Source organism: Impatiens glandulifera, chromosome 5, assembly GCF_907164915.1.
Source record: "Impatiens glandulifera chromosome 5, dImpGla2.1, whole genome shotgun sequence".
NCBI classification, from domain to species: domain Eukaryota; kingdom Viridiplantae; phylum Streptophyta; class Magnoliopsida; order Ericales; family Balsaminaceae; genus Impatiens; species Impatiens glandulifera.
In genome coordinates, this window is record NC_061866.1 from 42,932 (window position 1) to 114,380 (window position 71,449).

Genomic DNA, 71,449 nt, shown 5'->3' on the forward strand with positions numbered 1-71,449 from the left:
TTTAATAATTAGCATCATGACCTCACACTTTGGTCAATTAAATATTTGATTCATATTTTTTTAATCACTTTCAAATGATACCGGTCTATTATCCCTCGACAAACCACATCACAATCACATTTGGTTAAAGGTACTTATTTTGTTAGGTTGCAAGTTCGAAACCTACAAATAAAATTTTTAAATTTATTTTTAACCGTTTTAAGTTTATGAGCGGGTCAACCCACAATCCGACTCAAGTATCCATTTACTCTCACATAAATATCCAAATTAACCACAGCTCTCGACCCGGCAATCCAGACACTTAAGCATCATTATAATATATATATATATATATATATATTAGTTAGTTAAAAATTTGAACTTTTATTGTTAAAATGTTTCGCGTTCATCAAATTTGGTGTTGAATCTTAAATATAAAGTGTTTTAAGCGTAGTTGGTTAAAGGGTTGTACTTGTTTTGTTAGGTTGTAAGTTCGAAACCTACAAATAACATTTTTAAATTTATTTTTAACCGTTTTAAGTTTATGGGCGGGTCAACCCACAATCCGACCCAAGTATCTATTTACTCTCACATAAATATCCAAATTAACCACAGCTCTCGACCCGCCAATCCAGACACTTTAAAAATTAAGCATCATTATATATATATATATATATATATATATTATAACACAAAACTATCGTATCGCAACTCCTCAACTTCGTCACATTACTCCATTCATTATCCAAAATACTAAAATACTCCTTTATTTTAAATTTTTATTTTTTATTTTATCATTATATATTAATATTCTTTAAGTCAATTTTAAAAAAAAAAAAAAAATCTCTCAAACCTCAAAATCATTCTCATCATTATTTTTCAGATTATTTAGATGAACTCAATTCGAACCACCCATATATTGCAGAATGCTAGGTTTAGAAATTAACAATTAAACAAGGAGTCTTTTGGAACCACCCATATATTGCGGAATGCTAAGTTTAGAAATTAACAATTAAACAAGGAGTCTTTTCGAACCACCCATATATTGATTGCGGAAGGCTAAGTTTAGAAATTAACAATTAAACAAGGAGTCTTATTTTTGTGTAAATATATTTGTGTGACGTTGAAGAGCGGGCCTTGGTTTCTAGCCAAAGAAAATGAAATTGAGAGGGATAAGACAGGGAGGGGGTTGGGTTGTGACATAAGTGATACATGCGCTGTCAAAACCATAAATCTGTATGAATATGAATGTTAGTGTAAATGGACCATCAATCACATGACTATATAAATGAATTCAATGATTTTTTGTTAATTTATTATTACTATTATATTTATATAAATAAACACATCAAACTTTCTTCTAATTTTAAACTTCAAATAAATAAATTAAACTAAAGCCAGCCTCACTAGTCACTAGCTAGTACTGATGACATCCATGGACCATGCATGCATAAAACTTACAGGCATATTAATTAATATTTCATATTATCATTCATTCAGCAGGACAGTCTAGATCTATGAACAGATCTTTCATCATTATTTTTAAATTTTAACAATTTTAGGATATATATTGATGGTATTTTCTTTTTTTAATTAAAAAAATTATATATACATAAAGAGGGGCCACAACAACAGGCAGCTCCTGCAGATACTACTGTTAGCACATGCCAATGCTGCCCACTCATACATATACTGCCCATACTCATTTTAAAATATCTCCCTCTCTCTCTCTCTAATAATTTTGAGTTTCCAGGGACAAAAAATAATGAAGTCGAGACAGAGGACCGGAACGTTATATGTAATTTGTAAAATAAATATATTAATTTGGTTTCTGTTATATATATATATATATATATATATATATATATATATATATAAACCCTTATCTTATTGAGAAAATTAATTATCTTAGGATTAAGAGTACTTTATATTCATGAGAAATGATATGGATGGAAAGTATATGAAAACAATTTTAAAAAAATGATAATTGAAAATTGAATAGAAGATAATTATTAAATTTTGAATTCATATCATTTTCTACACTTTCTTGTAATATATATTATGTTTTCTATCCTATATAATTTTATATAGGTAGGCAGTTGATAATTTAGAATTAATAATGCCAACTATAGAGGTTACTATTTAAAGCAAATCGTAATTTAGTCAAAGTGAGTATTAATTGACAGTAGGGTAAATGCCTACCGACGAGCTGCAAGTTTTGCTGTATGGATTGGCTGGCTATTTATGTTGTTAAGATTGGGCATTGTTTGTTTGATAGTAAGTTATATAAAAAATTATAATTTATAGTAATTTTGAAAAAATGAGATTTATTTTGATAAGATTTAAAACAGAATTAGTATATTATAAAAAAAATAATTTTTTGTTTTATTTAATATTTTTATTAATAAATTGAGTGACTTATAAATTAAAACGAGAGAAAAATGACATTTGATTATGACAATTCCAACCAAACAAAGCTTAATAAAAAGTCAGTCTAGCTGGTCTGTATGTACACCACCACTAGAATGACTAATCTCCATCAAACCACCCCTTCGGAGTCAACAAATCTCTTCTCCGTTCCCACTTTGAATTGAGATATTCAATAACTTCATTTCTAGAATAAAAAAATGATTGGTAATAATTTTGAGAATTTCGTGTTAATTTTTATTGATTACGTAAATTAATAACAAGAAAAATAAAATAAATAACACAAAATATAACGAGATTCGGTCAACCTGCCCTATGTCCTAGAGAATTACATTATATTTATATAGTAATTATGTCACAAAGACTAAACTATTTTTGAACTTACATGTATATATATAATATAATAGACAATATTTTTTCAAAAAAGACTTAAATAGTATTGATATATAACAATAAAATAAAAAATAATAATTAATTTAAAATATAAGCTATTTTAGTGATTTAGTAATGAATTGAGTGTTGTTGTAATAGACTGAGAAACAAAATTTTATGATATTTTCAAGTATAGTCAATCCATACACTAAATCTTTTCAAAATCATTAATCATCATTATTTTTTATCACTCCTCTATGTTTATTCAAATAACCCAACCTATAATTATTTAAATAAGCCATACATTAGAAGGCCCTTCCATTTGTCAATTAATATTTAAGATTATAGTTGGAGGTTAGCTCGACAGGGGTCCGGTCCGTACTCCAGAGATTCAGCAAATTATTATTCATGTTTTTAAATGGTGAATTTAATTAATTAAAATGTTCTTAGTAAAGTCCCATTGAGAGCCTATAATATTAATGCATGCTAGTACAAGATTAAATATGGTCCACTAGAATAATCGAGAAGCCACCTTAGTTAGCTACACTACTCCATCCAAGCAAAGCAAAAGAAAGACCCAGATTCAAACTATATATAATATAAATCTAAAAATAAATTGTTTACTTTTATTTATTATATTAATCTTAACATAAAGGTAATTAATAATATACATATAATGTGAAGGGGGATAGTAGTATAAAATGGGGTGCACATACTAATCTCAGTACAGTCTTCTCTCCCTCTCTAGCAAAGCCAAAAAGCAAAAGCAAAAGATCAACTTCAGTCTACCACCACCACCACCGGGCACCAGCAGGATCAAACAATTATGCAAATACCCACCACCGGCCTCATCCTCATTTTCACTATCCTGGTCTCCACCACCCTTGCAATTGCTGCTGCTGATAAGACACCAAATGCAGATCTGGTGCTTACATCTTGTGTTCATGCTAGCTTCCCCCAAATCTGCATCCATACACTCTCTTCCTACACAGGCTCCACCACCACTCCCCGGGACCTAGCTCAGGCGGCTGTCCGAGTGAGCCTTGGCCGGGCCCGGAAGGTCCAGACGTACCTGGGCACGCTCAAGAGCCAGAGCAAGAGGGAGCAGAGTGCACTTGTAGATTGCCTGGAGCAGGTGGGTGACTCAGTGGACGACCTGAGCAAGACACTTTCAGAACTCCAACATCTCCGGCCGGGAACATTCAGGTGGCAGATGAGCAACGCCCAGACATGGGTTAGCGCCGCACTCACCAATGAGGACACTTGCTTGGACGGATTCAAAGAGATGGAGACCACAGTCAGGGTAGACGTCAAACGGAAGATGATAAATGTGGCTAGGGTTACCAGTAATGCTCTTTATCTCATTAATCGTCTAGATCAGACTCGTCACTACTAAACTAATTAACCTACTATAGATCTGTCTACTGTAATTATTATTATTATTATTATTATTATTATATGTCATTGTAATGTGTGCCAGTGTTAATTGCCATACCCAGTAAGAATGAATGAATGTTTTGCTTAAGCTTGTTTTTTACAATATTATTATTTTTTGGTTTCTATTATTGTAGATGATGATGACCAGTGTTCAAAATTATTTGAAATTCAAGAAGCATGGTGTTTCAAATATAATATTCTATTATCCAAGCAGTTTGTTCTATTTTTTTTATATATATAAAGATTTTTGGGTCATTTAATAACAGTAATAAACTAATAATCAAGACCATAAAGTACTTGTTGTATTCACTCAATAAATAAATATATAAAACAAAGTTACAGATGGAAGGACAAAAGAAGAAAAAGCATAAAAAAAAACTCCAATACCCAGAGAGAAACCCTAAACCAAACTTTTTTTTTTGAGAAAATGGAATCATCATCAAATCTGCTTTATCTGAAAGCCCTAGCTACCTTCTCTTGTAATCATTCTCTGCACATTTAAGAAACAAAACACTTTAATTATTTTCTTTACTTTTTTTACATTATTAACAAGTGACTAGTGAGTAGTGACCAACAATATCTTGCCATAAATCTCATCTATACACTCTTCATTATATATGTCATTGTCAGTAAACAGTAGTAACAGATAATTTTTTTTCGAACCACAATTTAAAACGAACGGCTTAAACTCAAGACCTCAGGCAGACTAGAGATATCCTAGGTGGCTAGGTTTGATTTGCATGTTTATAAAAAAATTACTTACTTCAGTCTATTGGTTCTGAGGTTTTGGGATGTCTCTCTTCAACTAAGGACCGGACCCTCTGAAAAAACACACCAGACATCATTCATCATAGAGAGTTAGTTCATCAAAACAGAAACAAGATCAGTAAAATCAACTAAGACAACCTTCACTGAGCTGCTAACTTCTTCAAGTTTTTGTAATATGATATGATCTCCTAAATGTTGGAAAGATCTAGGCGAAGGCGAGATCTACAGAAGATCACCATGGAAACAAACGGAGCATTCAGTAAACAGAGATAGATACAATTTTCATTAGTTCCTACTTCCTACAAAAATCAAATACAAGGATATGATGTTGCATACATAAGCTGCTGATGGATAGCTCATCAATGAGTTTGGGGCATCCTCAATCATTGAAACTTGTCTGGAGAAAGCTTCATTTCTCATATTTGAAAGCCTGGTTAGAACAGCCTGAAAAAATGCAACATTTATATATACCAATTTTCTATTCTTCTTCCCCATTTGCAAATTGAAGAGAGCTAGGAGATATATACCCTTTTGAAAGCATTAGGATTTGCCACACCTTGAATTTGAACATCATCACTAGGAGGCCTTCTTATACCAATATTTTCAATTCTCACCGAGTATACACCAAAAAGAGATTGCATGTATCCTGAATATTAATTAAAACCCTACTTTTATCCTCCTGATCATATCAATATTAATAAACAAAAAATGTCTCAGAAGTTTCCATGGAGGCTCTAAGCTAGTTTACCTTGCTCAATCACAATGTCAGCAACAGAATGCAATAGAACATGTTTCTCCTTCTTCAAAACCCCAAAACATGGAAATGTAACTGGTCTTACTACCTGAGAGATCCAACAAGAAAGGAAGAGAAACACATCAAAACATAATCAAGGTTATTTGTGGAGAATTTTACCCCAAAGAATCCAAAACCCCCCAAATAGCAAAGAACAAACAAACAAGGAAATGAAATTGGGTTATTGACAAACCTTGTATACAATTGCATCATGGGTAAGATGGAGCTTCCTAGACAGGATATCTTTTCGCAAAATGTATCTTCGGACCGGTATATATAGCAACATGAACAAGCCAATACCCCAAGCTAACACTAAAAGCAACGAGCAAAGAATCCACCTTGCAGTTTGATACTTGACGAAGTTCTCCTGCGATTCTTCAAAGGAGGCCCTGTACAGGACACTTTCATCTTCGTCCTCAGGTGCCCGGGACAACAAACCTTTCTCCAGATAATCAATTTCTTCAGCACCGTTTCTCACTTCCATCTGAATCGCGGGCAGTTTATTCAAATATAAAAAACCCAAATCAACTAAAATAGCGCAAATCGCTTAAGCATTTAGGTAGGTAGATAGATCTCTTCCGCTCACCTTTTTTTGTGACAAATCAATGAACCCACATGCGAGTGAATTCCCGATTGCCTGAGATCAAAGATGTGGATGTGGATGCGAACAAAATTTTCTACTGGGTTGAGAGAAAGAAGAATTATAGCCCTCGAATCTGCATTATTCAACTTTGATTACTTTGGCCAGGAGACTGGTAGGTGCTTTTATTTTGGTTTCTTTACTCTGTCTCTCTTTCTATGGGCGTGAACCTTTTATTTATAAAATTAAACATTTTTAGTCACTTTTTATGGATTCAGGACTAAGTTTCCATCCAAAATGAGCCATTTTTAGTCACTTTTTAATCCTTAATGCTACAATAATTGCGGTCAAGAACAAGAACAATGGTTAGACTTTCGCTCACATCTTTCCATTGCCTTTAGGTTAGGCAATGGCACATCGGGACACGGGAAATGTATTTACCGTCCAGTTTTTATTTTGGGAAGTGTTTTAATATCGTCTCCGTACCGTTCAGTTTTGAAGAATCTCTGCGGGACATCGTTTATAAAATATTAAAAAAAAAATAAAAAAAAATTATATAAACAAATTTTTAAATAGAATATATATTATACTAAATTAAAATTTATATTATTATAAAAAATAAACTTATAACTCTTATAAAATATAATAAATAAATAAATATATTAAATAATTTTATATATTTAATTATGTTTATAGTATTCGGGACAGAATGAGGTGGGATCAGAAGACGAATCGGAAGACACAAATACCATTCCACCTATCACCGTTCGATTTCTGAAACAAACCGTGTCAAACAGAACAATTTAATTCGGTTATCGCGGGACGATTTTAAATTGTCATCCTTTATTGCCTTACCCGTAATATTCTATAAATGGGAAATGAAAATTTTTATTTTCATCCCAAATTTCATTAGAGTAGTTGTATGCCAAAGTTCAGTTTAAAAAAAAAAAAAAACAGTACTGTGTGGATCCAAAAAGACAGCAAGAAAATAGCAATTTGGCAAACAACATTATTGAATCTCAGTCCCCCAAATTCACATCTCATGTTTTGTACACCACTTCTCTAATAAGGGGACACAGACAGATGATTTTATACATAATAAAAAAACAAGCAACAAGACCACCAGTTGCGGTTGCTGTTTTACGTGTGGGGGTGTATATATCATATATTATCATAAACAATGTGAATGAATGAGATGTTTCAAACATCAGTTTGGTTTGATCATATATAATATATATAGATAAATATGAATCAATCGATCAATCGTCGCCACAGCATAATTCACAACAGGAGAAGCAACCGAGGCAGGCGATGGCCCCACAAAATTGAGTGAGGACAATCGCACACTGGTTATTAACTTGTGAGCAAGCTTGAATGCAGCACATGCAACATATACGGTTGCAAATCTTTCCGCAACAGTTGCATGCTGCTTTCATCAACATCTCTGCTGCTTCCGGAAGTCTATCTTCCTCTATCCCCGGCCTTCTGTTTTCCACTGTTGCCGTCAAGCTACCAAAACCCACACCAAGGCTTCTCAGAAGTAACGTCATCTTCTCTACTTCAGACTTTGCTGCTTTTTCCTTCTGCACATAAATAAATCCAATCCTTATTTAGTTTACATTAACCACCACAGCAGAATTAAGTCATTTTTTGACAATCAAAATACCTTCTTTTTCCCCGTAGTTTCTGGAACTTTAACCATCTCAAACAATACTAGACTCGTAAACTCCGATTGACAACCACTCTGTACACTAATTTTAGCAACCTGCATTTTACTTTAGTCTGTTAAAATCCATCAAAAGTACGCCACTAGTATTGCCTGCCCTATCAAACACATTAAGTATTAATCAATCTACCGTTTCTTCAAGTTCCTTATTTTCTGAAAACCAGGCCTGAGCGGTTAGGAGATCAATCTGCCGCTTCCCAAGGATCTATATATAATACGAACAAGATAGTTCTTGTGTGAGTCTACACAATACATTGCAGCTAAAATCTTTTAAATATCTTTCACCTTCTCAAAAGGAATATCGGTGGACTGATGAATTGTCAGATCCAATGTAAAATCGCTCATATCTGGAAAAACTCCTCTAGCTTTCAAGGCTAGAGGAAAAGTTCCTTTATATCTGCCAGAAACAATCAACGGTCTCTGAGACAAAAGATCCGGAATTCGTGAAGGATGTACCTATAACAAGGATGCAATAATTCCTGTTAAACATGAAAAAAACAAAAAAATGTTGCTCCAAAAGTGTAAATAATTGGCAGGGCATGACAAACAACAAATATGGTAACCAGACAGACATTTCTTTTGTTCGTGAAGAAAACAGGTAGTACGCAACCATACCTCGAGATCATCCAGGCCATCCAGGTCGTCAATGGTAACATTTGCGAGAATTGTGGATGAGGCTCTAACGAAAAAGGCTTTCATTTGAACATCAACTGAGTCTGAAAATATCAGCAGAAAGTAAACCAAATAAGAGATGATATAGATTCTCTCTTAACAACTAAATTTTAACTTTGACTAAGTTATCAGGAATAGAAAAGAGTGCAAAATTGAATGGATAATCATTATTGGTATAATGTGATTCTAAACATCTAGACAGCATGGAAATATTTAACAACTTGAAAAGAGAAATCAACTCTATCAGACCTGCATCATATGCTGCATCGTGCTCACCCCTTCCAATCGTTGCAAGCATTCGCAAGAAATAATGGTTGCAGTACATCCCTATAGTTGTAAGTATAGATGTCAAATATAAGGTCCCAGAGACAAATAAAAATCACAATTCAATTTATGAGCACCAACCACAGGGAATAATAGTTACAAAATAGTTGAAATTATAGAGGTCAAATACAAAGTCCCAAAGATACAAATCACTGATTTCAAATATTTTGAGAATAAAAGTTTTTCACAAGAAAAGAGGCCCTCTTTCTCTAAATAGAATATACTGGATTTCAAAATATAGTGATTTTTATGCATTAAGTCATGACTGAAGCAACTGATGTCATTTTAAAGAATTTATTCATTTACTCATTAATGAGAAACTATATGTGAAGCTTAGTCTAAGCAGTCACAGGCAGAAACTGGTATTACAAAGGTGATACAAATTGCAAATGACCAAAAGATTTACAGAAATTAATTACTTTCCTGAGTCTAAACTGACCAGTAAAGAATACTTATCAAGCTAGTTACTGCAGTGCAATCAAGATATTACTCTTTGAAACTTGAACATAAAAATAAGGGTGAATACCTATGCCAAAAGTATAAATCCGTGGACATATTGAGCCTCGATTTGTCAGCTGGCTTTTTACATAGTCACAAATTTTTCTCTCGTCCTCAACAGCCCCATCGGTTACCAGAAATATCATAGGAATCGAATTATGGGTGTTTGATAAAATCTCTAATGCCTACCCCAGACAAATTTAGAGAAAAGAAATTGTTAGTGACAGTCAATCAATAAGGACAATTGGAGCAAGCACTTCATGTAAAACGGGGAAAGAAAGAAACTATGTACTGTAACTGAGTTGAAAATTAGGGATACAGACAAGTAAGATCCCGTTGGAGGATATATTTAGATATCAGCTAAAACGATCTAATTGCATTTTTATCCAAAACTATTACTTAAATATAAGCAATGTAGATAAGCATCAAGTTTAATTTAGAACCTGATTTATGGAATGTGATATATTTGTACCATCCCCTACAATAAAATTCATGTTGATCCACTGTGTGGCATTTTCAATGACTTCCATATTTGCCTTTTCCATTTTTGGTGAAAACAGATAAGTTTCAGCGTTGAATGCTATAATGTTGAAAGAGTCTTCTGGATCAAGATCTAAGAGTGATGCACAAAGAGCACTCTTAACGTCATCAAGCAGTTTTCCCCTCATACTCCCACTTATATCAACAGCAAAAATCACTTCCTTTCGAAAAACCTATCGAGTTTCTCAAAAGAGGTCAGAATAATGTAGAATATCATTACAAGAAATAAAAGCAATAGCAAGCTAGTAAAATACAAGGGAAATATCTGACGAGACCTTTTGCCTTGAGTCGCTTCCTGGTAAAAGATAGAATGAAAACATGTTTCTTTGATCAGGATCAAGTCTGGGTGGGGAATACAAGAATACACTACCATAAACACGAGATGAAGAAACCTGGAACAGTGCGGTAAGAGCATGAGCTTGAGTTTTTAAGAGAACAAACTGGAAATGCGTCTAGAAGGAATCATGAAAACAAACTAAACCGCTATATTTCCTATATATTTGGGGTCTTACAGCATATGAAAAGAGAAAATCATTGCTCGACCATGAAAGAACATCTGCTTCATGCACAAAGTACAATTTCCCAGCTTGCCGTCTCCGCTCCTGAAAAAAAAAGGATCACAATATCAATAAGAATTCAGTATTCATCAAAAACAACGCTGGATCCCATCAAACTAATGCAAAGATGAACCTTAAGGGGATGACTCGTCATCTTGCACAAGACTTCAGCTTCAGGACCAGCATCAACATACAGTTCTATCTTTTCTTTCTTGGAGACTTTCTTCCCAGCAGGAGTGACATACTCGGGAAAGCTAAATGGAAAACACAAGGAGAATTGACCGTCACAGAACGGCAACTTCTGTAACCAACAAACTTTAAGGGAAATATTGGATCCCCCATCGACCTGAAATAGATATAGAAAGTGATAATTTAAGTTATAAATGGAACTTCAAACTGACTTGCACAGCATTAAGATGTTCACCAGTGGGACTGTGAAAGTAAAAATGTGGGATTTCAGAAAGCTTCCATTTTCTGCGTTGGCGACCTTCTCTGCATCCTTCCCATCTTCCATGGCTGTCAACTTGGTACAATATGAGTTTCTGGGTACATCAACCTCAATACCTAGAATTGAACCCTGTTAGCCAAACAGTTTATTACTTGAGAATAGGGCAATATAAACAAATTCTACTCAATTAGACAAAATAATGGCACTAAGAGTTAGTATGAGTAGAATTAGATGCAAGAAAAAATGTGATTTTTATTGTATTTCCTTCCATCTTTGAATGATGTAGTAAAAAATAAAAATAATAATTTTGAACAAGCCTTAGCTGAATTTACCTCTTCACCCATAGGAATGGCGACACGACAATCACAACAACGGCTACCCATGACGCAATGGACTCTCCAGGAACCTGTAACGGTTACAATTGCTGTATCGAGGTAGCAATTAGCCTCGAGCTCGATTCCATTCATCTGGAGAGGAATAAGAGCGGGCGGATCACAGCGGCCATGTACGTGAGGCTGGTAACTCGGAATATCTGGATTATCAACGATGGCGGGATCCGAAATAATGGCATAGACCATAGGCGCGGGGGGAAGAAGAGAAAAGGACGACTTATCCATAGCCGACATGGGTTTGGGCGGTGCGACGGATCGATCCTTGCCGAAGTAAATTCGCTTGGACAGCCTGAGGCCATCATCGACGGCCTTGACGAAATCATCTGCCATTCCCTTGAGATAGATCTATAAGAGAGAAAGTAAGGGAGGGAGATTGCAGATTTGAGGAAGAACAATCAATAACGATGTCGCGATTTTCCTCTCTTGTTGCCGACTGATTTGTATATAATAATAATAATAATGATAATACATAGTTTATTATTATTTATTGATTCTAGCTTATTCGAATCAAATACAGTATGTATTGGAGAAACGGTAAGGGAAAGCAAACGGCCGATTAATCCTCTTTCTCTATCCGATGATCAGGGGTAATGAGTGTGTGTGAGTGTAGTTAGTAGGAAGCCGGTTCACGCGGGCCCGGTTCACAAACCGACTAGTTTCTGACCCAAACTATTCTTTTTTATTAAAAGCAAGTTTATTTATTCCTTGTATGGGTCAAGTGACCAACTTTTTTTCTTATATGATTAGCTAATGATCCCATGTTAACTTAGTGCATTATTAGCACTAGTTTGTGTCTTTTTCATCATGATTTATTTAGTTTAACTTTACAACTACTTTCTTGTGTAATACATTAAAGGTTTTTTTCTTACAAAGAAAATCACATTGTTTATTCTTTAATGGTTCCAATCAAGGTTTTAAAATACGCGGTCGGACCGTCGGTTCAACCGGTCCGACCGTGAAACGGGTGATTAACCGTACCGGTTGCTAGGTTCAATACGTGAACCTTACGAACCGGTCAGAATCCGGTTGAACCAGACGGTTTGGACGGAAAAGTGATACCGAAATTTCCGGTTGGAAAGGTTTTCTCTCTCCAAACACCAAATTTTTCTCTTATTAGATCTGTTCAAGATTGATCTTTTTCCTCCGTGTCCTCCTTCGTCGTTGATTAGATCTGTTCAACTAAGAAGTAAAATAAAAAACATGAAGATTGAGCCTTCCTTTTATCTTCGCTGGAAGAAGATCAGAAGAAGATAAGATGATACTTGGAGAAGATGAGATAAGACAATACTTAGAAATGATAGTTGGTGAGAGAAAATAAATTTAAGGTTAAAAATTAATCATAGTTAGATTAAAAATTAATCCTAGTTAAATTAAAAATAAAGGTATATGATTTTATTTATTTATTACTTTTAAATAATTTTTTTAATTTATTTATTTATTTATTTATTGGTTTCACCCTACAAAAATTAAACCGGTCCGACCAGTGGTTCAACCGGTTGAACCGGTCGGACCGAAGTTTGCCCAAAAAACCGGGTTGATGAACGGAACGGTTTTCAAAACCTTGGTTCCAATGGTTAGATTCAGGCTTTTTATTAGGGTTAATTGAAATTTTGGATATATTTTTTTCAAATTTTATAATTTGGGACTTCTTATTATTAAAATTATACAAAACGAGGTTTTGTCTTAACGGTTTTTAAATGTCGTTAACACTTTATTTATGTGACATTTATAAATAAATAATAAACAAATAAAAAAAAATTAATATCACTAATTTAATTACTGAATTTTAGCGAATGGAGAGTTTTGACTAATGATTATTTAAAATTTTGTAGTGAAAATTAGGGGTTCAATATTTGGTTTGAACCGAATATCCGACAGAATTTGAATTCACCGAATTCGAATTTTATTTTCGCTTTTTCACATCGAATTTTAAACCAATTCGAATTTAAATTAGGTTTTCGATTTGGTTTAAGAGTTAGGATTTCAACTCGAAAATCAAACCGAAAACCGAATTCATTTTTATTATATATTTACTATATATTATATAATTTATTATATATAATTAAATAATTATATATTTAGGTAAGCCACTAGTCCTCCATAATCTCTAAGACTCTAATCCCTCACTCCAACCATCTACTCTTCAGTCTTGACCTATCTCTCAATTTTTTCCCGTCAAAAACACTCATCACCATCACAAACACATCTCTACCATCATATATGGTCGTCGTCAATACTGTTTTACTTTTACTTCTGTAAACACTAAAAATCTACACTCCAATTTATAATATTAAAATAATTATTTTGAATTATTTCTAAATAAATAAGATCAAAATAATTAACTCCATAGCCAAAAACCTGTTTAAAACAAATAATTAATGTGTTAATTAATCAAATTAATTTAGGGTTAAGGTCAAAATAAAAAAAATAAAAATTATTTAGGATAAATATTGTACCCATATGTATCAAAATAATTTTAGAAAAATTAAAGGACAAAAATAAATAATTTTGATGAATTGTTGTATTCATTTCATCTCGAGAGAATTATTTATTTAAATCCTAAAAATATACAAAAAAAATTAAAATAAAATAAATTGGTAAAATAAATAAAGCTACCATATTTATTTTAATATTTTGTGTATTTAAAAAGATCCAAATTAAAACCAAAAGGGTGAAAGAAAAATCAATTTCAAATAAACTCTTAAGGTTTAATAAAAATAAATTAGTAATCTAGTGCAGCCGAAACCTGGAGGATTCGCTGTAGCAGGATTCATGGTCATTGGATCAATGCTGGATTTTCATCTAGCACCCAAGAGAGCTTTGCGTAGCCGAGGAGATGCGCGCCCGGGGCCAAAGCGGATCAGGTGACGGCCGTTAGCTGGAACGCTAACGGACCGCCCAAATGCCAACGGCATCAAGATGGAATGCCAAAAACAAACAAAATGACGTCATTTTTTGCTCCGGTCTTCTTCTTCATCGCGACGCTGTGAGGATAAACATGAAGAAGCTGAATTAATTTTGGCTTTAACTTAACCATTTGTTGATGGTTTTGATTGATTTAAAATCCAGAATGATCACCCTACGATGGTGATAATTCTCCTTACAACTATAGGCCTCGTCAGTACCTACTCCGACGAGTTGACTAAAACACAACCAAAATATCATAAATGTATTTTGTCTGATTCAAGCCACTAGGCTTCCCCAACCAACTTAGGAGAAGTATAAATACCATCCTCAAGTTATTCTGAAACCAACCAACCAACCAACACATAAGCCTCAAATCAAGAAAAATCAAAATCCGCAATTAAAGTTTCAAAGCTTCGAATTTTTCATTTAAGGCCTTCAAGCTTGGATCCGCACATCCAAAAAGCTTCCCTAAGGATCAAGGAGTGTTCACCAATCCTTGATAAGGTTCAAATCAACCTCTAAATCATACTTACAGTTTGAATTTGAAATGTTTATATTTCAAATTACATAAGCTTGTATGCTTGTTATTTATGATATTTTTGGTTGGAAATTCATCCCTAGATGATTTATAAATTATCTAGATATGATAGAACTGAATAATCGATCTAAAGAACAAAAACCCAAATTTGAATTTCAAAAATCAAAAAAACGGGTTTGTTGTTCTTGGGTTAATTAAATTGAATCACAGCCCAAAAAGCTTCCAACATGATTGTAATGATGTTGGACAACTATTTGGATCATGTTAGATCCATCCCGATCATGTTTGATCAAAATAGAAATTTTCAAAATAAAATGAAATTTTTGATTTCTTGAATTGGTTAAAACGAACAGTTAGTGTTCTTATTTTGGTACCAATCAAGTATATGTGTTATAAGGAAGCTAATGGATATCTCCTTTCACTTCAAAACAACCTTAAAATTAAAAACCCAATTTTTGATCAAAAATTATTTTGAACAAATTTATCATCATCTAGGTCGATCAATACATTAAGATAATGATCAACATGTTCCTAGGAGCTTTGTGAAGCTACCCAAGCTCTTAGATCAAAGAATTAGAGCCAACAAACTAATTAAAAAACATGCAATTGTGTTTTTGAGGATCGAGGCTTATTAGCTGAGGGCCGAGAAATCGGACCAAGGATCATTGGTCTGAGACCAATGACCGATAAAAATAAGCTAGGACCGAGAAATCTAACCAAGAATTCTCACCTAGGACCGATAAAGTTCGAACCTAGGACCGATAAAGTTCAGACCTAGGACCGAGTCTCCACACATGACCAAGAAATCCAAACTTGGGACCGATAATCCAGACTCGGGACCGAGACTCTCAAGACCAAGGACTGAGGAACTTAGCTAGATTTAGCCCCGAACCAAGAGTTTTATACACCTCGACCGAAAAACCTAGCCCATGGCTAGTCTAGGACCGATAGATTTTTAGACATAGACTTGTAAGATTAGTTAAGGACTGAGTCCTTAGCACCTTGACTGAGAAACTCTAGTACTCAAACTGAGAGTTCTCAAGCCCAAACCGAGGGTCTCTAGACCCCAATTGATAAAACCAGACATAAGCCTTAGGACTCCGGTCCTAAGGCCTGTTTAGTTCCACTTTTCAAAATTCAAAATTATTTTTGTAATTTTGGGACTTCAAATCATTTTCTAAGAATCTCGAAAAATTAGAAAATTCATTTTAAATATTTTGGGATATTTCCACAAATATTTCAATAAGGGCTTGTTTGGTATTTATTTCTAAACCCTAATGCCTTTCAAAAATGACTAATATTCTTCAGGTATTTCCACCCTAGTTATCATCCATAACAGGTATCATCATTTAAATATTAATGTTTCAATATTTTAAGTAACGCTAAACCTAGAAGCATCACCTGTCCCAGAAGAATAGTTGATTAAAAACTCAAAACATTATACAACCGATTTTCCAAAGCCAACTTTATAAGTAGAGACCGTCTTCGGACGGGTACGAAGGATGAAGCACGAAAGTCCTTTCCCGAGTATCACCAAACTTTGAACCAAAAAATAAAACTCTAGTATAAAGTATGTTTATACACGTACACTTTTTTTTATTGATTTTTCTAAAATCAATTGGCGACTATGTCTTCAAATAAATCATCTTTTTTTAAATTAATTGTGTTTATTTAATTTAAATCAGATTTCAAATCAAAGAGTCGTTTGATTATAACAAATCCCCAAATTATTCAAATTTGAATAAAAATTAATTATTTTACATAATTAAATTTAAAAAGCTTCCATGTACTATCAAAATATTTTAAAAATAATGTTTTATTTTAAAAAGATGACTGACACACAAACCAAGGTTGAAACCATTGAACCTCAAGCCACCTTGGGTTCCCCTCCGTATTGCTATGTGTCCACAAAACATGTTCTAAAATACGGAAGCATGAAGGGATTTTCCGAGGGTTACAACTTTTGTCGTTCAACTACTAAACATTGAATGTCAATTACTGAGCATAGTTTGAGTGATTTATATTTTTTTTATAACTAGGAAAATTCCCGTGCGATGCACACAGATAAAAACAAAATAAATTAAAAAAAAACTATAATAATATGTATTCAATGTTTAAAATTCTTAATAAATTAAGAATAATATATTTAAATAAAAAATAGAACACTCTCATTCCACATTTTATTCACTTCAATAAAACAACTTATTTTCTCACATATTTCATCGTATATTTTTTCCGAATGAACATATCATCTCGTGACCTTACACTTTGTCAATCAAATATTTGATTCATATTTTTTAATACTTTGCATTGTCACGTCACACTTTGGTCAATCAAATATGTGATTCATATTTGTTTAACCACTTTCAATTGATACGGGCATATTATCTCTCGGCAAATCGCATATCAATCACACTTGATTATATGGTTATACTTGTTTTGTTAGGTTGCAAGTTTGAAACATACATATAACATTTTTAATTTTTATTTTTAATCATTTTAAGTTTATGGGCGAGTCAACCCACAATCCGACCCAAATATCCATTTACTCTCACATATACATCCAAAGTAACCACGGCTCTCGACCCGGCAATCCGGATAATTTAAAAATTAAGCATCATTATATATATATATAGATTAGTTAGTTAAAAAGTTGAATTTATATTGTTAAAATGTCCCGCGTTCATCAAATTTGGTGTTGAATTTAAAATATAAAGTGTTGTTAGCCTATTTGATTAAAGGGTTGTACTTCTTTTTTGTTAGGTTTCAAGTTCGAAACATACATATAACATTTTTAATTTTATTTTTAACTGTTTTAAATTTATGGGCAGGTCAACCCACAATCCGACCCAAGTATCCATTTACTCTCACATATATATCCAAATTAATCACAGCTCTCGATCCGGCAATTCAGACACTTTAAAAATGAAGCATCATTATATATATATATAGAGAGAGAGAGATTTAGTAGATAAGATCTCTAATAACTTATTTATTCTGATAATTATCTTTAAGAATTTTTTTTTGTGAATTAAAGAAGAACTAATATGACACCCCACAGTCATGGTCCCCCCGCTTAAACTCAAAGTGCTTCCAGATGGAATCGAACCCGTGACTTTTTGGTCTCTTAAGCCGACTCTTACCACTAGGCTACCTTGGTGGGGTAAAAATTTATTTCATCTTATGGGTATGGGGTGTTTAATATTTGGTATAAACCAAATATCCGACCGAATTCAAATTTATTCAAATCGGTTCGATTTTTGAATTTATTTAAAAAAATAAAAATTCGAAGAACCCAAACAAAAAACTCAAATAACCCGAAAACTGAACCGATGAACACTCGTCAAAATCCTCCATCTGAAATTTGGTAGTTAAATTAGTGACATTGATATTTTATTTATTTATTTATAAATGTCACGTAGATAATATGTTAATGATATTTAAAATTGTTAAGACAAAACCTTATTTTGTAAATATTTTATAATAAAGAGCTCCAAATTGACAGATTTGAAAGATGTTTGAAATCTTAATTTGTCACCAATAAAGAGTTCCAATTTGACAATTTACCCCATGTTTTAAGAGTAATGATATATGAAGTGACTCCCCACGTGTCTTCCACGCTAAAAAATGAGAAGAAATAAAAAAATCTTAAAATCGAAGTGCGCCATCAAGCCTCTTCGTATTCCTATTACCCACAAAACGATTGTGCGCCTATCGTCAAGAGATTCAAACTCTAGCCCCCTTCCCGTCGCTTGCGATTTCCATTTTCAATCTCTGTTTGACATTCTACATTCCGTTTTACATCAAGTTTTGTTATTCAATCTCAAAATGGTAAGAAATGTTCATTCTTCTAAACTACTTGAGACCTTCGTGTATTGAGTACATTGTGTGTTTAACTTGTGAACTTCTGTGATGTTTATAATTTAGATAAATAAATGGTGCTCTTTGATGCATTAAATAATAATGAAGCGAAAATGAGTAAGAACGAAGCAAAGAATAAACAAAATGAAGCAATGAAGAGTTAGAACGAGACAAGGAAGAGTGAGAATGAAGTGAACAAAGCGAAGAAGAGGAAGTTTTCTGACAATGTTAAAAGGTAAGAAACGTTTAAAACGTTTTAGACTATGAAATGAAATGTTAGAAATGTTAGAAATGTTAAAAATATTAGACTGTAAATGTTAGAACAATACAGTTCAGTTTATAAGATATTATATTTTAGTTTAAAACACATTACAATTCAGTTTAAAACACATTATAGTTCAATTTTAAAAATATTACATTTAAGTTTAAAACATATAGCAGTTCAGTTTAAATCACATTATATTTTGGTTTAAAATACATTATAATTCAGTTTTAAAAATATTATAGTTCAGTTTAAAACACATTACAGTTTAGTTTTAAAAAATGTTATAGTTCAGTTTATACAACATTACAGTTTAGTTTAAAACATATTAAAGTTCAGTTTTAAAAATATTACAATTTAGTTTAAAATACACTGGAGTTCAGTTTTAAATTATCACAGTTCAGTTTAAAACACATTACAATTAAGTTTTAAAAAATATTACAGTTCCGTTTAAAACACATTACAATTTAGTTTAAAACACATTACATTTCAGTTTTAAAAATATTATAGTTTAATTTAAAATACATTACAGTTCAGTTTTAAAAACAGTTTAGTTTAAAACACATTATATTTTAGTTTTAAATACATTACAAACTGTTTAAAATACATTTTATTTTAGTTTAAAATATTATAGTTCAGTTTAAAATACATTACAATAAATTAAAATTTATTATTTTTTTTTTCAGTTTCAAGGTATATAAAAGGAAGAAAGTGAAGAAGAATTTGTCAGACAAAATTGAAAGTAATAATTGTTATCTTCTCAAAACTTGATTGTAATTAATGTTCTCAAAACTAGATTGTCATCTTCTTTATTTTACAGTGTGAAGGTATCTATGAGGAAGTTTCTTCCATTCCCGCTTCTTCCATTCATTCAAGGAAACCACCTATTTTAAACATTCGAACTTCTCCAAATGGCCTTTATAAACACGTTTGACAACTTTTAGATGTTTAGAAGGAGGTTGTTAAGGCCATTGGTTTCGGCTTCCTCTTGTACTTGGGTATCTCAAAATTCCCTTTCAAACTATGTCGTCACCTCTTAGCAATTTCGATTTTAGAAGGAGTGCTATAATACTGAGTAACGGGGAGATACTAAAAATTGTTGAAAAAGACATTTAGTGCGTACTGAACCTCCCTAGAGGTGATGTCTAAATAACAAAGTTTAAAGGGCAGAAATTCGATGGAGTCGATTACCTCTAAATGCTGACGGTTTGGAGGAGAAGATGGATGGGGAATGATAATAGAGGAGCTCCTGCAACTCTATCGATGGGAGAGAGGATAATAGCAAACAAAAATGTGGATGACGACCTTAAACGCGACTTCGTTATATATGTCGTCTCTAACTTTCTATGGACAACAAAAAATGCACAGTGCAGGTAAACAAAGACTCTTGTTCTTAGAAACTGAAATGTGTTTTAACATGAAATGTATAGTCTTATAGACTGAAATATAAAGTCTTATAAACTGAAATGTAATATCTTATAAACTAAAATGTAATATCTTATAAACTAAAATGTAATGCCTTATAAACTGAATTGTAACGATTTTTTAAGACTGAACTATAATGAATTATCATATTTTCAACATTGCAGGTTCAAAATACTTAAATCATTAATGAATGTTGATAGAATAAAAGACCTGAACTGGTGCAAATTCACACTAAACAGACTTGTTGAAAGTGTGAAAAATGTAGGCGAACAAAGCCTCATATTACCATGGACCACTCACGTTCTTATTGGTAATTGATTTATTTATGCACATATCATAACATTGCTCCTTAATAGATACTTAACATTTTTTATTTATGCTACATGGACATGGTAGTAGGTTATACTGTAAAATAGAAATACAAGAGACAATTTTCCATTTTGTCATATTGGGATGACAAATTGGTATATGAGAGAAGACGAATAGAAGAGGGACTGGGAGGGTTCGGCCTAAGGAGAGTGGTTAATAGGATTCCACTCTCGGTTCTATATATTCCACTCCCAAATGAGATTCAGCCCAAGTATTTAAATTTGAGAGGGACTGATAGGGTTCAACCTGATTCCTCAAATTCAAGTAGTGTTGGTGTTGCATTAAAGAGAATGACAGATGCAACACTCCAGTTATTAAGGGCTAAAAAAGAGGTGACAATTGCAACACAAAACATAATGAAAAACTCAATATTATGTGAGGCACACAACATTATTTCATTTGTTGAATCGTGTGTCCATCTCTTCATTGACACATTATTATGGAGTGATATGCTGATAATATTTTTCTAGAGAGGCTTCATAAAGCAACTGTTGAAAGTGTTGACGATTAGGGTGACATTCTTGGGCCTCAACCATCCACACCAATTAAAACCCAACAAACACCTCCAATTGAGCCCCATAAAACTTCTTTTTCAATTCCTGAGCCCAAGAAAGATCTAATAATGCTTGAGCCTCTTTCTGTGGAAATGTCTAACCTTCTTGTAAAATCAGCTCCGACAAAGAAGAGAACTCTCCGTCCAAGGAGAAAACAACCCACGCTACCGACGAGGTTAAATCTCCATATATTACAAAAGGCCAGAAGATAAAACTAATGTCAATATGGTTGTTGCTCAAGAGAAGGATTTGCATGAGACCCTCTATACTAAAGCAACCACACGAGCCTAACATGTAGGATGTTGCGGGCAATGTTACAAGACAAACGATTATATGACAATATCATTAATGTATGGGCAATGGAATTGAACATGAATGCACAAAATCCCTCTTCCAACATATGTCATATCTTCTTCTCAACCTCACACAATGTAAGTTATAGTCTCTCTTATAAAATAATATCATATCTTTGTTGCACCTATGGTTTCTAACACATTCTTCATGATCCACAATTCTTCTTCCAATGTGAAGTCTCTATATAATGATGCATTAACCAATGAAGTGAAGTCATTCGGCATTACGCTTCAACATTTTGATCAAGCAGACCTTGTAAGTGTTCTTATAAATACTGCATTTCATGTGCCGTGCCTGAAACTAAATTGTCACTTCTTTATGTGCATATATTTTGCCTTTATGTGTAAGTAATCATTTTTACTTAGCCTTTTATAACAAAAACAAACATGAAATTGAAATTATTGACATTGGAAACTCTCGAAGGGTATTACCTCTAATGACAAATATGATCAGGTTCCGGAGATACTGAAGAAAGTTTATTGATTTCTTGCACTTCATAAAGTCTTCCATAGCTAATTTACTCTCCACCTATAAATTGGAGGTGTTATCGATGCCATGGAAAAATAATATATACAGTACTATATCGATTTTGGAGTGTATCTCATTCGACATATGGAGACCTATATGAGCAAAGACAATAATTACGAGTGTGTCATCACCTTAAAAAATTCAAAGAAAAAACTTCATTTGTTGAGGAGGCATTACATTTCCCGAATCATGCACTAAAAATGCAACAATCTCAAAAGTCATATTGCTTAATGTAACTATTTATTAATTAAACTTGAATACCATCATATTATATACACATCTATAATGTGAAGTTTATTAACCTGAAGTGGTATGTTTATTAACCTGAAATGCTATGTTTATTAAATCTAAAATGTTATGTTATTTAAACTGAAATGTAATGTCTTATAAACTGAACGGAAATTTTTTATATAAACTAAATTCAAATGTTATATAAACTTAACTGTAATGTTTTTTAAAACTGAACTATAATCTTATAAATTTATAATCTTATAAATTGAACTATAATGTCTTTATAAACTGAATTTTAATGTTTTTTAAAATTGAACTATAATGTATTTTAAATTGAAATATAATATTATTTTAACTGAAATGTAATGTCTTATAAACTAAATTGTAATTTCTTATAAACTTAAATATAATATCTTATAAACTAAGCTGTAATTTTATTTAAACTAAACTGTAACGTTTTTTAAAACTAAACCGTAATATTATTTAAACTAAACTTTAATGTTTTAAAACTGAATTATAATGTGTTTTAAATTGAAATATAAGTCTTATAAACTAAAATGTAAAGTATTATAAACTAAAATATAAAGTCTTATGAACTGAAATGTAAGTCTTATAAACAGAAATGTAATGTCTTATAAACTAAACTGTAACATTTTTTAAAATTGAACTATAATGTTATTTAAACTGAAATGTAATGTCTTTATAAACTGAACTTTAACCTTTTTAAAACTAAACTGAACTATAATGTGTTTTAAACTAAATTTTAATGCTATTTAAACTGAACTTTAACGTTTTTAAAACTGAACTATAATGTGTTTTAAACTGAAATATAAAGTCTTAAAAACTGAAATGTAAAGTCTTATAAACTGAAATGTAATGTCTTATAAATTGAACTGTAATGTCTTAAATAAATTGAACTGAAATATTATATAAACTGAACTGTAACATTTTTTAAAACTATAATCTTATAAACTGAAATGTAATTTTATAATATTTTACAAAGATCCAAATATATTACAACATACAACATGTTCATACAATTACTATCTTCGTTGAATGTTGTCCCCATAAATATTATTTTCGAGAAATAATTTATCGACTACATGGGAAAGTTGATAAGACAAAAGTTATGTGAAGGATAATTGAGTCGAGACTGGATCATTTCATTATTGTTGCGTTGATATTGAATTATGTATTATTGTTGTTGCTGTTATTAAATTTTCCTAATACAAAAAATGGAATTTGCCTGAAATGTAGCATTTATAACACTTTACAAATATCCTAATAACATCACAATGCATAAACTAACCTTATTTCGATCCCTTACAGCCGATTTGTTCATAACTTTTTCAATGCCAGATTGTTTCCGTTTTGTTGGTGGTTGACCTCGAGCCCTTACTCTCATGGGAGAGTAGATTTTTTTTTTGTGCAGAAGTTGTTAGTGTAGAAGTTGTTTGTGGAAAAGCTACTGGTGTAGGATTTATCGGTGTAGAAATTGATGTTTTTGAATATCCAATAATTTTTTTCCTTCATGTCTTTCACCACTTCAACCAAAATTGAAGTATTATGATTAAATTATGATATAAGCTATTGGAGCTCTTGCATCATTGGAGTTAGATAGTTATAATGATTTTTTTCATTGTTACACACATTAAAATTATAAATGTTAGTGATACTTTGATAACCTCTTTTCAAATATTTGCGCTAGCGGTCCAAAATATAATTCACAATCACTTTATTCACTTTCATTCTTCTTAAAACTTTCAAAATATGTATACACAAAAGCACTCTAAACTCAAACATTTGACATTGATAGTTTATAGAACTCTCCACCGGGGTGAAGTGTACATTGATTGAAATATCTTTCAAATATTCTCAAGCAGTTCCCATAATGGTCTCCACTACTCCAAATACAGTAGTTGTCACATCATCTTCAACTATGGAGGTGCCGCAAAACATCAACCCTTTTACTTCATTCTCGAACAACTTAAAAATGTTGTTATTATATACACTTTGAAATTTTCTTTCTAAAGCATAGCCACTAACAATTAGAATGTTGGAATTAAAATACTAAAAATTCAGTTTCTTTTCCTTCTCTATGTTCTTCTTCAACGCCCTGTCATATTGCTCAACAAATTGTTTTAGGGATATTTTCGAATGAAAAAAATTATAAAAAAAGTATTCATACTTTCAATTCTTTGTGATGTTGACATACCTGTCAGAAGTGTTATTTAACAAACACACGAATTCATTTGATCGTTCTACATGCAAGGAGTTCAACCAATAATTGTCTTTCAACTGAAACTCATTTATCATTTTTATCCAAATCTCTCTACATTGATCAACTGTGATTGAGTTATAGATAATGTTCTTCAATGTCCTTTTTATACTTTTATACTGAGCATGAGCACCCAATTTTGTAGGGAGTTTCTTCATGATATGCCAAAGACAATAACGATGATTAGTATTCGGAAACACATTTTCAATAGCAATGGACATTGATTGACATTAGTAAGTGATTATTGCCTTTGAAGCACGTTTGTGCATACATGTCAACCCTGCGCTAAAAGCCATATAAATGACTATAAATCCTCACTAGATAGTAAGCCACATCCTAGAAAAATAGATTATCCATGTTCATAGAGGTTTGTCAAATATGTTGTGTCAAAGGTGATGACATTCGAGAAGTACTCATAAGCAGTCGTGCATCTTCATCAGCCCAAAACACATTCCTTATCCGAGATTCTTCGTTTACATCATAAACATAAAAAATTTAAACATTTACTTTGCATTTGTAGAAATAATGACAAAGCACTTCGGCATCACCATTTTCTAACTTCAACCTAATAACTTCTAAAATATAGTTTCTACAAATTCTCTCATAAAAGTCAAATTATCATAACCCCTAGTTTCAACTATAAATGAATGAAATTTTTTTGCCAAAGTTATTCCAACTTCATCATTTAATTGCAATCTTCTCTTCGCAATAGGATCTAGAACCTTGTGAGATCTAAGATGTCTCGACTTTCCCGAGCTCAAAATATGGTTATGCTTAAGACAAGCACTAGTAATCTCAGTTGCACCTTCATTCCTAACAACAACGTTTATCTTAATCTTACAATTTGTCTTGGTGCAAGATCTAACTTATAAAATATTTTTCCATTTGAAATAATACACCACTTTTGGCACATGCAATGGAGAACCACTTTTGCTTGCCATCTTGACCCTTTCTTGCTAATAACTTACAAATGTCGAAATCCTTTGTTTGGGTATAATCCTTATAATACTCACGAAGCTCATTTTCGGAATGAAAAGTCATTTCAACCGTGAAGATTTGAACATTGAGATTGGATTATGATGGTTTATCCATGAAGCTAAAGAATAAGAGAGAAAATATGTTAACAAACATTACACTTTAGTTTATAACACGATACAGTTCAGTTTATTATTATAGTTCAGTTTATAAGACATTATAGTTCAGTTTTAATAACATTACTTTTTAGTTTAAATGACATTATATTTTAGTTTATCAGATATTACACTGTAGTTGAAAACACATTATAATTCAATTTTAAAAATGTTATAGTTCTGTTTAAAACATATTACAGTTCAGTTTTAAAAAACGTTAAAGTTTAATTTAAAACACATTATAATTCAGTTTTAAAAAATATTAAAGTTCACTTTAAAACACATTACAGTTCAGTTTAAAACATATTATAGTTTAGTTTTAAAAAACATCATAGTTTAATTTAAATAACATTACATTTTAGTTTAGAACACATTATAGTTCAGTTTAAAATACGTTATAGTTCAATTTAAATAATATTACAATTTAATTTATAAGACATTACAGTTCAGTTTATAAGACATTATAGTTCAATTTAAATGACATTACATTTTAGTTTATCATACATTACATTTTAATTTATCACACATTACATTTTAGTTGAAAACACATTACAGTTCAGTTTTAAAATAACGTTACAGTTCAATTTTAAAAAAAAATGTTACAGTTCAATTTAAAACACATTATAGTACAGTTTAAAATAATATTACATTTAAGTTTCCGACATGCCTGCCAAGGTCCGTAGAGCAACTTGTCTAATGGTCTGCCTTTACAAACTCGTTCAAGAACTCGAGGTTTGAGGAAGGGTATTCTTTTTCGCGAAAGTCTTCTTCGTGGTAGTCGTCTTCTTCGTTTTGGATTTTTCATAAATAAATAAATTTAGAACTCGGTCAAACTTTTTGATGTGAGTTGTTTTCGATAGGAGAAAGTTATGATTTGATCATAGAGAAGGCTATGATTTGTAGGCATGACATTTTAGCCTTGACGGGTCGGGTACCCAAAGGAACTGAACCTATCGATTCGGATAATTTATTTGCCTTTTAGTTTCGGGTAATTTCGGGTCAGAACCGATTGGGTTCGGGTACCCATCGATTCCGAACCGATATTTCAAATAATTTAAGTACCCAATTTTTTCGGAACAAATTTAAGTCCAATTTGGATTGAGTCCGATTCGGGTCCCGAAACCCAAAAAATTGTCATGTCTAATGATTTGATCAAAATAGGCGAGAGCCGCGCGCTTAATATTTTTGAGCTTATCATTACTTTTTTTAATTAGTAAAAGTAAATGTTTGATTTCTTTCTAAAGTTTAAGGGTTGATTTAAGTTAGGAGGAAAGTTGATACCTATTTAATAGGTTCTATATTGGGCATGTGATTAATAAAGTAAATAAAATAAAATTTTAATTTATACTATTACCGAAGAAATACACATAATTTGATTTTAAAAATGCTATGGAAATGAAAAAATATCTATAATATCCGAGTTTAATGAGATACAATTTGAAAGATTTTTGTAGGTTCTTTCAGAAAAGACAAAAAAAAAATAAATAAATAAAAAAAATTCTAAAATACATATTTTGGAGTTGACAGAAAAACTTTATGTTTCATGTAGAAACATATGAAATGGTATAATCTTAGATAAAAGCAGTAACTTTAAACACGAACTTTGAAGGTAAGATTTCATTAATTGAATGATACAACCAAATTATAACCCAAGAAGACACAAACAATTTGAAGAAATTAAGAAGTTGAAGAAATTAAGAAGTTACTATATATGTTGTATTGTCCGAGGAGGAGAATGTCTTTGATTAATATCCGAAAGCGGTTGGCTGGTAGTAGTAATGAGCTGAAGCTGCCTTCTTCTTCGATTGACCATCCTTTTCTTTCTAAATCTACATCAAACAAGATCTCTTGAAGAAACGATCGATGTCTGGCTTGGCTTGGTTGATTTAAAAGGTCAACACTTCCACCCACAGCTCGATCTGCTTGCAGTTGAACCTTATAATTGAGCAAAAAGAATTTCATTCCAAGTATCTGGAATCCCAGGCAAGCACCAATGCAAACAATCCTGCATGCCAGGCGTCGCTCTAATGCTGTAACGCGACATATGTCCTTCATCTCTCAGCTGTGATAATCCCGTTATGTCCAACAGCTGGACGCTCGTGCCCTTCACTGCCCCTGCACCAACAACGTCATCCGACTCCTCTTTCAACACCTCCAACCCTCTCGACATAGGGGTTGTACTGTCACAAGTCCCTCCCGTGTTCCAATCTCCGTTGAAGAAATGCCTTGGCGAAAGAGCCCGATAAAATCCTCTCATCCCCGGATACTTGGGTAGCTGCGAGTTTACCCAATTCACTATGCTGTAAACAGTATAATTTTTGGCTCCCTCAATCGTGGCCAATCTCGAATTTTTGATGGGAGAACCGTTTACATGCATTACCCAACGGTTTGCCTTAAGCTTCCCTCTGTTCCAATGATGCCCGGTATTGAGAACCACAACCTGAAACCTGTCGATAAAACGCTTCAAGAATGCCGGTGGTCGATCAAGATGCATCGCGTATTCGGTCAGAGGATTTGTTGGATCAAGCGGTTCCAAATCGCAAAGACTCGCTGACCAGTAGAAGAGAACGGTAGTGTTGGTGGTAGGGAAGCGGTATGCCCATCCGTCTGGACGTACAGCACCACGAGCCTTAACAAGTCCATACTCCGTTCCTGCATCTTCAACACGAAACAAATCCTCTTCACCGCCTGTGATCATACACATCAGTGACTGGAACTGCTGTCTACCCAAAGAATCACCAATGAAAGCAAGAGTCTTATCTCGCATCCTAGAAAAAGGAACACCAAAATCGAGTAGGGGTTAAGTCATTGCTCTTAAAACAGGAACAGAACAGAACAGAACGAATTAACCAAACTTTTCAAGAAGCAAAATCAGCCTACTGCATGTTGAGGAGGAAACAAAATGAACTTTCTTTCTAAATTAAAACTATGAAAGAAAACAAACCTATACCTTTCTAGGAATTTGGACCCACTGAATTCTTCCATCTTACAGTTTTTAGGCTGCCATCTAAACTTCTCATATTCAAAATCAGTCCTCTGAGTGAGACGGCAAGCCCACATTCCCGACAGCCACTGCTTGCAACCAGAGCCAGAGTAAAGAGGCCGGTTATCATCAACTACCCATTTTCCTACTGCATAGTTACATACTGGAGAAGAAAGAAAGAAAGAAAGAACAAATCTGTAAATTCACAAACTATAATGACCAGCCAACTGCATTACTTAAACATGTCTAAACAAGCAATTCTAATAAATAGAAATGTCAGTTTACCTGCAGGTGAAATGTTCTCATTCTCTTTAACAAAGGAGGCTATAATATTTGTGGATTCTGGTGCAGCTGCTTCTTGTTCTTCTTCTCCTTTGGTGATATTTGTATACATTGTCGTTTCTGCAATGTAAGAGTTACTCGGTAGCTGAGATGGATGCTGCAATAGGAGATTGGGTTTAACAAAGTAAATGCAGAAAATATCAAACTACTACTACTACTACTACTCACTTTTCTCGACAACATCGGATACAACACCTTCATCAGAGCTTTTGGCAATTGTTTTGTCCTTATGAAGTGAAGTTACAGTTAAGCCTGTCTCAACTTCCATGGCAGATGCATTATTATGTGGTTCTGAAGAAGCAATAACAATCTCTGCGACAACAACATTAAGGTAGACATAGACATAGGTCATGATTCATGATTGATGAAGATGATATAATACCAGAATGACAAGTTATAATGGAAAATATGAGGAGGCAAACCAGGAGAAAGCTGCACAACAACGTTTTGAGGTGGAATTATGGAGCTAAGAAGGAATGATTTGTCGCATGCCCAAATAACAAGGGTTGTACATACAAGAGCCAAGAGTACGAGAGAGAGTTGAGTTCCCTTCAGGCCATAAAAGCCTCCTCCTCCTCCTCCTCCTCCTCCTTTCATCCTTAATGCATGTACAAAAGAATATCTGTCTTCCGATAAGTAACTGCAACAATTGAATTCGTGGATCTAATATTTAAAGCGTATGAAGCTGCTAAATCTGGATCACCAGCCAAATCAAGAGATCAAAATCGAGAGAGAGAGCGAATCTATTATGTTCTAAGTATAGTGGTTTGAGTTTGTAGAAACGTTACCTAGATCAGAATTGACAGGATTCGGATTCCGAGATGCAATTGGTAGAAGAACCAAGGATGGAAATAAAACAATGCGGCGCTCGAATCTAGTTAAAGAAGACGATAGATAAAAGAAGTTATTTCTCCTGTGTTGAGAAGTGAGAATTGAAAAAGCGAATGAAATCACCACCGCCGCAAAAGAAGAAGATGAAGATGAAGCTTATATATATAATACGCGTTTCCGTGAGCCGGCGAATGCAATTGTTTGTTGACGGAGATGTTGACGACATTAAATCAAATACAATCTGTCTGTTATCCTGCAATATAGGGGATTTTTTTAACTATATATATAATGGTTGCGTAAATATATATCATATTTTACACTTTATCTCTTCAACCGACTCTATTAATTAGAAACAATTCTATTTTTATTCATAATTTTTATAAATTAAAGTGTTGGATTTTAGTATTTTTAAATTTGTGAGATAAAAATGGAAATTTTTATTTTATTTTATTTTATTTGTGAAGTTAACGTAATCTTTGACATTTATAACGTATATTTTAACTTAATTTAAAAATTACTGTAATCACTAAGTTATCTTAATGAATTAAAATTTTAAAAAATAAATTATTTTTTTTATTAGAGGTATCAATAACTATAATATATTTACATAGTAAAGTAAATTAATGAAAGGAATATTTATAATTAAGTATAATATAATTTAAATAATATTTATTTTAATTTCAATAATAATTATTATTAATTTTTTTAAATTTTTTAAATTTTAAAATTAATAAAAGAAAACAAATTACTGAAAAAAAATAATAAAAAATTAATTAAAAAATATATTTTTTTATTACTTTTACTTTATTTATATATATTTTACATCAAATACCATTCTAAAATTAAAAATATATATATATATATATATATTACAAATTTAATATATATATATATATATATATAATAATAATAAATTTATATATCTAACAAATGTATATAATTTAAAAAACATAATGAAATAATAAAGAAAATATATAATAGCATTAAAATTTAAAGTAACCCATACATAAAATAGGGAAAATTTGATCAAATAACCCTGATAGGTTAATTATAAAAAAATCTACTCCGGATAATGTTTGAAAATATGACTTTTTAAGAAGTAAAATGTCTCCAGTGCCCTTAACGGGACTTTTTAGGGATTTGGAAGGTGAAACCCTCCCATTACTTCTTTTCATATTCTCAGCCAACTATATATTTGCGTTGACACAGTTAATCCTTTATTTTGGCCATTTTTAAAAATGTTCTTTAGTTTATTTTCTTTATAAGATTTTAGATATTTATAATACAAATTATTTTTTTAACTTATTTTTTTTAGTTTTAAAATAAAATGTTATAATGTTTTTTTTAAATGTATAATTAAATCATTAGATTGTATTATAGTTGAGATTTTATCTACTTTATTTTATATTTTATAATTTTACGTTATATTTTATAAATAAAATTTTATAATTGTATTATCCTTGAATTGATACATTCATATTTTTTTTATTAATAAGGTTTATTTTAATATAATATATTTATTTATTTAATGTATTATTAAATTATTTTATTGTGTATGAATTGTTGATATATAATTAATTTTATGGTTAAATATGTAAAGTTAATAAATATATAGATAATATTAATAAGGTTAAAAAGTTAGTGTAAGAGCATCTCCAACTGATCAGCAAAACTCATCCCATACTTATTTTTATCCTCCAACCGAACAGCAAACCAAAACCTAAAATGCGTTACTTCATTTTCTCTCTCCAAAAACTCCATATATGCGTTCATACTGTTCATGAACGCATAATTTAATCAAATTTGTGTAACAGGTCTTTCAAGTTTATTAACATTTTAATTTTATACTTTAAGTCTATTAATATTTTAATTTTGATATTTAACTTTTTATATTATTTATTTTAAACATTTAATTCAATCCTTTAACTTTAATTTAAATACATATTTATTTTTATTTTTATATAAAATTAAGAAATACAAAATACATTACAGTTTATCATATATAACTTTTTTTTTAATTTGTGTATTATAAATTTTGAATTTTTAATAAATTTTTATAATTAATTTATAATCAAATTTAAAATAATGAGATGATATTAAAAAATTGTGGTATAATTTATAAAATTGTAAAATATATGGGGTGATATTAAAAAGTTATAAAAGTTGATATAAAAATTATATTATAAGAATATTCTTTTGGGTTTGAGAATGAGTTTTTCGGTTGGAGAAGAATTACTGTTTGATGTGACATTTACACCAAAATGAGTTTGAAAATGGATTTTTCGGTTGGAGATGGTCTAAGAAATGATTTTTAAGTTTAGAAATGAGTTTTTGGGTTGGAGATGAATTAGTGTTTGATGTGACATTTACTGTTTACTGCATTTTGGGTTTGAAAATGAGTTTGTGGGTTGGAGATGGTCTAAACACTAATAGCCCCACGACTCTCCAACTTCTTAATCTCCCATTCTTTCAGTTCATCTTCTCTCTCCCTAAACCCTCTTCCCCATCCCCACAATTCTCCAACAATTCACGTTCAACATCATTAGAAAGATTATAAAAAAGAAGGTTAGTTACATTCTCCCTGAATCTCTCTTTCACATTCTAAATCTTTCTTTTGCATTCTCTCTTCCCGTGATGCGAACTGTAAAGTTCGTGACGCAAAATGTATTTCGCGTCACAAGAAATGTATTTCACGTCACGTGAAATATGTATAAATTTGACGCAAATAGGGTCGATTGATCGGTCAATTACATTTTTCCTGTTTCTTCGTCCATGTAGGCTTTAGCTTGACTTGGATTAGGAAAGGAAAGACAAGACTCTGGAGAGGACATGACTGAGAAGCATTTGAATATTAATAAGTGTTTTCACTCATCCTCTTTACTCAAGACAAATGAAAAGTATTAACAATGTGTTTGATTGGTAGTGGTGTTGTTGATAGAAATAAAAGAGGATCCACATGTGGTGGTGATAAGTTTAAACCCAATGGAATTCATTTCTCATATGTTGTAGTACTTTTCAAGAAATAATCAAGAAACCATATAATCTTGTTTGGAGTTTTAGTTTTTTTTTTCCATCATGTTTTATGGGCTAGTGGAAAATTCTTGTGTACGACCCTTTAGATGCTTGGTTATGTTGGTTGCCTAAGGTTAATTAGTTTTTCTCCCAATCTTTGTCATTTTAGATTCATAACTCCTTTAGATCCACTATCTGAAGACTATAAATGGTTGGTTTGTTAAAAAAATTTAAAACATCATGAGAAAAAAAATAAAACTCGTGAGGAACATTATAAAAATTGTGATAAACATTACAGTAAGGACAAAAAAAAAAGTGTTGATGAACATTACAGTAAAAATCGTAATATATATTTCGCATCACGCACAGGGTAATATAGTCATTTCACATACACAAAAGATCATTTTGACAAATATTATCAACGTTATGTCATCTTTCTAATAAGACCTATTATTAAGGTCATTTGGTCAAATTTTTCGTTATGAGAATATGAAAACTAATTTAAAATTTTATTTTCTCAATTTCTTTCTTTTTCTCTTTCACCCTCACGTTCCATTTTCTTCCCCTCTCTTTTTATAATTTTTTTTTTTAAATCTTAAATTTATTTATATTTATTTTATACTTAATTAATCCGTATAGATCTTATTAATATTTTTTTTCAATAAACATATATCAATCATTCTTCGCTACATAATATTTCTTTATTAGTATTTTTTGTTTCACTAAATTTTAAAATTTATTAATATTTTTATTTTTATTTTTTCTTACTTAAGTTAGAAAGAAAATAAAAATTTATTATTAGTGTACATTCTCATCTTTCATTTCTATCTTTAATTTCTTTTATTCCTCACACAAAACTAAATAAAATAATCAAAAATTGCAAATAAATTCTATACAAATGTATTGCAGTAATAAAATATAATAAAACAAAATCTATAGTTACAGTAATAAAAATGCAAAATTAAAAAAAAAAAATCCTTATACCTACTAGAATAAATTTTATACATTCTATAATAAATCTTATACCATAAACCCTAAATTATATACCTTGTAACCCTAGAAAAATCCATTGAGCTCAGAGAAGCTCGAAGTTCAAAAATTTTAACATCGATTTGCGTGTCAAAAATATTTTTAAAATAAAACATTATTTTAAAATATTTTAAATAATCTTTGACAGCTTTTAAAATTAATTATAAAAACAATTAATTTGGGTTCAAGTTTAAACAATTTTCAGATTTGTTAAAATTAAATTAAATTTGATTTTAAAAAAATTCGTGTTAAATTAATTAAAAATAATTAATTTAAAAGATTATTTATTTAAAATATAGTTAACAATTGATTTTTAAAAATCAATAAAAAGATATACGTGTACAAATGTATTTTTAGCTAGAGTTTCTTTCGACTCGTAGTTTGGTGAACTCGGGAAAGAGTTTTCGTGCTTCATCTTTCGTACCCATTTTAAAAACGATCTCTACTTATAAATTTAACTTTTAAAAATTGGTTGTATAACGTTATATTTGTAACCGATTATGATAGGATCGGCGTAATCGATAGAGACGAGAGTCTGGCTATTGATGGCGGCTTAGGAAAAATGGTTTGATAGAAATCCTGTTAGAGATTTAAATCACTTTCTATTCTGCACAAACCCTTGCAAACTCTTGAACGATTCAAGTGCGGAAATGTTTGCTCAGGTTTGAAGCTAAGAACCAAGAATAAGAAGATGACAGTAAGAAAAAGACACAACAGTTTATTTATGGATGTTTGGAGCTAACTCTCCTACGTCACCCTTTCTTCCAACCACCGGAAGGATTCACTATACTTTCGAATCAAATACAGTTGCACGAATAGCTCATTGTTGAACAGAACAAACTCTGTTCAACTTACAATATGATGAAGAATATCACTCAGCTAAAACAATGCTTTGATAAAACTCTCTCTTGATTAAAAACTTTTCATTTTCTTTAATATTTTCAGTATCATCTTTTCTTCAATATTTTCAGTATTATGATGATGTTGGTGATGATTTTAGTGGGACTGGTGATGTTGAGTGGTTTGAGCGTCTTTGAGAATAATTAATAGTTGTTATCTATTCTAATTGGGTTAATCCATAATTTAAAAGTTTGTATTTATTTTAATTGTACAGTCCCTAATAGAGACAATGAACCTATTATAATTCTGAAATAGTATTTTGAATTTTAATATTTTTTTTAACTATTATTTTATAAATAATTTAATAAATTTTTGCTATTTTTATATTATTTTATTATTATATGAAACTCACTAGTTTTGAATCAATAATCTAGTAATTTAGTTCCTACCTCAAATTGATGTTCAAAATTATGATTTAAGCACAATAATAAGAGCTAACATGAAAAACATCTAATTTTTTAATTATTATATTAAATCGACATGTTGTTAACATCTTTTTCAATATTTCTACAACTTAATTTGACATGTTGCTAACATCTTACTTTTTTTAATTATTATATTAATTCCCGACAGTTCTAAGTAATTGGTATATTATTATATATACATGTCGTGCCTACTTGATGCGTCAACTCATCATAAGTTTTGTAGGCATATATAATTACTGAAATTAATATATATATATATATAGTTATGAAACTTCGTATATTAAGTAAATTAGAATGAGCACGCTAAATAATATGAAATATAATTATACGAAACTAATACGAATTTGGACGAGTAATTAAGAAAAATATTAAGAAAAAATATTACATTAAAATTGTGACTTTCTAATTTAATTCAATATTTTGTTATCTAATTATTAAAAAATATGTCAAAACTTACTTTTTATTCACTAGTTTTATTTAAAATTATTTTGTTATTTTTTTAAGCTTTCCCAAAATCATATAATTGAAAACATCCATTTATGGGCGGATCAACTCACAATCCGACCCAAATATTCATTTACTCTCACATATATATATATATCCAAATTATCTCGACCCGACAATCTGAACATTTTTAAAATTAAGTATCATTATATATAATTATATATATATATATATAAGCTATTATAAATAAATAAAAAATTTATAATAAGAGTGTAAATAAATCTCAAAGTACCTTTTACAATTTTTACATTCTTTAGACAAATATGATCTAATAAAGGGATTACAATGGCGGATTGATAATAATTTATTAAAGTGGTCTTCTTATGTTTGGCATCTTGGAAGTGCCGTGCATGATCTTATCTCCATAATTATTATACAATATTTTATTTACTTTTTATAAAAGCATTTCATTTTAATTAATTTTTTTTTCATTTGCTTCATGATCATGGATGAGGCAGAACTAATATTATTATTTTTTTAATGTATTTTAAATAAATTACACTTTTTTTTTATAAATATTATTTGTAGTGTGAACTCATGATTCAAAGATAACAAAAAAAAATGAACTCACTTCTTAGTATGCTATTAGTTTCACACTGTAAAAAAATATAATAAATTTAATAAAATCTTTTATCAATACCAATATCAAATAAATATATATAAATATATATTTTTTCTAATTTAGCGATAAAAAGACGTGATATCCTAGGTTTAAGTCTGTCAAGCAATAATTTTTGTTGTTAATAATTAAATATGTTTATAGGTTTGAGTACTTATCTAATAGAACTATTAAATGTATACAATTTAAATGGTGGAATCTCTATCGTTTTAAGATGACATGAGTTAATATAATAAAAAAATGAAACTTGAGTTTACAAAAGCAAACAAGTAAGCGCGTGAATTAAAAAACATAAACGAAAAGGTTTTTGATTGAATAATAGATGGTGAATGAATCTACGAGAAACGACAACCTTTTTCATTCTTCTTCTTCTTCTACTAAATGATCATTACCAAACGAATCAAAGTTCTTCTCTTTTCTGCAATCAAACGAAAGGCATCCTCCACCCATATATGCATTAAATATACCCACCCTTCTTCTTCTTATTCTCCATACACGCTTCTCTTACGCGGGGCGGGCAGGCACAGAGAGAGAGAGAAAACCCAAGATCCTTGTTGTAAATCGCACGCGTATTCAATTCTATTGAATCCATAACATCAATCCATACCATACCCAGAAGCAGGTTTTGCTTCTTACACTTTGGCCTAGGTCAAATTGGAGACAGAGCTCCTGGTCACATCTCTGTTCATTGTAACTTGTAAGTGTCCATAACTCATCTTACCTCTGAAAAAGTGCATGAATGTTATCTGTCCTTCATATGCCCTCTTCAGATCACGCTGGCTTTTAGCATCATCTCCCGTTGAACACCAATTTTTTTATTTTTTATATCTTTCTAAATTAGGGCTATTAAGAAGGATCTCGAGAAGATGGATGAAGCAAGTGGGTTTTACGCTTTAAATCGCCCTCGTTTGCGAAGAATTTTCAGACGAATTTCTGCATTTTCTCTAGTGGTGTTCATTTTCTTCTTTTCTGAAATGAGTGGGAAATCATCTTCTTCTGGTCGGATTGAAGTAGTTAGGCGGCATGTTATGGAAGTTAATGCTAATTTAAACGATTCTACAGTTGATGCTGTTCACGGGTCAGGCGAGAATAACTTGAATCTAATTAAACCCCCCACGTTTTGTCCAGGAATATATAACCACCAAGGGTATGAAAGTCAATGTGATTACTTGATTAACAGTTCACAGTGTGCTGATTCTGGCGGTTTCTTCAATTACATTGCTTTCTTCTATTGTGATTGCGAGAAAAACAAGGCTTTGGGTTACATGGTGCTTGTCCTTTGGTTAGTGGCCCTGTTTTATCTACTTGGAAATACTGCCACTGAATACTTCTGTTGCTGCCTTGAGAAGTTATCAAATCTATTGAATCTGAGACCGACAGTTGCAGGCGTAACTTTGCTTCCTCTTGGAAATGGAGCCCCTGATGTTTTCGCCAGCATTGCAGCTTTCATGGGGACAGAAGCAGGGGATGTTGGTCTCAACAGTGTTTTGGGCGGTGCCATGTTCGTGTTGAGTGTCGTCGTGGGTACTATTGCTATCTGCTCGGCTGGGAACTCTGGTAGAATTAGCAAGAGATGTTTCTTCAGAGACGTCACTTTCTTCCTATTTACGCTTGTTGCACTCGTTGTGATTCTCGTAGCAGGGGAGGTGAATTTCGGAGGCGCGATCGCTTACTTTTCGATTTACGTTGTTTACGCTTTGTCCGTGGCTGCAAACGAGATCATAAGGAGAAAGGGATATAAGCAAGATTCGGAGTCTCTAGTTTCGATACCTCTGCTTGCCCATGCAGATGAGAATGGCGGCGTTCCCCTTCTGGGAACAAGGCTTCCCCATTGGGTTTGGAATTCGCATGTGGGCATTTATACAAACGAAGAGGGTTCAGGGGACGCGTCTACACCGAAGGCCATGTGGGGTTGGAGCAATGAGGAGACGGTTGGGGATGGGGATGATTGGTTCAAGTTTTGTTGGTGGGTGTTGGAATTGCCGTTGGCTCTTCCAAGAAGGGTAACGATCCCGATAGTGGAGGAAGAGAGGTGGTCTAAAGGGTATGCGGTCGCCAGTGCTTTCTTTGCACCGATGCTCTTAGCGACCTTGTGGAACTCTCGACAAAACAGTGTCGATTTTTTCAGCAAAGAAGTTGTGTATGTAATGGGTGCAACGGTGGGTATTATATTGGGAGTTGTAGCGATTATTTACACGAAAAGGGAAGGTCCGCCGACGAAGTTTGTGTTTCCTTGGGTTTTGGGAGGTTTTTTTATGAGTATAGTTTGGTTCTACATAATAGCAAACGAGCTGGTGGCACTGCTGGTGGGGTTAGGGGTGATATTTGGAATAAAGCCGTCCATCTTGGGATTAACGGTGTTGGCGTGGGGAAACTCGATGGGTGATCTGATGTCGAATTTGGCGTTGGCGATGAACGGTGGGGATGGCTTGCAAATGGCGATGTCGGGGTGCTATGCTGGGCCCATGTTCAACACGCTGGTGGGTTTGGGAATCTCGATGGTGCTAGGGGCATGGTCCAAGATACCGGGCTCGTACATTGTTCCCAAGGACAATAGCTTGTATTTCACAATCGGGTTTATTGCGTTGAGCCTGGTTTGGTCAATGGTAGCTTTACCCAGAAATGGGATGCGCCCAGGCAAGCTGTTGGGAGTGGGTCTTATAACACTTTACTTTACATTTCTTTCTGTTAGACTTTTGACTGCTCTAAGTTCTATGTCAACAGACGGTTCTTAACACCAAATCTTATGTAAATCCTGCTTGTATGTAGTAGTAATTGTTAACCCATAGCTCATATGGATGGATCGAGAAGTTTGCCAATTAATCTATAGCTATCTTGCATTGAATCCAACATATATATGGGAAATGACTCACCTCCCAAGAATGGAGATAAAGTAATTTCAAGTATTAACATTTACTATTTACCACCTCGATCGTATATTGGTTTGGTGGTTGTTGATGACTTCACGTGAAAACACTTACTCATGCTCAGAACCTTTGCCCCACACAATTAACTTAACTACTATTGACTTGTCAATTTTATATATATATATATATAACCCAATTATATTTAATTATTAGACCCTGCCTGCCTGGCTACCTACTACTAAGTACAAATACATTATTATCTTTAACTAGAATCATGTACTTTTGTTTTTATTTTAATTTACATATAAGCTATTTAATATTATAAAAGTGCACAGTAATGCACGAATGCACAGTGTCAGCTCTCTGTGTGGCTTGTGGCTTGGCTTCTTCGGTCCCTGCCAAAGCTTGGTCTTCTTTTTAACCCCGACGTGTAAGTGTAAAGTGCTAGCTAGGGTATAATTTTAACCGCACTAGGAAAATAATAAGAGAAGAACAGAACAGAGAAGTGCAGAGCGCCATTATTCACATTACATACAAAAATTTGCAGGCTCCATTATCATTATCATCATCATCATCATGCCTTTCCTAAAACCTTGCCTTTGTTTTTTCCTTTGGATAAAACCCAGCCCTTATGCTCATTTTGGGTTTACTCGAAGCCTTTTCGAATTCTCAACTAAATCCTTTTGTCTAACTTAAATGGGTCTCTCTCTCTCTCTCTCATTTATAACACCCCCTATACATCCTTTCAACTGCCCCTATCTCTCATTTTGAATGCATTCCGACCGACCCTTGGCAAGAGAAAGAGAAGCACCTGCTACTAACAAGTAGTACTGCAGCTTCTGTTCAGTCATTTGTCATTGCTATCAATTACTCTACCATTTTGGTACTGTTACGTTAACTCGAGGCGTGAATATACCTCTTTCGGAGCTTCTACTGTTTTATATACATTCTACTTTGAATGTTGTGTAATTACTTACCAATTGCTACTTAGAAGGAAATATTCAATCTAGCTATGACAGCTGCGTCTGGTGGTTCTTCGCCGGTGCTGTCACTGCCACCTCCTCGACCCAAGTCTCCGCCAGCATACCCAGATTTGTACGGGAAACGACGGGAACTGCTAAAGGCGCAGATGTTGGAAAGAGATGGTGTTTATCTGGAGGTCAGTTCAATTTTATATACCCATATGGTTTAATCTGCTTGCTTTTGCTTTCATGTTAATTTCATATAGTATTGTTTGATCATCTGTGGTGGTGAGTAGGAAGAGTTGAAATTTGTGGGAGGGCTCCAGCCTGCATCACTTGGCTGCAAAGAGTATGCTGCTCTCTGTTTTGATTTGATTTGATTTGATTATAGTATTTGTTTATATGTATATATATATTGGTTATTTGTTTTTTTTTAGGGTTGTTGAATTCGTGACGGCTAACTCGGATCCTCTAATGCCCATGTAAGATTGTTTGTTACAAATTACATGGATCTCCTTCCATTAATGTAGTTTAATTTCATTTGGGTATTTCTTAATTTCTTCTCTCGGAGTACAGAAGCCAAAGGAGAAGTGGGAGGAGGCGTTGTCGGTTCTTGAAGTGGCTACGGTATATATAATATTGTTTAAAATTCTGGGTTTTGTCTATAAAAGAAGATGTTAATTGTAATAGTCAAAATAAGCATTGTTTTGGGCATGCATGCAGAGGGGCTATCTGTTTCGATTTGTGGTGCATTCCCTGTTCATGCCGATGTAGAATGCCTGAGTGCTGCTGCTATTGTGGAATGCCTTGGTCGTGCGGGTGTTTATCCCCCCCTGGCCTGCTGCGAAAATTGGATTGCTGGTCCCAATGCTGCAGTAATTGCGACTGTAACATGCCATCATCATCAACATCCTGCAAGAATGGCTGTTATTCTAAATGTTGCACTAGTCTTAGTCTTATAATTCCTTCTCTCAAGTGTCCATCGTTGTTGTCATGTAAATGGACGTGCTGCAGCTGTTGTTGTTACCTCCCCAAGTGTCCCAAGCTCAATTTCAATAACTGCTGCTGCTGTAAGAAGATCATGTGTTGGAACCCTTTCTCCTCATGTTGTTGTTTTTGCTCTTAGAAGAAATTAAGTAGGGGGGTAGGGTTTGTTGTTTTGTGTGTGGATGCTTTAATGTTGGAATTTTGTGATTGTTTAATTAATGTGAGTGATTTGGGGATTAAAACTTCCAATTTTAGTGTCATTTTTGAAAAGATTTTCAAATAAACCAATGCCAACATGATTCAATTCAACAATGGCTTTTACATTTATATTTAAGTTAAGCAAACTTGATTCCATATTTAAATCCATGCATGCATTGTTTTTTTTCTTCTTGTTTATAATAAGATCAAGGCGTCTTCTTGTCTTGTGTTCCAACTTGCATGGCCCATGCACCAGCAGCAGCCTCACTAGCTACTCACCGTGACAGATTTGTCCAGGCATAAGATATCTGGCTCTTCACCTCGTGCTGAGCATTCTTCCAAGACAAAGATCCAAAAGCAGTCGCCCCCATTGTCCCATTCTTGGACAACGACACAAAAGTAACTGTGTACCTCATCTTATCCCCAACCTTCTTGAACACTAGCCTCGTCGGCTTCACCGTCACCGCCACCAGCTTCTCCGCCCCGGCCTCAACCGAAACCGTGTACACAGATCCGGCTGCGCCCACATTGGTTAACTCCCGAGTGTACCTCACCGGCCTGGAATTCCCCTGAAATAAAACAGAGAACGATGGGTAGTTGAGCTGTCCGGGGTCACGGAATTTTCTTGAACAAGACACGTTATGCTTCACGATGGTCTCAATTTGGGCAACGGCGTAGCCGAGGGAGCAGAGGAAGGTTATGTAGTCCGACGAGGATATGTCGTAAACCAGGCCAGGGGATAGGGCATTTCGAGGGTCCACGTGGCCCGCACCGTACACGTGTGGGGTGGATATGGAGCCGTCCGCCGCGTCTTTTAGAGGGGAATTGGTGTTGTCTTTAGTGTAGGCTGTCGTCATGAGGGCTGACTTTATCGCGCTTGGGCTCCATTGGGGATGAGCCGCTTTCAGTAGTGCTGCAAGCCCGCTTATGTGAGGGCAAGACATCGATGTTCCTGTTGTAAACATCATATCAATCTATGCATTCTCATTAATTATATCAATTGATTTGAAATACTAACCCGACATTATGTTGAATGGAGTCCTCCTTGTATCCTGTTCAAGTCCTGTGGGTCCTAACGCATCAGACCAAGCAGCCAGTATGTTCACCCCTGGTCCTATTACATCCGGTTTCAATATCTGAGGTGTCACTAGATTCGGACCCCTAGAACTGAAAGCCGCCACCACCGGTGATGGCCGGACATTCAACACCGTCCCTCCAAAGCTAAGCGCAGCCCTCGGTTTCCCTTCCGTCCTTACGTATTCCCTTATCTGATCTCCTACTTTCTTACCCACCGCCACGGCCGGCAGCAAATGGCTATCCGCCACCAACTCCTCGCCGCTAGCCGCCGTGTTCGCCAATATCATCCCCACACCTCCGGCCTGTTTTACAACCAAACCCTTATCCACACGAGAGTTGCCTCCCCTGTCGCATAGAACCACCTTCCCGCGTACCAATTCAGGTTCAAGCGAACCGGGCATGCACAAATTGCTTGAACTGCTGCTGTTTATGTAAACTAACTCGACCGATTTGTTTCCCATCCCTTGTCCACTGTAGAGTGATACGCCGGTGAAGCGTTTCCCATCGCCGAGTACGGCATAAGCCGGAAAATCCCGATCTATGGTTCCGGCTCCAACGGTCATTATCCATGGAGCCACGTTGGAAAGAGTTGCCCGTCCTGGACCACTATTACCCGCAGAGCAAGATACAAAAATACCCTTCTCCATAGCCGTAAATGACCCGATCGCAACCGTGTCCCGATAATACGGCCCGGATCCACCACCAAGGGACATAGATAACACATCCACACCATCTGTAATGGCACGATCCATACCCGCGAGAATATCGGACCCAAAACAACCGGTGCTCCAACATACTTTATACGCAGCCACACGCGCGGCCGTCGCCATCCCACGCGCTATCCCGCTAGCATAACCGAATAGACTGGCATTCCCGACATGGACACCGGCTGCCGTGCTGGCCGTATGTGTCCCGTGACCGTCCACATCTCGTGGCGTTGGATTCTCCTTATTCTTGACCGTTGGATCATTTCCAACCGCCATATGGTATCCTTTTGAGAAACTTTTAGCACCGATTAACTTCTTGTTACATAGAGAAGCGCTGAAATCAACCCCTGATTCGCATTCTCCCTTCCACCTCGCCGGTACCGAGGGCATATCGGAATCGTCAAAACTTTTGGATTCCGGCCAGATCCCAGTATCCAAAACACCGATTATAACATCATGGGATGCCTGGTTTAAGTCTTGAATGTTATGTCCTTCCCAGAGTCCCAATTGATTTTCCAAACCCAGAAACTCAGGTGTGCGGGTGGTGTGAAGAGTGTAAATAGATTCTTCATAGACATCGACAACTAAATCTGATTGGCGAAGTGATTCGACCTGGTCTGGTTCAAGTGAAGCGGCAAATCCATTGAAGGCCGTGGTGTAAGTGTAGAGTAGAGAGTCGGAATCTGAATCATCAGAAACAGAAGAAGCAGAGGAAGCTGTGAGAGATTGGAGATGGGCAGAGTACCAATCGTGATGGGTAGTATAAGTAGAAGGTTTTTTATCATGTTTCATATGAACAATGTACGTTTGTTTTATGGAAACAGCCAGAAATGGAAGAAATATAGTGGTCATGAAACTTAAACAACAGAACCATAACCCAGTATTCCTCCCCATGGCTAGTAAACAAATTGAAGAAACGAGAGAAAATGTATAATGGGATCAAGATGTGCTTCTTATATATATAGTTAGATAGATATTAATTTAGAGAAATTTATTAGGGATTGTTTTGTTTTGAAAATAACATTTTTTAGTTGTAAAGAAGATAAAATGAAGTCATCAAACATTCAATATTGTTGACATATCAAATTAATTAAAGATTTTAACTTTTATATATTTTTTTGGTTAAGGAAAGAGGATTAAGTACAATTTTAGTTAAAGAAGGGTGAGAAATATTTGAAGGCACGTTAAAGTTGCCGCACAAAGCAAGATTTATTTTACTTTAAAGTGTAAATTCAACCACCAATTCTTACCCAAAAATAAAAGAAAAAATGACCAAAATGATGCAATTAATTGTTTCCATTTATATTCATGAATAGTTAAATGTTAATTATTTTTATTACTTGATATTATAGAATTGAGTTTGTTAAAGTTTTCAAATAATAAGACCAATTTCAGTCAAAGATAATTTTTATTTTATTTTTTGAAATAAAGATGTTGGATCTCTTCTAAAAATATAAATTTTTTATTTCAATTCAGATATTACAAAAATGACTACTTCTGAAGAAGATGTCATGTTAATTTTAGTAATAATTTTAAAAATAATAAAGTAGTTTATCTTCTTTCTTATAGTGGTGCACTAGGAAACGTAAAAACAGGCAAATGACGCAATATAAATATAGCCATATCCCGTAAAGATGAACGTTATGACTATGTTTTTTAATCAGGCGGTACCGCATTTTCTACTTTCCAACTAAAGTAAAAAAAGCTGCGGTCATTTTTGTCAGTAAAGTGTCTTTTAATTCCTTACATTTCTACTACCCCATGTTTTAATGTGGGATTTTATATATTTTATTTGAAGATTTTTATAAAATGAACTTAATAATAATATATATATATATTTCAACAAAACAACAAATATATCCAGTCAAACTCATCTATAATTTATTGGCATTATTCACAGCTATATATATATATAATTAAAGGTTGTTTTCACATTTGCCTAACCACTGGTTATTTATTACTAGCCTCATTAATTTCCCTTTAACCCGCATGCATGCATGCATGATTGAAGATATATAAAATTAAAACATTGTTTTGTTACAACAGAGTGAGTTCACACTAATTACCTTTAATTATATCAATTGAACTATTGCTAATTTTTTTTATGTGCGTGCCTTTCTTTGGGTTTTGAGAATATGTGTTGACAGATCCGGTTCATCTGCATAATATATATAATATAATACAAACCGACTTTCAAGCTCTTATAAAATAACACAATATAATAACCGATTAAATTAAGAAATAACAAAGTAAAAGGCTTATAAAGTTAAATTTTGCCAACTAATAATTGGGTCCATACTCCTTACTAAAGCCTTGTTTGATTTTATATTTATTTTAAGAAATTTTTATCTAAAACTCAACTATCATTTATTGATTTTCATCCGTCTAATCAGGGATGGATGTAAGAGTTCGATTTGTGATAGGTTTACAATTTATTGTAGACGGCTTAAAAAAATAACTAGAAAATGATGGATAAAATGGAGAGTTTAAATTAGATAAAAAGAAATGTATTAAATTAAAAAATTTAAAAATAATGAGATAATGTCACATTTGAATTTTTTTTTTGGTAGGCTTCAGACCACCCGAACCACTACATAGATCTCCTTACATCTAATTAGACTTTTTATCTATCAAAATACATTACCCTTTATATAAAATTAATTTAGTATTAATTTTTTCAATAAACACCCAAAAACTGGTTATTTTTTAAAATTATCAAACAAGATAAACCATGATAAAACCCAAAAATATCAAACAAGCTCTAGCACTAGCTGAAGTCTGAAGTGTTCAACAGCTAGCCTAGCTTTTGTTGTTGTTGAATGTTGAGCGTTTTCATCCCTTTAATCACGCGTTTTATCCTCATATCTCCTATCACCCACTGTATGTTTATTTCTTTCTTTCTTTCACACCTCTCTCTCTTTCTCTCTCACACACACACTTTTTTGTTCTTTAATAACAAAAGACGTGGCCTTGTTGGTACCATCATTGTCATTTTAGGGAGAATAAACACAAACTTGATTATTAAGCAATTATTCTATATTTTATGGAATATAATTATATTTATATAGTTTAACGTATTATTAATTTTGAATCCATATATAGTAACATATTGTCATTTTAGGGAGAATAAATAAAAACATGATTATTTTAGGGAGAATAAATAAAAACATAGATTATTATTTTAGGGAGAATAATAAAAACATGATTATTACGCAATTATTTTATATTTATGGAATATAATTATATTTATAAAGTTTAACATATTATTAATTTTGAATATATATATATATATATTGTATTTTATTAAATATATATATATATATATATATATATATATATTAAATATTAAATATAAACATGTAATCGATAAGGTTTGTAAGATGGGAGGATTTTATAAAATGATAAGTCATTGGTATATTCATTCATTGAGATCAAACAATTTTAAAATAATTAATAATTAATATTAATATAAGAAAAAAACATAAAAAAAGAAATATAAAATTAAAATAATTGGTGATAAATGCTCGTATATAAAATAAAATTAAAATAATCAATAATAAATACTCATATAAAAATAATAAAAAATTTATAAAAAAATAAAAATAAAGAGTTCATTTATTAATAAAAAAGAAGGAGAGAGAAAATATATTAATATTTAATTAATAAAAATATAAATTAAAAAATAAAAGTTAACTATGGTTATGATTTAGTTAAGAAGTTAAATAAGTCAATTTTTGATAGTACATAAGTTTAAATGATCTTTTATTAGTACATACATCTAAGTGAACTTTTTTCCATATAAAAAAGACTTATATTGTAAATTAAGAATATTATATACTATATATAATGATATCATTATTATTCATACAAACAAGTGCATGCATGAATACAAAACAAAATCACCAGATGAAGATTTTTATTATGTGATGGGAAATTAACTAGATAGGTAATTAATGAAGCTAGTTGAAGATCGACGATGATAATGAAGTGAAATGGCGCATGCACTTTCAACTACTTAAATCCTAGCTAGTAGAGAAATTATTTTGTCTAAGTAATCATTTAGATGAAACGGTGCATTTTGATTTCTCTTTTCTCCAATTCTCCAATTATTGTTAAACTTTGTGGTGCATTTAGATGAAAATGAGCTGAAGATGACCCTACAAAGAAGCCTTAAATTTTTTTAGCAATAACTTCTGACTATTTTTTAATATTATTCACAAATTGATATTATATTAATGAATTGAATTAATTATAATATAATTAAATTAAATCTTATTTATAAAGAAATTAGATTAGGGAATAAATAAAAATAAGAAAAAGAAAAAATTGAAGAATAATAAAAGTAGAAATAAGAGCACATAATTTTAGTTAATTACTAAAAGTTAGGTATCTTCTTTAATATTCCTACAAACGAACGGTAAAGCGCGCACCCTAAGTTTGTTTTGAAAAAGTGCAAATTTGTGTGATAAAAAGACTTTTTTGAGAGTATTTGCAATTTGATCTTTAGTAGGAATACATTTTATTTAAGCAATTTCTTTACAACTTGTTCACAAACAAAATAAAAATAAATTTTTATGTGTTTTGTGTGATCATGAAACATTGGGTTATGTTAGGAAAGGAGTCAACAATAACAGGGGTTTGACCAAGTATTGTTAATTGCATCGACTTACACTTCGATATTATCTCTGTTAGAAGATAATATTTGTTTTTATTATTCACAATTCTTCATAAATTCTTGAACAAAGTCAAGTGCGAAACTGTTTATTCAGACTTGAAGCAGCAAATAAAGGGTTGTGAAATTCAGAATGTAAAGAACGCAAGACACAAAGTTTGTTTATGGATGTTCGGAGCAAACTCTCATACATCACCCCTTCTTCTCAACCTTGAGAAGGATATTCACTAGAAGATTTGGTTTGAATACAACACTTACACAAACCTAGTCAAACACACATGACTTAAACACTGCCTACTTCTGAACTCTTAGCACAACATACTCCGTTAAATAGAACAACCTCTGTTTAACTTACAGTACTGAATCTCACACAGAAATATCAGTGAATGTAATACAACTTAATGATTTAGCAAACTTGTAGATTCTTAGAACTTGAGAGCTTAAGCGCTTGATAGAAAGTTCACACAAAAAATGCTTAAGACTCGTGAAAGTAGTAGAGAATAGTAAGTGTGTCCAAGAGAGATGTAAATTGTCCTCCAACTTCTCCTTAAATAGGCAATTGGCAACTGACGGATTTGTTTCAGTTGATACATGTCCTATTTCGGTTGGATATGTGCCAATGTAGTACATTAGAGAATATGTGTTTGATCGTGAGTGTACTAGATGATGGTAGTGCGCCGAATATTCTTTAAGAGATCGTGGTGTACTGGGAATGTACATCACATGAAGTTTGAATAAATTTGGCACGTGTAAGTCTTCTATAGTTTAACTCAACTGTTGTGACAGACTGCCAATAACGGATAAGGATGATGCGCTGGAGAGGGATTTCAGATGCTTGATCAAATACCGAATTTGATCAAGAGCCGGAAATACTTCACAAATGCCGAACTTGATCAAATACCAGAAGCGCTTCATAAAACCGAACTTGATCAAATACCGAGTTTGATCAAATACTAGAAGCGCTTCATAAAACCGAAGTTTTAGAAAAACTGGAAGCGCTTAGCAAAAATTGAAGATAATGAAAAGCCGGAGGGACTTCTTAAAACCGAAGAGGTTAAAATACCGGAAGCGCTTCATATAAAACCGAAGAGGTTAAAATACTGGAAGCGCTTCATATAAAACCGAAGAGATTAAAATACCGGAAGTGCTTCATATAAAATCGAAGAGGATAAAATACCAGAAGCGCTTCATATGAAATCGAAGAGGTTAAATACCGGAAGCTCTTCATATAAAACTGAAGAGGTTAAATACTGGAAGCGCTTCATATAAAACCGAAGATGTTAAAATACCGGAAGTGTTTAATATAAAACCGAAGATGTTAAATACCGGAAGCGCTTCATATAAAACCGAAGAGGTTAAATACCGGAAGCGCTTCTCAAAATACCGAAGAGGTTAAATACCGGAAGCGCTTTACCTAAAACCGAACATGAACAAAACCGAGAGCGCTTCTCAAAAGCTGACCCGATCAAAATACCGGACGCACTTCTCCAAAAACTAAAGTTGATCAAAATGCCGAATTTGATCAACTATCGGACTTGATTCCCATTTTGTTTTTCTTCATTTTGAACCTACATAGAATTAATTTAACACAACTCAGTCTTATTGATACACTTAAAATTAATGAAAGACTTTAACCTAACATTTTTTCCCGTTTTGATTATTTAAGCTAAATTTTTAAAATTCGATAGAATCATTATATTAAATGTCCCAGATAATTATATTAAATGTCCCAGATAATTATATTAAGTGTCCTAGATTAATTTAATCTAATAATTTCTCCCTTTTTAATTATTTAAACTAGATTATCAAAACCCGGTAGAATCGTTTATAATTTATAAATTCGACTATGTTAAGTATCCTAAGTTAATTTAAAAACCTTAGTCTACTAGGTTAGTAGATAAAAATTGAGCACCGATATTGTCACGCCATAGAGTATGAGGAGTTGATAAATTGACTCTTAATTTACTAAATAATGATTGAAGTCAACATAATTATATCGTTTCATGGACAAGTGCACGATATTCAGACTCAGTACTGGATCGAGTCACAACTTATTGTTTATTTGAATTCCAAGAAATAAGATTATCTCCAAAACAAATGCAATAATTAGTTGTCGATCTTTGATCATCTAGACATTTGACCCAATCTAAATCAAAATAAGCTATCAAGTTCAAATTTGAAGTGCATTGTATTAATAATCCGTGATCGAGAGTATGTTTTAAGTATCACATGATTCGTTTGACAACTATATACTAGTAAAAAATGTGTTTTTAACGGCGAAATTTTACGGCGGTATATAAAACCGTAGTTAATACCTTGTTTTTAACTATGGTATATAAAACCGCATTTAAAAGTCTTACATTTAACTACGGTATATAAAACCGCCTTTAAAAGTCTTACATTTAACTGTGGTATATAAAAACCGTAGTTAAAAGTCTTCTCTTTAACCGTGGTTTTTTATACCGTAGTTAAAGTCTTATCTCTAACTGTGTTTTTTTTGTTTGTTATACCTCAATTAAAATCTTATGTTTAACTGAGTTATATAGATCCACATTTAAAAATCTTAGTATTAAAATCATATAAATTTTAGTATGCACTATTATATTTTTAAATCATATAAATTTTAAAAATATAGAAAACTAGTTTTTTTTTTATTTACATTATTAAAATATGTTTAATGAAGATTTGATATTGTCAAGACAATTTTTTTTATTAATTAATGGAGATAAATTGTTATCAAATATTTATTTAGAATTTTTGTTGTATTATTTTTTAAAATTATATTCTAATTAAATTCATAAAATAATGTAATATATATATATATATATATATTAACAAATATTAAGACTTTTTAACAAATGTATGTATATGCTAGTATATTTATTAATTAAAATGAAATATTGAAAATATATATATATATATATATTATATATATTAATATATTAATATATTATATATATTAATATATTATATATATTAATATATAATATATATAATATATATATAATATATATAATATATATATTAATATATAATATATATAATATAATATATAATATATATAATATATATATAATATATAATATATATAATATATATATATATTATATATATATATATATATATATATATATATATATATATATATATATATATATATATATATATATATATATATATATATATATATATATATATATATATATATATATATATGAATGATTTGAAGTTGAAAAAAGGAAAGAGTGGGAGGAAAATAAAAAATAGAAGAGAGAAAGTTATTTAGTTTTTTCAACCAATTAACACAACAAGTCATTCCCTCCTCCAAGTTTCCTCTCAATCCTCTCTCATATGTATATATAATTTTTTATTTTTTTTTTATTTTTTTGTGTGTATAAGAGTAAGTTAAAAATAAATATTAATTTAATTTTAAAAAACTAAATAAGATTATTTCTATGCATTATCTTAGAAATTTAATTTAAATATAAGTTTAAAGGAGTTTTTTTTTTTTTTTTTTTTTTTGGGAAAACGACTTAGCGTCATTTAATTAAAAATTCTCAAAAACGGGAAAAAAAACCACGAGTTTAAGAGATCATTCTAGACAGGCCTAGAATGATTTTGAAGTCGTAACATTCTGAATAAAAGCTAAAAACGTAAATGAATTATCTGTTTACAATGCTTTCAATTCTAGTGAGTTTAAAAAACGGTAAATTCCAGTTCCTGCAGATATTCCAGTTCTGCTCCGTGCTTGGAATTCCTCTCCACGTTCCCGCGAGGGCGCTGCAATCCGATACAATATCTTTCCATAACTCGCCAATGCTCCTGCGGGTTCTGTCATATACCCTTGCATTCCGTTCTTGCCAAATGTTATACACCACTACTCCAAAGCCGCACTTGAACACGCTTGTTGCAAATCTATTTCCCTTGGCTTTGAGTAGTGCCGCTTCTTTGATTTCATTCCATTCGCTCGGGAAACTGATCAGCTCCAGGTTTTTATAGAATCTGTCCCAAAGCTCCGAAGCAATACAACAGCTCCCGAATAGGTGATCTATGGTTTCTTCATTTCCTATGCATAGAAGACAGCTCGCGTCCGGGATGCTCATATACTTATTGATACGATCACGTGTGCTGAGTCTTTCCCAGAAGGCGAGCCATAGGATGAACTGGTGTCGAGGGATAATCTTCGTTGACCATACAAGAGGAGCCCATTCTACTTTTTGCGCTTTTTCCCGGATTACCTCCCATATTTTCTTCAATACCAGCTTCCCATTGTCCTCAGCTTTCCATTCATGAATATCCGGTCTGTCGTGTAGTTGTATGTTACTTATATGATCAAGTATCCTCTTTCCTTCTGGAATTCTTCTCAAGAGCAAGTTCCAATTCCCGTATTTGATGTCTCTGATTTTCGCTTTTGCGTAGTCCCTTCTGATACGAGTATTTTGAAACTGCTCCTTGTCGATGATAGGCTGGTTTTCAAACCAAGGGTCGTGCCAGAATAGAGTGTCTTTCCCGTCCCCTAGTCGGATGTCATAAAGATCTGCAATATCGCTTCTTAGTTTAAGAATCTTTTTTAGAGACCAGCTCATACCTTCGTGAATTTTGCAGGTCCAGATGCTGGTTTCGTGTTTCATAAATCTCGTATGCACCCATTTGATCCATAGTGACTCCTGATTGCGCTCCAAAGCCCACAGATGCTTGAAGGTTAGAGCCTTGTTCCACTCGATACAGTTCTTCAAGTCGATGCCTCCCTCGTCCTTCGGTTTGCAGAGAGCGGTCCATTTGACTTTCTTTCCTCCTCTTCCACTATTACCCCAGATAAAGTTTCTCATCAGTGTGTCGAGTTCCTTCATTACCTTCTTCAGAATGACCATTTGCTGCGCCCAATAGCCAACTATGCCCATAACCACGGTTTTGATAAGTTCGATCCTCCCTGCATAAGAAAGTTTTTTCGCTGCCCAACCAGATATCGTGTTTTTTACCTTTTCAATTAGCGGCTTGCAGTGTGAGATCTCGATCTGCTTCGCAGTTAACGGAATTCCTAAGTACCTTATGGGAAATCTGCCTTCCTTGATGCCCATGATGTTGAAGATGTCCTGCTTTGTTTCGTCCTTCACGCCTCCATAAAATGCCACACTTTTGCTTTCATTAATAGTTAAACATGTTACCTCAGAAAAGAACGTTAGTGTAGCCCTAATAGTTTTAATGGAATCAACGTCCGCGTGCGCTAGAATGAACAAATCGTCAGCAAAGCATAAATGTGTTACCTCCTCTACCTCACAGAATGGGTGAAAGATGTATGGACGATTCTTTCGGAACATCGCGAAGATGCTCTCAAAGATCGCCATGATAGCTACGAAAAGGTAAGAAGAGAGGGGGTCCCCTTGCCTTACCCCGTTTTCACCCTTGAAATAGCCTCTGTGGACTCCATTGACGCTAACAACAAAGCAGGATGATGAAACGCATTGCATAATCCAATCGATAAAAATCATAGGAAAAGCAGAAACAACTAGAAAGTATCGAATGGCTTCCCATCTAACAGAGTCAAAATCTTTCTTGATATCTATTTTGAAAGCCACTCTCGGGGATATTTTCTTTTTCCCGTAGCCTTTTAATAGGCTCTGCATGAGAAGAATATTATGAGAGATTGTCCTACCGGGGATGAATGCAGATTGATTAAGATTTATTATTTTTCCTATAACATTTTTAAAACGTTTAGAAATGATTTTTGAAATTATTTTATAAATCACATTGCAGCAGGAAATTGGTCTGAAATCTTGTACTTTCTCAGGTACCGCAGTTTTGGGGATCAAGGTTAGGACCGATGTATTCCATTGCTTTAACATCTTCCTGTTTTTGAAAAACTCCAGAACCCCATCAGTAACATCTTTACCCACAACCGACCAATTATCTTTGAAGAACTGTGCATTAAACCCATCAGGACCCGGGCTTTTATTCCCATCAATACTAAACAAAGCTTCTTTAACCTCAACCTTCGTGACCACCCTTATCAACTCGCGACTATCTTCTGCAGAGATTTTCCTATCAATAATTTGATATAAGGTATTCAGGTGACTTTGATGCTGCTTTCTTGTACCCATAAGCTGCTTATAGAAATCAATAGCCAGATCTTGGACACCCTTTTGACCCTGAACATATTCACCATCATCATTCTTCAGCCTGTACACATTGTTTCTCATGTTTCTAGCCTTGCATTTTCTGTAGAAGAAAGCTGTGTTTTTGTCACCCAACGAAAGCCAGCTCTGTCTTGATTTCTGTCTAACAAAATTCTCTTCAAGCAAACTCAGCTTCCTGAAGTTTTCAAGCGCATATCTTTCTGTTTCATTGAGTTGTTCATCACTATCATCCCTTAATAACTTTTTCTGAACCTCTTCCAGTTCTTCTCTAGCAGCCAGAACTCTATTGGAGATATTGCTGAACTTCTTCTTGTCAAAGCTTTGGAGATGATTCTTCAGGAGCTTAAGCTTCTCAGAAACCCTGTACATGTTGGAACCTCTGACATCTGTTGACCATACGCTTTCGAGGATACCCTTGAATTTATCGTTATCCATCCAAAAATTGAAAAATTTAAAGGGCCTTTTGAACCTTTCTTCCTTTTCCCAGAACAATTTAATCGGGCAGTGATCAGATATACCCGGATTCAAAACATGAAGTTGACTTCTCGGAAATTGGTTAATCCAGTTCTCATTTACCAGACATCTGTCAATTCTACTTTTTCTAATTTGTTCATTCCCTCTCGTAGAAGACCAAGTGAAGAAGTTCCCAGAATTGGTAGGCTCGATACAACCCATATCTCTGATGCAGTCATTAAATTCAATCATATCCCGAGTAATTTCAGATTCTGGGCTACGATCAGATTCATTTCTAGTTACGTTGTAATCACCGAGGACAGCCCAAGATTTATCAATACCGATCCAGTTTCTAAGACAATTCCAGAGGAGTCTTCTTTCCGTGCTTGAGTTGCTACCATAGATAATAGCAAGATTAAACACGATTCTTGTGATTCTGTCTTTGACCTCCACCAGGATTGCTTGATCATTCGAAAAAAGAGTCATCACCTCAATAACTTTGTTATCCCAAATAACCCAGATTCTTCCCGTTTTGTCATTTGAGTTGTGAATGATTTCCCAGCTACTATCAATACACAGTTTGCTAACCTTCTCAACGTTCCGACTTTTGACTTTTGTCTCAAGAATACCCATAATAGTGATCTTCTGATTCTCAATGATCCTCCTGATTTCTTTACATTTTAGAGGGTCATTGAGTTCCCTTATGTTCCATGTCACTATATTCATGAATGAATATAAGTGTTGGGTTCCTGACTTTCCAGACTGTCCTGGACCTCTTCATCAGAGAAATCATAAGCATCACTTGCCTCACTATCCTCAGTGGCTACAGTTTGATTACATGGAATACTATTGCCATTGAGTGAGGGTTGCCTCATGTAGATCTCATCTTCTCCCGTGATAGATTTAGTAGCTTCTGGATCCAGGATCTTTCTGCTTTGTCTTCAATTTTCATCTTGTTCTGCTTTAGTAGGTCTTTTCTGACTTTGAACCTCTTCACTACTAGATTCATGTTTGTTATCGGTTTTTATTCGCCCTACTTCAGAATTAAGGCTCACTGCCTTATTCAAGACCAAATTGTCTTCTTCTGCACTTGATCTTTTCATTTCATAAAACCCAAGATTTCCCAGTCCATTCTCAAGAGCTTCTTTATTACTCATTCCAAGATTCTCCTGTTCATCATCTCGAAAGGTGGCTCTGAGCCCAAGGGTCAGGTCATTTCGAATTTTGATGACATTGTTTTTTAGGTTCCTGCTTGCATTCCTAGAACTGTGAAGAGTAGACTCACGACCTATTGGAGTGCTTTCAGATCCAATTTTGCTTGTTTCATATGGGCCAAGTATTCCCCGTCCCATAGATCTTTGAATTTCAGAAACTTTGGAACTAGGACATGTAGTTACATCAAGACCAGTTCTTTGATCAGTATTGGGATCGGTGGAGTTAAGACCAACAATAATATCATCCACAATAATAGGACTTGTGCCAGTATTAGGACCAATATAGCCGGGATCAGCAATGGTTGTACATTTTTCATCAGGACCTGTAGTAGCAAGTCCGGTAACTTGAATAGTTTCATGATCAAATATTATATATAATTATAAATTAAAATATATAACCTATTATAATTTGTCAATAATTATATATAATTATAAATTAAAATATTAACCTATTAGATCGATTAAATTTAAATTAAATTTAGTTTCATAATTTTATATACATTTAGTTTATAAATAATACTAAAAATAATATTAAATCTTATTAATATTTTTTTCTTTCACTAATTTAATAGACTAATTCATCACTAATTATTTTATAAAATAAAATTCAAAATAATAAAAAAAATCTAGTTTATAAGTTTATATTTATATATAACAAATGTCTTATACAAAGTAATTTGTTATGTGAATCACACTTATATAAAAATTTTAAATATTTTTTTTATTTAAGATTAATTAATGTAATTATCACAATTAATGGTAAATAATTTAATCACATTTACAAATATTATATCTAAATTTCAAATAATATAATATGTATATATTATATTTATTTTAATTGAAGATAAACATTTTATCATTTTAATCAAAATTTATATTTAAATTATGTCTTTTATAAAATAATATATAAATATATATTAAGATAAACTATTTATCATTTTTGTATAGACCTTTATATAATTTGGTATTCACTATTATCTTTTTAAGTGAAATAAATTCTAAAAATACGAATAATTAGTCATTTTTATTTCATTTAGATTCTTAAAATATGTTTAATGGAGATTTAATATTGTCAAGATTATTTTTTTTTATTGATTAATGGAGATAAATTGTTATCAATTATTTACTTAGCATTTTGTTGTATTATTTTTTTAACTTATATTTTAATTAAAATTTTAAAATAATATAATAAATATATATATACTAATTAACATTATTAAGACTTTAAACCATAATGAAATTAGTTATAACCACTAATATATTTATTATTATAAAATATATATAGTGATTGATTCAATAATTATATATTATTATAAATTTAAATATTAAACTATTATATCGATAAAAAATTTTAGTTTCATAATTTTATATATATTTAGTTTATAAATAATGCTAAAAATAATATTAAATCTTATTAATATTTAATCACTAATTAAATAATAAATTAAATAATAGACTAATTCATCTTAAATTAATTCATAAAATTAAATTTTAATTAATAACAAAAGTCTAATTTATAACTTTATATTTATATAGATAACAAACGTCATAAAAACTAAGTAATTTGTACAGTTCATAACAATTACATAAATATTTTTTATTTTTTTTTAGAACACCCTACGAGTGAGAACCGCTAACCGATCCAACCCCCGGTCCACCAGCGGCGACCTAGATCCTAACTTTCAACACTTAGGCTTTCTAGAATATCACACTGTTATCACTTGTAGTAAATGCTCTTAGCTCTTGTTATCCCAATGTATGTCCCGCATTTACTCTTCTGCAACTGCCTCCTTTTATAGGTGAAATATGCCAACGGTCATATTTCAAAGCCTTGAATCTGATTGGCTGATCAGAGATGCAGTGATTCAGTGTCTTAGAGTTTCAGACCTGCGGTCGTCTTAGACCTGCCGGTCTGTTCTTCCGGTTTGCAAGACAGACCTGCCGGGTTTGTCTTTTACTCAATGTAGGCACTGTCTGTTTGGGCAGTTGTCTGTACTTTGAAGATTTCCTTTCTGGCTTATCCCTAAGTAGAAGGATCCAGTAGTACTGTTTTCTGCAGCCTACAGTCTTTCCTCAGACTTGCATGGATATGGAAGTATTCAGTCTGTTTCTTTGGTATCATTCTCAACAGATACCCAAAATATCTTCTTGTACTAGTCGGCCTCTTGACTTGGCCGAATGTCTTTTGGTAGTGAAGTAACCGGACTTCTTCCGGTTATTCTTGTCTTGTGGATAATCGGCTGTTTGATGGTTCCGGTTTTGAGCTTTGGCCGATTCTTCCTTTGTGCGGTCATGTTCCGAATACTCTTGATTGGTTTGGTAGCTTGACCGGTTAGGTTTCTTCAGTCGGTTCTCTTGTTCATCCGGTCCGGTTCCTTGTTCCTGCATGGAAAGTTTATTTAAGTTAGGTTTATTCGAACCGGTCTAAATTTATCTAACAATTTCTCCCTTTTTGATTATTTTATTTAAAATTATCAAAATCATGTAAGTTTGCAACCGTAGGCCGGTTGTTTTGTTTGGCCGGTTTTTGAAGAAGACTTAGACAATTTTTGAAAAATTTTGAGAGAGAAGTTTTGGAAGAGTCTTTATCTTTTATCTAACAATTTCTCCCTTTTTGATTATTTTATTTAAAATTATCAAAATCAAGTAGAAATGCAAAATAAGGCCGGATTCAAAAATAACTTTATATATATTTATAGGTAACCGGAAAAGACAAAGCATGAATTCTAAGGCAAATAAGAAAAGGAAGGATAGTCCCTATTCAGAATCCGTGAAATCATAGGCACTCTTCTTTTTCGTCGGTTGCGGTTGCCTGGTCTGTTGGGAGGATCGTTGTCTTTTCGATCGGGACTGCAGTTGTTCCTCGACTTCGTCCTCGACTAGGTCGGCTTGCTGCGAAGTACCCGTAGCAACTGGGTCAGATATTTCATTTAGCATCTCGACTATCCGAACTTTCTTAGAGGCCACCCTTTTTCTCTTTTTTGGTTCTGAAGCGGAGGCGGCCGCCTTCTTCTTTTTCTCGTTTTCCGTTGCATAGCCCGCCAGCCTTCGCGCCTCCCTTTCCAACCGTGCAGCATCCTCCGCAGCCTGACTGGCCACTTTCTCGGCATACCCTGGGTATAAGGCCTCGGCTCTTCTTATTCTTTCGGCTTCCAAATCTGCTTCGGTCAGTTGAGACGATCGCGGCACCCCCTTATTCTTGCGAGCTTCGGCGTCCAGCGCATCCTGGACCCTTTTAGCCACTAGAGCATCAGCCTCTATAGCCGCGGCATCTGCGTTCTCCTTAGCCTTTAGAAATTCAGCCATCTGTTCGGTAAGGGCCTTTACTTCGGTCACGAGATCTTCGTTTTTCTTTTCCAGTACCGAGACCCGGTCGATTGTCTGGTCGACCCGTTCGAAATCCTTCTTTAAGTCCGAAGTCATAGCCTCCAGAGCTGCGGTTCGCTGAACACAATTTTCGCGCTCACCGGCCTCTTCCCACAGCCCGGTGCTGAGTTCTGCTAGGCGTGCTTGATGTTGATCCAGAAGCTGTTTTGTCACATCGGTGAACTGCAGGGCCGAATCAAATATGTTATCGCATCTATCCTTGAGCGGTTGAAACTTGGACACTTCGTGTACTTGTACGCGGTCATCGATCCGCTCTGAAATGGATGTTTCAAGCTGCTGAAGTCGGTCCTCAACCCGCTCCGAAACTGATGCTTCAAACTTTTGAAGTCGGTCATCAATCCATTCTTGAGGAGGGACTGAAGTGGTGACTTCCGGTGGCGGAGGAGGCGTTGATTGCTCGGTGGGGTCAGGATCGGCTCTTTCATCGAGATTTAACTGTGCATCCTCTTCATTTGGAGGTTCTAATTGTGCCGCATCCTCTAAGTTCGGCACCGCATCTTCCAGGTTTGGAACCGCATCTTCTAAGTTTGGAACCTCAACTCCCAATGCCGGCATCGATTCCTCAACTTCCCTTGAAGGTGTTTGACTGTTAACTGGAAATTCTTCGATTACCGGAGCAGTATAGACCGGTACTTGCTTTTGGTTGCATATTGCTTCCAGCCGCTCTATTTCTTGACGTATTTCCAGTTTGCCCTTTTCAAGCTTTGTTAAAGCTTTCGGCGCTATGGTACACACCGATCCCCCCTCGGCATATTCTTCCTTAATCTTCCTGATGCGCCTTTTTAGTTTCCGAAGATGGCTTCTCGGTATCAGGAGGCAGGTTCGGCATTGTACCTCCTGAATTGTTTTGGATTTTGTGAGGCGTAAGATCATGTCCTCTACCTCCTCCAATCTGTCGATGCAATTCTGTTGCGGGAAGGCTGGTAGGATGTCTTTATATTTTGTGTTGAAGCGGTGCTCATGCCACTCCAAATATAGGTCTATAACGTCCTCGTCTCGCTTGTTTATGCCCTGAAAGATTTTTTGGGCTAATCTTTCGGCCTCGGCCTCGTCGGCCTCTTCCTTGTTGTGGCCTTCATCATTGTCTCCTTCATCAACCCCGTCTTCACCCTCGGTGGTCTCAGGATTAGCGCTTTGTTCGGCATCGTTCGGACTCCGAGTCGAATGATCGTCGTCGTTGACCGTTCTATCATCGGTCCTCTCCGTTTCGGTTTCCTCAGGGGCCCACTCCTCATCTTCTGTTTGTTGTGGCGGGTCCGCGAAGGTTATCTTTTCTTTCCTCTTACCTCCGGTCTTTGCTTTTGCCGGGGCATCTTTCTTTGCGGCCTTCTTCTTTCGGCCACCTGTGGAACTGGAGGCCGACTGCGTTCTTGGAAGAAATTGCCTCGATCGAATGATGCAACGGTTTGCTAACGCAACACCGGGACCGACGTTGAGTTTTAAGTGGATGAAGATCTTACCGAGGGGCACGGCATATCCCCATGACCGGGTTGAATCCGGTTTCACCATGTCCATGAGGTTGCCGAACACTGCTCTTGCCCAGTTAACCTCTTTTCCTTCCAGCAGACCGATTATCATCTTGATTTTGTCTTTGGTGAGGTTGCTGAAGTTTCCTCCCCTTGCCAGTATCACCCTGGCGAAAACGTCACATGCCGGGATATATTCCGGCTTCAGCATATTTTTACTTCCGGATGTCGTGATCGGCTCAGTGGTTGCCGATAAAAAGTGGCACGCTGTCTCAAAGGTGTCATTGTCTATTTCTGTCTTTGCATCCTGGCCAGTTGTTGGGAGACACAAGCTTTCGGCCACCAAAGCTTCGGTGATCTCGATTTGGGAACCGCAAACCGTTGCGATGATTCTGTCGTAGAAGATGATTGCGGTGTTGAAGAATTCTTCGACCGCTTCCTTATAAATCACGTGAGGACCGTCTAGGAAATATCCCAGGCTGGTTTTAATCAGCCGGTCAATAACATCCTTCGCTTCGGTCGTCCCATTCTGCCGGATTTCCTCGAAATCCACTTGAGAATAGAGTTTGAACAACGCCGAATCACGACCCATGTTGAAGAGTTTGAGAATGAGAGAAAACGGCTTTAGAGAGTTTAGGAAGCTTAGAGAGAGAAAGTGAGTTCGCGTGAGAATGAAAGAAATGACCGAAGGCCCCCTTTTATAGTCACGGTTTGGAAACCCAACCGTCCCATCATGAATGGGCGGGAATTTTCCCTCCAAGATGAAGGTGCGCCAAACTATGGGCGGTTAAGTGTGAAAAGGTGGGCGGCAACTTTGGGCGGGAGATTTCCCTCCAAAACCCTTAGCCTATGTCATGGATGACGCATTTTTTTCCTTTGAGACCGAATGAATGATCGGTTTCTAAGTCTAATCAGACATTTTGATTAACAGTTTTAATCAGATTTTATGAAACCGGATAAGAACGAGTTAATTTTCGGTTACTTAGATAAATGCGCAAAGAATAAAGAGAAGCGGTCATTGAAACTCAAACGAAATTTTATTCAAGAGACCGATACGAAAGAGTACATAGAGAAAACCGATAGAATGATACGAAAGATAAGCACTTAAAAAGTAAGCACCATTCTGGAAAATTTCTCTTCCACCGCATCTGCATCAAGAATGTTTGAGTGGGAAGCAGGTGTACCCGGTCCAAACTCTGGCCGGTACTTGAGAATCAACTTGCTGATGTGAGGTGCATAACCGAGACCTTTCTTGGTCAGCACCATGTTCTTCAAGTTTTAAAAGAGGACCGCTGACCAATTGATGGTCGTTTTGTGGTAGATGTGGGTCATGATGTTATAAGTGTTCTGTGAATACCGCTGATTTGGGGATTGACACAGAATGGACCGAGTGACAATCTCAAGAAGTAGCTGAGCACTACGACAGAGACGGGTTTTTAACCCGTAGGTTTCCACCGGATCAAGAGTTGCAGAGCAGAGTAGTCCATAGTAGAATGCATCAAGTCCCTCTATAGTCGGGAAATCAGAGAACCCTTCTTTGGGCAGATTGAAAAGGATGGCAAATTCGGCTTCATCAAGCCAGAAGGTGTGGTCCCTTACCGTAGAGACAATGTAGTCGCCCCTGATGCAGGCACTTCTGAAGAATGCCTTGACATCCTCAATCAGTACAGGACCGGATTCTTCGAGGAAGGTTTGAAGTCCGGTATCAATAAGACATTCGAACATGTTTTTCTTTGGATGGTCATAGTCCCATTCTGCCAGACATGAGTCGAAATCGACGCTTAAAAAGTTTCCCAAAGTTCGACTCGGCATGATTATGGTATTGAGAGAGAGAGATACAAGAAGAATACACGTGATTTTGTACTTTTGGATGTGATAAAATGAGAGGAGTATGGCTCCTTATATAGGATCGGTTTTGGAGGGAAAATCTGAGCATTGATGGTCAGTTTTGTTTTATTAAGGAAGAGAATCTTTCCCTTTTCAAGATGCATGGGGAAGCGGCAGATTGCAAGGCTCGAGGTAAGTGTTAGTTGGGAGGTAACCGGTTCGGTTGGATATTAAATGTTCGGGTGGTTGGGAGTTATCTCATTAATTTGGGATTATCTCATTAATTTGGGATTATCTCATTAAATGCATTTAACACATAACGATATTGATTAGATAGAAACCGAAAATGATAGAAGTAATGCCGAAACATGGCATACAGAAAAACACAAATAAAACCGAAGTAGACATGGATGAAGCCGATATGATCAGATTTGAGTTGGTTAAGGATGCATCCGGTACATGCTGCAAAACGACCGGATGCAGGAAGGAGTGACTTAACGGGCGCGGGGATTGAAATCTTGAGGGAGATTGAAGTTCCCCCTCCTCCATTCTTTCTCAAACTGTTCATAAAATGAATCAGTTGCTTCCCTTGTGAGCACCTGAGCATGGTTTAGACCTTCCCCGGGACAGGTCGGGACGCCAAGATCTTCAAGAAGTCGGCTTACTTGGGGAATGAGGGCCACTGACCGGGTGCCGATTATCCAAATAAGGACGTCAAACAGCACTCTGGACCAGTTCACCGGCGCACCGGTGACAATGGCCGCCATCATGTTGAAAACCGCCACGCAGTAAGTGTTAGTGACATCTTTTCCCAAGATGCCCCTTCCTAACACGTCGTTGAGTAGCTGATATTCAGCTCTCAAGTGGGCCTTGCTGCCGTGGTCATCCACCGGCTCATTCGACCGGGCTAGGTTGTGTGAGACCTCGGCCTTTAGGTTGGCCGGGGGGTTAAGATCGGTTAGCCCTTGTTTGGGCAAGCCGAAGCACCGAGCAAAGTCTTGCTCGGTGAAGTCAAAGAGAATACCCCCCACTTTAGATTGAATGTGGGTGTCAAAATGTGGTGTTCCTCTGAACACTCTGGCATTTTGGAAAAACTCCAGAACAGACCCAGGATAAATGGTGAGTTTATCATCAAGGAAGTATTGGAGGCCGGTATCCTCCAAAGACTTTATCATTTTGTAGATGTCGTAATGATCGGTGTTGGAACACGATTCAAAATCAACCTGAAGGATATTTGTGAACTGAGACATATTTGCCTTAGTGATAGAGAGGGTGTTTTGTTTTTGTGAGTGTTTTGGTGAGTGAGTGCTTCCTTTAAATACTAGTTTTGGGGCTAACCTATTATCCGGGCATTAAATGAGATGATATGTATTAACCGCAGGATAAGAAACTTTGCATGAAATAGGCAGTTTTGCAGTTCTAGGTGTCGGTCATAGGCCTGGACTGTGAAAGATATCAAAAGATCTTCACGTCCTTTTAGGCGCGACCAGGTTTACTCTGAAAAGGCAATGATGCAGAACAGATACCTTTAACCTCTGATAACTATTCCTCTTCTGTTTGAAATTCAAATAATCTGGGGTAGCGTGCTTCCGAACCGGTCAGGTATCAGTTGTTCATCCTGATGCGGTTATATGGTGCATGCACCAAGTAGCCGGTCGGTTTACTTTATCTGATGAGCTGGGCGGTTCTTCCGCAGACACCCCGAAGATTCGAAGTTCGACCTCTTAGGAAGAGTTACCGGTTTGTCTGTCTGAACCGATTTCCCTTTAATTATCCTTTGGAAGGATTTGGCTAATATCGGTTAAGCCGAGAGTAAGTCTAAATTGAGAAAACTTAGCTTCCTGCAGCGGCTTCGTGAAGATATCAGCTACTTGTTGATCGGTTGGTACGTATTCCAGCCGGATATGCTTCAGCGTGACATGCTCTCAGATGAAGTGATGTCTGATGTCGATGTGCTTGGTTCTGGAGTGGAGAACCGGGTTGTAGGTGATCGCAATGGCACTTGTGTTGTCACAGAAAATCGGGGACTCTTCGGCTATAATACCGAAGTCCTTCAGCTGCTGTTGGATCCAGAGGAGTTGAGAGCAGCAACTTCCGGCCGCCAGGTATTCAGCCTCCGCAGTTGATGTCGCCACCGATGTCTGTTTCTTGCTGTGCCATGACACCAGTCGGTCACCTAGGAACTGACATGTTCCACTGGTGCTTTTCCTGTCGATCTTGCACCCTGCATAATCTGCGTCTGAGTAGCTTGTTAGATTAAAGGATGAGTCTTTTGGATACCACAGACCGACATCAGGAGTGCCTTTCAGATACTTCAGTATCCTCTTTGCGGCTGTGTAGTGAGATTGCTTTGGATTTGTTTGGAATCTCCCACACACACCAACTGCAAACAGGATGTCCGGTCTACTCGCTGTCAGGTACAGTAGGGAACCGATCATGCCTCGGTACGCAATCTGATCTACTGATTGGCCTTCATCATCTCTGTCCAGTTTGATGGATGAGCTCATTGGAGTGGCCGCCGAGGAGCATGTGTCCATACCGAATTTCTTTAGCAGCTCCTTTGTATACTTAGGTTGACTGATGAATGTTCCTTCCTTGAGTTGTTTAACCTGAAGTCCTAGGAAGAAACTTAATTCTCCCATCATGCTCATTTCGAATTTGTCAGTCATCATTTTTGAGAACTTGTCACAGAGCTTTGGATCGGTGGAACCGAAAATAATATCATCTACATAAATTTGAACAAGTAGGATATGTTCCTTCTTTTCAAACTTAAACAAAGTTTTATCCACCGAACCGATGGTGAAATCATGCTCTAATAGAAATGCGGTTAGCGTATCATACCAGGCTCTAGGTGCTTGCTTTAGACCGTATAAAGCTTTGTTCAGCCGGTATACATGGTTTGGAAATGCAGCATTTTTGAAACCGGGTGGTTGTTCAACGTACACTTCTTCACGTAGATCACCGTTCAGAAATGCACTTTTAACATCCATTTGAAAAACTTTAAAGTTTTTGAAAGCCGCAAAAGCTAGAAAAATCCTAATGGCTTCAATTCTGGCTACAGGAGCAAATGACTCTTCAAAGTCAATGCCTTCTTCCTGTTTGTAACCTTGAGCCACTAATCTGGCTTTGTTCCTCGTGACCAAAACGTCCTCATTGAGTTTGTTTCTGAATACCCATCTTGTTCCTATGACCGATTGATCTTTCGGTCTGGGAACTAAGTACCAGACTTTACTACTCTCGAACTGGTTTAGCTCTTCTTGCATTCCCAAGATCCAATCCGGATCTGACAATGCTTCATCTATTCTTTTCGGTTCAATCTGGGATATAAAAGCAGAGTTAAAATATCCTTCCAGAAGTTGACTCCTAGTTCGAACAGGTTCTGAAGGGTCACCTATAATTTGCTCAGGAGGATGTTTACTATTTCTTCTGAGATTCAATTCAGGAGTGTCTACCAGATTGCCGTTTGTTTGATCAAGGCTAGACTTGTCGGTAGGCTGAACGAGATTGTCAGACCGACCGACTCCCTCGGATTGGACCGAAGTGTCAGCTTCCTGTTGTGGAACAGCTTGATCCGGCTGGGTATCAATGTTACCCATTAGGTCATGGACAAACCGCCTGAAGACCGGAGTCTCATCTTCACTGTCAGAGTGGATATCATTATTTTCCAGTCTGTTGTGCAGATCAAAGCATGAAGCAGTATTGCTTTCAACCGATTCATCGAAAACAACGTGAATTGTTTCCTCCATGGTTGCAGTTCTATTATTATATACTCTGTATGCTTTACTTACTGCCGAGTATCCAAGCATGATGCCGGTATCGGTCTTTGCATCAAAAGCGGTGAGTTGGGTTTTACCATTTATATGAATATAACATTTACAACCGAAAATCCTGAGATACTTGAGTTTAGGAACTCTGTTAAAATAAACCTCATACGGTGTTTTGTTGTGAAATCTGTTTATCAAAGATCGGTTTTGTGTATGGCATGCAGTATTGATAGCCTCAGCCCAAAATTTCTGAGCAATGCCGGAGTCAGCTATCATAGACCGTGCGGCTTCCTTGAGAGTCCGGTTTCTTCTCTCGGCCAGGCCATTTTGTTGAGGAGTTCTAGCACTAGACAACTCGTGTCTAATGCCGGATTCATCAAGATATGCAGTTAATGTACTATTAGTGAATTCGGTACCTCGATCACTTCGAATGCTATTGATACGAGTTGATTTTTCATTTTGCACCCGTTTAAGAAGTGTGATCAGGTTTGATACAGTTTCACGTTTAGATGGTAGAAATATTACCCATGTATATCTAGAATAATCATCAATAACTACCATGGTGTAAAGCATACCGCCTAGACTAATGACCTGAATCGGTCCAAATAAATCCATGTGAAGAAGATCTAGGCATCGGCTTGATTGAATATTTCCATTACTCTTAAAAGATGACCTAGTTTGTTTACCCATCTGGCATGCTGAACAGACCTTATCCTGGTTAAACACTATATCAGGAATACCTTCAACTAGCTTTTTACCGCGAATGTAGTTTAAGGTTTTCATGTTTAGATGGTTTAGTCTCTTATGCCATAGCCAGGTTTGATCAGTCTTAGCTATCATGCATATAGGATGTTCTACTCTTGTTTTCCAGTCTACCTTATAAATGTTACCTATCCTATTTCCGGTTAGTAATACAATACCTTGAGAGTCCTTAACTAAGCATGCATGTTTAAGGAATTCTACCGTGTATCCGACGTCACACATCTGACTAATACTAAGTAGATTAAAACGTAGGTTTTCAACTAGAAGTACATTATCAATAATTAGGTTTCCATGGACAATCTTACCCTTGCCCACAGTTTTACCCTTTGAGTTGTCACCGAAGGTAATTAGAGCACCGGTTACTGATCTGTTGTCGATTAGCAGATTGCTGTTTCCGGTCATGTGCCTGGAGCAACCGCTGTCCAAGAACCATTCGGAGTTTCCTAGCCGTTTCTTTGGATCCTGCAAAATGTACATATTTACAACTGTTTGGTACCCACATTTACTTGGGTCCACAAGCGATTAGTCCCTTAGGTATCCAAACCTTGATGAACCGGACAGTCTTCTTTGCTAGGGTTTTAACTATCCTTTTGGCACTCGGTCTGCTGTATTTCGGTTTTCCTTCAAGTGTCCTAAATGATGGTCGTCTTTGGTTCGGTGATCTGTAGTTTGACCTACGCGGTTCAGGGAAGTCTTTCTTATATTTGAGGATTTCGGCTTTTCTTTTCTCAAGGTCAAGCCATGAATCGGTTGGGCCAACATAATCGTATTTTAGCTTCTCTTCCCTATAATACGCGGTTTCCTCTTCTTCGGCTGTCCAGGTGCTCTTAAGGAATTTTATAAAGGGGAGGTTTCCTTTTGTGAGTCTTGCTTTCTCTATGGGTTTTCGGTCTTTAGAGCTATTCCCTATGTATCCTAGACCACGCTTACAACGAGGATGCCTATAGTGTTTATTCATATCCTTTACTATGTTGCTAGATCTCTTATAGGCGGCCATCGTATATTGGAATCGGGCATTCTCTTCCTCGGTTAGCTCTCTAGTCGGTTCACTAGGTTGTTCGGTCTTGGGATCTAACTCGGTTTCTAGGGTGTGGGTATCATCAGGTTGTATGACTTCCGGTTCGGTTATGATGGGTACCTCTGGTTCTATTGGAATAGGTACTATGGGATCGGTTTTGATGTTGAGGTGCTTAGGTAACATGGTCAACAGATTCTTATATTCTTCTACCATGTCATTCAATGCTTCATATAGCTCGTCTTTAGTAAATTCATCATAGGGAGAATCAAATACCTGTTCCTCATTTGCCATGAGGCACGTGAGTTCATCGTCACTGTCACTGCGAGCCCATAGACTTCCTCCATCGTCGGCTATTAGTGCTTTCGGTACCTCACTTCCTTCACCGGTTTGTTGATAATTGTTTCTGTCATTTTGATAGTCCGGTTTCTGGGTGTCCCTCCTTGGTTTCCTGCATTCCCACTTAAAGTGTCCCATACAATTACAGTTATAGCATCTTACATTGGATTTGTCACCATAGTAGTTGTTTGTCGGTTGGCTCCTTTTCATGAACCTCCCAAACTTCTGTGCGAGCATGGTCATGGCGTCCTCAGTAAACTGTTCGGCTGTTCTGATAGGTGCGGGTGCAGGAACCGGTATCGGTGCAGGTGTGGGTGCAGGAGCAGATACAACCGGTTCTGTAGATGTGATTAGTGCTCTGGTTGATGTTGAGGCCGAGACTTCCTCTTCGGTTCTAGATTTCATTTCGAACTCGTATGCCTTTAGATCTTCGAATACATCGTATAGTTTCATCTTACGTAGGCTCTTTGACTCCCTCATTACCATTGTTTTTATATCCCAGGCACTTGGAAGAGATCTCAAAGCTTTCATAACCACCTCTTTGCTCTCATACTTCTTGCCCAGAGTTGCTAGTTCATCTAACACACTAGTGAACCGGTCACTGTATTCCTTCATAGTTTCTCCTGGTTTCATTTTAATACTTTCGAACTTCTGTGTGGCCATCATTATTTTGTTCTCCCTTGTTCTTTCATTTCCTTCAAAGATCTGGATGACCGTGTTCCATGTCTCCTTCGCAGTTTTGTAATCTCTGATCTTGCAGTATGTGTTTCTGTCTACGCTGTTAGAGATCCGGTTTCTTGCATGGTTGTCCAGATTGTTCATTCTCCTATCTTCAGCCGTCCATTCTTTTCTATCTTTATCAATGAATATCGGTCCTTCGGTTAGAATGGATTCCATTTCATCATCCAAGGTGACTAGGTGCAGGTGCATGCGTGCCTTCCAGTTGGCAAAGTCATCACCTTCTAGCATTGGAGGCCTATCCTGATACATGTTTGCTTGAGTATTGAAACTAACTGCTCTGATACCAATTGTTAGGATCTAGGTCGCCGCTGGTGGACCGGGGGTTGGATCGGTTAGCGGTTCTCACTCGTAGGGTGGTGGTTAATCCGGTTAGAGATTAACACCGGGGTTTCAATACTACACAACCTGTCACAAACCCTTGAACTAGGTTCAAGCGCGGAAGAGGTTTGCTTTCAGGTTGAAGCGGTACACTTGTATGATAGGCACGGTCGGTTTTGGATGATGAAGATTTGGAGATGGTGAGTCGGTTTCGGTAATCTGGATATTCGGTATGGTTAAGTTAGTCGGTTATATAGTGAAGGCAGCAGAAAGTAAGTAACACAACAGATTTTATGGATGTTCGGAGATAAAACTCCTACGTCACCCCTTCCTCTCGAAACCGCGAGAAGGATATTCACTAAGGAATACAAATACAAGCCGATCGAGACTTATTCTCTGCTCGATAACACTCTTACAATTTACACCGAAATTGTAGAACACGCTTTAACTTTCAACACTTAGGCTTTCTAGAATATCACACTGTTATCACTTGTAGTAAATGCTCTTAGCTCTTGTTATCCCAATGTATGTCCCGCATTTACTCTTCTGCAACTGCCTCCTTTTATAGGTGAAATATGCCAACGGTCATATTTCAAAGCCTTGAATCTGATTGGCTGATCAGAGATGCAGTGATTCAGTGTCTCAGAGTTTCAGACCTGCGGTCGTCTCAGACCTGCCGGTCTGTTCTTCCGGTTTGCAAGACAGACCTGCCGGGTTTGTCTTTTACTCAATGTAGGCACTGTCTGTTTGGGCAGTTGTCTGTACTTTGAAGATTTCCTTTCTGGCTTATCCCTAAGTAGAAGGATCCGGTAGTACTGTTTTCTGCAGCCTACAGTCTTTCCTCAGACTTGCATGGATATGGAAGTATTCAGTCTGTTTCTTTGGTATCATTCTCAACAGATACCCAAAATATCTTCTTGTACTAGTCGGCCTCTTGACTTGGCCGAATGTCTTTTGGTAGTGAAGTAACCGGACTTCTTCCGGTTATTCTTGTCTTGTGGATAATCGGCTGTTTGATGGTTCCGGTTTTGAGATTTGGCCGATTCTTCCTTTGTGCGGTCATGTTGCGAATACTCTTGATTGGTTTGGTAGCTTGACCGGTTAGGTTTCTTCAGTCGGTTCTCTTGTTCATCCGGTCCGGTTCCTTGTTCCTGCATGGAAAGTTTATTTAAGTTAGGTTTATTCGAACCGGTCTAAATTTATCTAACAATATATTAGGATAAACTTTTTATCAAATAAATTATAAAAATATGGAAGTCTAGTCATTTTTATCTCATTTACATTCCTAAAATATTTTAAAGAAGATTTGATCATTTCAATGACTATTTTCTTATTGATTAATGGAGATAAACTGTCATCAATTATTTATTTAGCATTTTTGTTATATTTGTTTTTGAATTTAGTTTAAACTAAAAGGTATTTGAAATTGTAATTTGTTTAATTATTAATAATATTTTTTGTATTTTAATTTATAAATTATAAAATACAATAAAAATATTTTTGGTTTTTAATTAATGAAAATTAATAAAAATATAAACTAATTAAGAAAGTGTGTGAAAGTATTTTTTTATTTTATTTCTAATTTATGTTTAGATAAATATTTAGGATAGTTAATAATATGGTAATCATAAGTAATAATAAAAGCAACCAAAAAATATAAACTTTTTAGTAGGAGAATATAAATATTTTTTATAAAAAATTATTGTTTATAAAATTTATAATTATATATCAGTTTTAATTAATATTAGTGTTTATTTTTTATAATATTTGTACTTTATAAAATAAAATAAAATTTGTAATTTTTAAATATGAATAAAAAAATATAAGAATTTAATTAAAAAATGAAATGCATATAATATTTTTGAATTATATAATATGGAAATTTATAAATATAATTTAGAATTATTGTATTTAATATTATGTTATTTTTAATTATATAAAATAATAAAAATATTAAGGAAATA

General features: G+C 34.4%; 7 protein-coding genes across 11 annotated transcripts; 3 read left to right on the top strand and 4 right to left on the bottom strand.

The window, feature by feature from the left end:
* Positions 1–3,488: 3,488 nt before the first annotated feature.
* On the top strand, positions 3,489–4,303 carry LOC124940475 (pectinesterase inhibitor 3). Its single transcript, XM_047480999.1, has 2 exons — positions 3,489–4,221; positions 4,259–4,303. Exon 1 carries the CDS (start codon positions 3,605–3,607, stop codon positions 4,172–4,174), a length of 570 nt encoding a protein of 189 aa, XP_047336955.1. The 5' UTR covers positions 3,489–3,604; the 3' UTR covers positions 4,175–4,221; positions 4,259–4,303.
* Positions 4,304–4,637: 334 nt separating this feature from the next.
* Positions 4,638–6,624, bottom strand: LOC124940474. 2 transcript variants are annotated; one of them, XM_047480998.1, is made up of 8 exons: positions 6,363–6,624; positions 5,970–6,260; positions 5,732–5,825; positions 5,511–5,629; positions 5,320–5,427; positions 5,122–5,205; positions 4,979–5,036; positions 4,638–4,705 (listed from the first exon to the last, which is right to left on the bottom strand). In XM_047480998.1, exons 2-7 carry the CDS (start codon positions 6,258–6,260, stop codon positions 4,980–4,982), a joined length of 753 nt encoding a protein of 250 aa, XP_047336954.1. In that variant the 5' UTR covers positions 6,363–6,624; the 3' UTR covers positions 4,638–4,705; position 4,979. The 2 variants fall into 2 exon arrangements, with proteins under 2 accessions (XP_047336954.1, XP_047336953.1); XM_047480997.1 differs by having other exon boundaries at positions 5,970–6,262; positions 6,366–6,586.
* Positions 6,625–7,355: 731 nt separating this feature from the next.
* On the bottom strand, positions 7,356–12,085 carry LOC124938203. Its single transcript, XM_047478601.1, has 13 exons — positions 11,454–12,085; positions 11,098–11,250; positions 10,807–11,019; positions 10,629–10,718; positions 10,392–10,508; positions 10,020–10,289; positions 9,605–9,761; positions 9,004–9,081; positions 8,698–8,798; positions 8,368–8,538; positions 8,213–8,287; positions 8,023–8,121; positions 7,356–7,939 (listed from the first exon to the last, which is right to left on the bottom strand). The coding sequence occupies exons 1-13, from the start codon at positions 11,841–11,843 to the stop codon at positions 7,616–7,618; spliced, it is 2,238 nt and encodes a 745-aa protein (XP_047334557.1). The 5' UTR covers positions 11,844–12,085; the 3' UTR covers positions 7,356–7,615.
* A 15,454-nt stretch (positions 12,086–27,539) lies between these two features.
* On the bottom strand, positions 27,540–30,292 carry LOC124940215 (protein trichome birefringence-like 16). Of its 4 annotated transcripts, XM_047480704.1 has the most exons (7): positions 30,233–30,249; positions 30,064–30,149; positions 29,698–29,915; positions 29,444–29,587; positions 29,219–29,335; positions 28,901–29,096; positions 27,540–28,718 (listed from the first exon to the last, which is right to left on the bottom strand). In XM_047480704.1, exons 3-7 carry the CDS (start codon positions 29,870–29,872, stop codon positions 27,887–27,889), a joined length of 1,464 nt encoding a protein of 487 aa, XP_047336660.1. In that variant the 5' UTR covers positions 29,873–29,915; positions 30,064–30,149; positions 30,233–30,249; the 3' UTR covers positions 27,540–27,886. The 4 variants fall into 4 exon arrangements, with proteins under 4 accessions (XP_047336660.1, XP_047336658.1, XP_047336659.1 ...); XM_047480702.1 differs by having other exon boundaries at positions 30,064–30,292; XM_047480703.1 differs by having other exon boundaries at positions 29,698–29,969; positions 30,064–30,292.
* Positions 30,293–36,935: 6,643 nt separating this feature from the next.
* Positions 36,936–39,502, top strand: LOC124937434 (cation/calcium exchanger 4-like). Its single transcript, XM_047477697.1, has 2 exons — positions 36,936–37,292; positions 37,437–39,502. Exon 2 carries the CDS (start codon positions 37,462–37,464, stop codon positions 39,328–39,330), a length of 1,869 nt encoding a protein of 622 aa, XP_047333653.1. The 5' UTR covers positions 36,936–37,292; positions 37,437–37,461; the 3' UTR covers positions 39,331–39,502.
* A 531-nt stretch (positions 39,503–40,033) lies between these two features.
* Positions 40,034–41,618, top strand: LOC124937689 (guanine nucleotide-binding protein subunit gamma 3-like). The gene is made up of 5 exons (XM_047477993.1): positions 40,034–40,621; positions 40,721–40,773; positions 40,862–40,906; positions 41,001–41,051; positions 41,148–41,618. The coding sequence occupies exons 1-5, from the start codon at positions 40,475–40,477 to the stop codon at positions 41,548–41,550; spliced, it is 699 nt and encodes a 232-aa protein (XP_047333949.1). The 5' UTR covers positions 40,034–40,474; the 3' UTR covers positions 41,551–41,618.
* Positions 41,619–41,703: 85 nt separating this feature from the next.
* Positions 41,704–44,314, bottom strand: LOC124937688 (subtilisin-like protease SBT1.8). Its single transcript, XM_047477992.1, has 2 exons — positions 42,628–44,314; positions 41,704–42,561 (listed from the first exon to the last, which is right to left on the bottom strand). Exons 1-2 carry the CDS (start codon positions 44,285–44,287, stop codon positions 41,885–41,887), a joined length of 2,337 nt encoding a protein of 778 aa, XP_047333948.1. The 5' UTR covers positions 44,288–44,314; the 3' UTR covers positions 41,704–41,884.
* Positions 44,315–71,449: the final 27,135 nt, after the last annotated feature.

What these genes read in the sequence shown, in the direction of transcription:
- LOC124938203 (XM_047478601.1), bottom strand. Translation starts at nt 11,843, where the DNA reads ATGGCAGATGATTTCGTCAAGGCCGTCGATGATGGCCTCAGGCTGTCC. An exon ending in CCATTCCTATGGGTGAAGAG is followed by an intron (nt 11,251 to 11,453) that starts GTAAATTCAGCT and finishes TTTGGCTAACAG; the next exon opens with GGTTCAATTCTAGGTATTGA. An exon ending in TTACTTTCACAGTCCCACTG is followed by an intron (nt 11,020 to 11,097) that starts GTGAACATCTTA and finishes TATCTATTTCAG; the next exon opens with GTCGATGGGGGATCCAATAT.
- LOC124937688 (XM_047477992.1), bottom strand. Translation starts at nt 44,287, where the DNA reads ATGGGGAGGAATACTGGGTTATGGTTCTGTTGTTTAAGTTTCATGACC. An exon ending in TCCATTCAACATAATGTCGG is followed by an intron (nt 42,562 to 42,627) that starts GTTAGTATTTCA and finishes TGTTTACAACAG; the next exon opens with GAACATCGATGTCTTGCCCT.
- LOC124940215 (XM_047480702.1), bottom strand. Translation starts at nt 29,872, where the DNA reads ATGAAAGGAGGAGGAGGAGGAGGAGGAGGAGGCTTTTATGGCCTGAAG. An exon ending in ATCCGATGTTGTCGAGAAAA is followed by an intron (nt 29,336 to 29,443) that starts GTGAGTAGTAGT and finishes CTTACATTGCAG; the next exon opens with AAACGACAATGTATACAAAT. An exon ending in TGAGAACATTTCACCTGCAG is followed by an intron (nt 29,097 to 29,218) that starts GTAAACTGACAT and finishes TTTCTTCTCCAG; the next exon opens with TATGTAACTATGCAGTAGGA.
- LOC124940474 (XM_047480998.1), bottom strand. Translation starts at nt 6,260, where the DNA reads ATGGAAGTGAGAAACGGTGCTGAAGAAATTGATTATCTGGAGAAAGGT. An exon ending in TGACATTGTGATTGAGCAAG is followed by an intron (nt 5,630 to 5,731) that starts GTAAACTAGCTT and finishes ATTAATATTCAG; the next exon opens with GATACATGCAATCTCTTTTT. An exon ending in AAGTTAGCAGCTCAGTGAAG is followed by an intron (nt 5,037 to 5,121) that starts GTTGTCTTAGTT and finishes GTGTTTTTTCAG; the next exon opens with AGGGTCCGGTCCTTAGTTGA.
- LOC124940475 (XM_047480999.1), top strand. Translation starts at nt 3,605, where the DNA reads ATGCAAATACCCACCACCGGCCTCATCCTCATTTTCACTATCCTGGTC.
- LOC124937689 (XM_047477993.1), top strand. Translation starts at nt 40,475, where the DNA reads ATGACAGCTGCGTCTGGTGGTTCTTCGCCGGTGCTGTCACTGCCACCT. An exon ending in GAGATGGTGTTTATCTGGAG is followed by an intron (nt 40,622 to 40,720) that starts GTCAGTTCAATT and finishes GGTGGTGAGTAG; the next exon opens with GAAGAGTTGAAATTTGTGGG. An exon ending in CGGTTCTTGAAGTGGCTACG is followed by an intron (nt 41,052 to 41,147) that starts GTATATATAATA and finishes GCATGCATGCAG; the next exon opens with AGGGGCTATCTGTTTCGATT.
- LOC124937434 (XM_047477697.1), top strand. Translation starts at nt 37,462, where the DNA reads ATGGATGAAGCAAGTGGGTTTTACGCTTTAAATCGCCCTCGTTTGCGA.